Genomic DNA, 72,089 nt, shown 5'->3' on the forward strand with positions numbered 1-72,089 from the left:
GCTATGCAAATGTGATAATGTTTACAGCAGCTGTGCTGTTGTGGGGACTATGAGAATGCAGCTCGAAACTGCAGTCACAGGCACATCTGATCCGCGCATATCAGTGAACACTGCAACCGTAGTGTAATTCAAGCTCCGCCGGCCGCTTAGGGGAGCACTGACTGAACCAGAGTAGCTCAGACTCGGTTAACATGCATTGTTTGCTGAGGTAATGATGTATTGGAACAGCTTCGATAGAGCTTCTGTAAGAAATACCCCCAGAATGTTTTTGGCAAAGTATACAGATACTTGAAGAAACCAAAAAATGACTAGAACTCAGGTTTCTTTTTATACATTTTTTTAACTGTTATCCAGGTTTGTGTGTGATATGTGATATTATTACGAGTTGAAATGTAAATGGAGTAATACAGTTTAGTTTTTTTAGTGTGGATCATTCTCATGTATCTCATCTAGGGCTGCAACTCATAATTATTTTCTTTGCAGATGAATCTGATTATTTTAATTAGTAATTTGTGTTTCCCAAAGATGACGTCCATTAAATGTCTTCTTTTGTCCACAACTCAACAATATTCAGTTTATTGTCATAGAGGAGTAACGCAAATATTCACTTTTCTTTTTTAATGACTCAAAGGGATTAATAAGATTATCAAAAAAGTAGGCGAGTCATTTAATAGTTGACACCTTATCGATTTAATCTTTGCAGCTAAACCATCAATTCCATGCATTTGTTTTCACTCAGAAGACCATTTTATAACACGTCAGAAGTCAATATTTAAAGCTGTAAAGGCTGTGGTGGATTTAGGATCCTGTAAGCAGCAACAGAGAATAAATAGCAGAGGCAGCACCAATCATCACCAGTCTGTCCTTGAGACTCGGGTCAAAGGGGTCAAAGGTTACATATCTCATGTCAAGTCCTCAGTTTCAATGTGTGATTTAATGCTCCTCCGACCCTACGGGGACTTCTCGCTTCTTCTACGTGTGACATGTTTATTTGTGTATGAAGACAAGCGTTCAAATTTGACCGTAAAATAAATTGACATGTTCTACAATTCTGAAACTTGCGCTTTCTTTTTCTAGGTTCTTCTGGTCAGCAGCAGTCGGCATCCGGACCAGTGGATCGTCCCCGGAGGTGGGATGGAGCCGGAGGAGGAGCCATGTGGTGCTGCGGTGCGAGAGGTGTTTGAGGAGGTGAATAAACCTTTTCAGAATGCATTTTGTTTTCTCGACCTCCAAAGAAAGGTCGTTTGGTGCGATCATTAAGTGAACGTATGCCGAGAATGCAATGGTCCTTGTAAATGGTTGAACACAGCCGTTCCCAAACAAAGAAACGCCCTTTTTACCGTGTTTGATCTTAACCTACCCCCAAACCCCACCTGTCTTTCACACTGTGTAACGGGTATTCGAAGCAGCATGTAAAGAACTTGCTCTTTGTAAATGTCTTGGTGTTATAGTCCTCTGTCATTCTAAATTAGCATCCCTAAGAATTTTCAGGAAGTTCATCAATATGCAAAATGAAAGGGATGAGACCCAGGACAGTTCCTTGGGGGATTCCTTTTTCAATTTAGTAAAAACAGGCTTGATATTATAAATCGCAACACAATGACCACAACCCTTTTTAATAGGAATCAAGCCATGAAAAGTCAGTGTTTGCCTTTACATTACACCTGCAATGTTCTACATAGGGAAACATCATTCAATTCCTTAATGTTATTAGATATCTTGCTAAAATGTCCCATCCCATCTGTTCATCATTTGGGGTCTCACGTCATTGCACTGCAGTTGTCCATTTCCAGTCAAATAAAAAAACAAAAACAAAAACCAGTTGGCTGCAGTATGCATGCTAAGGGCGAGATCTTTATGGGGCCACGGTGTCCGTATCTGGGTGACTGAGGAGTCTGCTGGTATTCCAGAGGTCCCTCTGGTTGAGAACCTTGTGTTCTCAGCCGCGTCAGCAGTCTAAACTTGGCACCTCCATTGGATTCCTGTGCATTCACGGACCCTGCAGTCCAAGCCCGCCGGTCCCATCGGCGGCACAGATTGACACTTGTGAAGTATGCTGAGCAGGGGACTGGAGAGGGGCAAAGGATACATGTCATATGTCCTGACCGTAATGTGATTCCTGTGAATTAATAAACCAACTATTTAGTTGTATGAAAGGGGCATAATTACATTTCCGCAATAATACTCGTACTCGATTTTCTTTTTTTCTTTTAATCATGCTATGGGTCATCAATAAGGATTAATAATGATACCTATAATTAGACTTACTGTAAGTCCTTCCTAAAGACATCAACCAGTCTCGATCAACACATGGATCCATATAGAAATGACAGTAAGGGAAACGTGTGTGTGTGTGTGTGTGTGTGTGTGTGTGTGTGTGTGTGTGTGTGTGTGTGTGTGTGTGTGTGTGTGTGTGTGTGTGTGTGTGTGGTTACAATGAGTTCAGTACACATAGTCCTTTAAACCATTGAAATGTAATACACAATACCCATTGTTTTGACACGGTCCGTGTTTGAACATTGCTTTTCTAATGTTTCCGCACTCTATTTGGTCACAAAAGAAATGACAACTGCTGTCTGTTTTGTTAAATGTCTAATGATTTCTCTTTTTTATTCCTCAGGCCGGTGTGAAGGGCAAGCTGGGACGTCTGCTCGGAGTTTTTGAGGTATGCGTTCACAGCTTTATCTCACTTATTAAACAGAACAAAGGGCACTTAACAAGTTAAATGTATTTTTTACTATTATGTCATTTCTGTGTTGTTTTGTTTTAGAGTAGTGATGACAAGGGAAATATGTGTATATTTTTATATATCTTTATGGTTTTGTATGATCATTAAATATTCACTTCCATTTCCTTCTGATCCCTCAAGCAAAACCAGGACCGTAAGCACCGGACGTATGTGTATGTGTTGACTGTCACAGAAACACTGGAGGCCTGGGAGGACTCCGTCAACATCGGTACAGTTTCCCTTCACCTTCTCATGAATGTCTGCGGATACCGTGGTGCCCGTTTGGAAGCAAATAAGAGACCGAAGTATTTGAAATTCAACAGCCACTGAATATACCTCGTATTGGAACTGTAAACACCACTGAATTCATAGAAAGACATATTTTCTGGGGGGGGGGGGGGGAGCATGGAATGGGCCACCCCACTTTACGCCCCTGGCTTATTTTGGCGTTGTGGCTGGTGTGATCGCAACATGGGCTCTTTGAAAAAATGTATTTGTTGAATTCTCCTCTTTGCCAAATGACATTTCTTGATTTGCAATTTCAAAAGCTGAATTTAATTATTTATTTATTTTTCCACAAATTCAGATTCAAAAAATCAATATTGATTATCAGTCAAATTTGATTGGTCAAATACCCCCCCCCCCCCCTCCAAAAAAAAGGTCCTGGGTAGCCCATATGCTCCTATTTGTCCTATTTGACATTTTTCCACTTTAGTAATTACATTTTAATTTGAGCAACCTCAATCAAAAAACTTCGGAATTTGTCAACATTGAAAAGAAAATCGAGAAATTCCATATTTTGGGTCAAGAGGTGAATTCAGAACAAAAAAGTTCAGCTTCATGGTTTTCAAAGTAAAATATTCCAATACTATGAATTCAGCTGTGTTTTAAAAGTCAATAATCAGTGGCTGTTAAATTGAAATACTTATGTCTGTTGTGTGCTTCCATATGTGTGACTTTCTTCTTGCTCTGCTGAGGACTAGCTCACCTTTTACAATACACTGTTTTGTGAAGGCCAGAGACTGTATGGGCATTATTATATGGGTTATGCGGTGACAACAGGTGCCTATAAATCGACGCCACTGTTGGGAGCTGCAGTGATTCTGAGCTGCAGTTTATTACAGCTGTCAGTAGCCTGGATGCTGGAATCCAGCCTTACTTTATTATGCGCTCAGTGGAGAGCATCCTCACCTGTCAGCGTAACCCTTACTTTTCTTACTTTCTTTTATTTCTTTCTTATACATATAATATATATATAATATATATATTATATATTATATATATATATATATATATATATATATAATATATATATATATATATATATATATATATATATTATATATATATATATATATATATATATATATATAGCTATATATTATATATATATATATATATTATATTATATATATATAAATACTAAATAAATAAATATTATTTTTTATTTATATATATATATATATATATATAATTACATAATAAATATTTATTATATATATATATATATATAATCTATATATATATATATATATATTATATATATATATTTATTTATTATTTTTATATATATATAGATATATATATATATATATAATATATATATATATTTCATTTCACAACTCACTTTTCACATTGACAGGTGTTCTTTTATTAAATAAACTAGATGCTTACATATTGATCTAATTGATGTGCACGTTTCTGTGTGTACTGTCTACTTTGCGCATTAACATTCTCTCCTTCGCTCCGTTAGGGTTAAATCATTTATAGCCTTATTTATAAAAACATTTTACGTTTTTTTTTTTTTTTTTTTAGGGCTGTATTTTCTGATATATTGAGTGATAAAAAGAAATATTCAAAATTCTTTAAAAACCTTTGACTCATAATTTAACAAAATGAAACTGAAATTAAATGAAAATTTGAATGTGGTTTATCCAGTGTTCACATTTCTATTCTGGAAATGTATGCAAATTAGGACATAATTAATAAGATATTGCCTAATTTGCTAATTTAAATATTGCAGAAAACTTGTAATATAAAACATGATTGTCCTAATGTAAGTAACCAAATGGGGAAGTTTCATGGTGCAATCTATTAGTTGCCATTTTTACCTTTGTCACCTGTAGTGTCTCGCTTTTATCTCATACGTTGCGCTCTGTCTCCCTCTGCAGGCCGTAAGCGGGAGTGGTTCACCGTGGACGAGGCCATCAAAGTGCTGCAGAGCCACAAACCCGTCCACGCCGAGTACCTGCGGAGGCTCCAGCTCAGCTGCTCCCCAACCAACGGAAACTCCATCCTCCCGAGCCCACCACCAAACGACAACTACCCCCATTACAGCGCCACGGCCACCACACCCTCGACGGGCAACGTGCTGGGCTCATCCTGCAGATAGGACTGAACCTTTAACCTTGTGTGCTGTTCAGCGTGGACAGCTCACTAAAGCCTGTACAGTCTTGCATGAATCTAATGACTCTTCAGAGCTCCGGCTCTTCCTTTTTATGTATAATTTCTAGTCGTAGCTGCAGGACAGACCAAAGGCATCACCAGAGCTGTGTTTAAAAAATAAATTAAATAAATAAAATAAAAAAGTATCACGTGACGGAGCAGGGGAAATCTCTGACAGGAAAACAGTGGATATCTCAGAACACTTTTTTCTCTTTTTGCTGGAAAACACCAGACCGGTGAGCTGAAGCTTGGCAAGAGGAAGCTGCAGACTCAGCTGGTGTCAATGCCCTGTTGAAGGAATGCCTTACAGAAATTTTTGTATGAATGTTGTCTTCGGGTCATTTTATTTCAACTACGGTCATTATTATTTATTTTTTGCAGAATGGATATGCTTTCTAGTCAATAAAAGAGTAATTGACCCCAAAGCACGTCCATGTGGGGAATGTTTCCAGACTTAATAATGTCTTAGTCATCAACTAATGATGATAAAGGAATATATCATATTCATATTACACTACAAAAAGACTCCTGATATGTTTCAAAGATCTCCTCTGTGGGATCTTTTCTTTACACCACGCAATCATCAATTATTAAAAATGTTCTAAACTTAAAGTAAATTAACTTAAAATTATAAAGCCACCCCCCCCAACATCTCCTTTAATAAAAAAGAAATGGACGAATGGCATTAAAATAATTTAAAGTAATTAAAGTAAAAGATATTTCACAAAATTAATATAAACAAATACAAAAAAAACAACAACAAAGAGAACAAAATTAAAAGCTTAAAATGCCAGAAATGGCATCATTGATTCCTCAGTAAACTGAAAACGCTGAGTCATGCCACTGTGTAACAACACTGCTGTGTTCATAGTTAAACTTCAGCCAATGGCCCCGAAGTTACAACTCCACTATCCTTGACCCGATGAAACAAAGTCTGTTGACTGTTCACTTTGTTTCTGTTTCCCACGCTGTCAAAGTAAAAGTCTTTTTCATGGTGTAAAGTACATCTTTGCCTTAGGTATCACATGCTGCTCGGGTCAATTGAGTTTATTTAAACTCTGTTAAAGAAGTGTCTTTTCTTTACGCCGTTCACTGCTCTTCAAATGAACATTAAACTGTTTTATCATGACTCATGGTGCTGCGAGGCGATTCGGTAAATCCGACCACCAAATTATATAATTTCCCTGTATTATATGATTGTTTATTGTTTTGTTTTTTCACCATCTGCTTGTAACTAAGATTACTTGCGCCTTGGGCTGCAACAACTAATCAAAAAATAAGCAGTAATGCAGTTTTAATATAAGTATTTCAACATTTCTTCATGTTTTTTTTTTTTGGTTATTGCCTAAAGAAAAAGAAGAAAGTGGGTGCATCATGGAGTCTAAGATGCATACCATGTATCATCGTCGTTGACTTTAGGTCATCCCCGTCATTCTCTCTCCCTCTTGACTATAGATTTCCAATTTAAGGCAAAAGAATTCCAAATAAAAACACAACTACATTTTGAACATGAAGACAGAAATCCAAAGAAAAAATGGCTAAAATTGACAGTTAAAAGTCAGATTTCAGAGAATTATTTGTAGCTCATACAACCACACTGAGACACCCAGTCATTCGGCTGAATGACAACTCCAGAGATTTGTATATAGCTTTGAAGAGAAACATTGAACATGTGTTTTTAACCTGAATGTACCTGTAAAATGTCTCTTAATATTTTATATATTTTTTAACAATGTGTAAATGGCAGGAAAAAACAAACGTGGAGAACCCACTGAAAACCGTATGTACAGTATATTTGTATCCATGATGATGTGCCAAGGGTTTAGGATATGAAGGTTGGTTGGTATGGAGTTAATGCATTTTAAATCATGACCTGGTGAAATCAATGTGTTTGTCGGGACGGTATAGAAGTTAACTTAAAGTTTTAGATTGGGGAAAAAAAAATTACAAACTAGATCTTTACATTTTTTAGAGATGTTTGGTAAACTAAAAGCTTTTTTTTTTTTTTTTTTTTTACACAAAATAACATCTTGCTAATCAATTTGTGTGTTCCAAATACACAAGACTAAGAGTATAGACATAAATTATGAAATTGGGTTTTTATAACATTTTGGGGGGGAAATGCAGTTTAAAAAAAAAAAAAAAAAGTGGAAAGTAGAGATCAGGGGAATGTTTGTTAGGACAATGAAAAATAGTTTGTCATACATTTTCACAGACAAATGTTCATTTTATTGTTTATTCCAACTGTTTTGAAGGAGTAAAACATATCTCCCATGTGACCCAGAATCCTTTCACCTTCCCCAGGGTCACTGCTCCATAACAAAGTCTTATCGCAAACTCTGATACACCAATTCAGCTATCATAAACTTTCAGCCTTGATCGATCGGTAAAATAAGGAATCCAACCACCTCAAACCTCTGTGTGTGTGAGAATGTGTGTATGTAAGTGTGTATTGTGGGTTGATGAATGTGAAATACTATGTGCCAAATATAAAAAAATTGTTGGTGTTCAGGTGGGGAAAATGTTGATGTCATGTTTTATTATACATCATTTTAGGCCAAACAAAGAATAATCTTGTTTGATAATTCATGTAATTACAGAATATAATCATTTATATTGTGAAAAAAGTACATTTTTAGTGATTGACTGCATCCTTCATTGAAATTATGACTAATGACACAAGCAATTCTTTTTTTTATCCACTGAGCATAAGACTACAATCAAAGTAACATCAATTTAACTTAAACCCATTAACCTTGATGTTTGCAGTTCATTTCCCCCCTGAAACACATTCTCTCATCACACTTATTCGAACCTTTGCTTGATGCTTTGGGTCTATGATTGATCCTTTTATGAGTAAAAGCATGACAATAATGATTGGAACACCACAAACGAAATGTATGTGCTCAAGTACAAAAAATGTAAGACGCGAGCGTCTGCTAACATGAGGTGGATTTTGGACCGCTTGATTGTCTGCTGAACACATTGTAATGTCACATGGATGTAACCAGAGCAAACTAAAGATTTCTCACTGTTTTGTCATGAATATTATGCACAGAAACGTTTAATGTGAAAGTGTTTTGAAGACGTTGGGACTGGAAAGATGTTTTTGAGAAAAGATTGCATTAAAAAAGGGGGAAAAAATCTTGGAACTGTTGTTGAATTTTCATTTATTTGAATCTCATATATGCAATGTATGAGTCAAGGATGTGGCAAACAATTAGGGTTTTAATAGCTTTTGGAGTCATGACTAGAGTAACCTGCTAAAAGGCCCCAGGGTAAAATGTGTGCTACTTCCCACCCACACCCCCTATTCCCAGCAGGGATTAGCATCTGTAATGTTACACGTTTATTGGCTGACATTTTTGGGTTGGACAGTTTGCTCAGTATCAGATGACAGGGGGCTGTAAAACTACATGTTGACTCTGGGTTTGTAGAGCCCCATGTAATTTCACTGATCTTTCTTAAATGGTGGATGTTCTCAAGATAAATCAGAATCTCATCCAGACTGACAGTGATCTCGTAATCGTGTTTGTTAGTAGTTGAACATGTTATAAAATCTTAACAATAGAATAAAAGTTGGTACTTGTTCTCATCTGGGGGGAAACAGCATAGTGTCAACAGCACAAAGAACTAAATGTAGCATAGACTATCATACATGTCTGGCAATTGTAGGGGGAAATCCATGGAAATAAAGTTGGTCTAATAACACTTCCCACCTTGTGTAAAGACAGACGGGCTCCCACACCTGGTGGGACCTGCTTCTGTCAGACTGCAGTTCCCCCTCACATCTCAAGCCAAAGAGGGCGGTGCTCTGGTCCAGTGTGGAAAATGGATCAACTACTGACTCCAGAAAGTCGTCTATTACTGCACTTACTCATCACCAGGTGTTATTCCAAAATCTAATTCAGAATTGAAAATCAAATTGTATAATACCCTGGACAAATTAGGTGTATTCACAGAAAATAAAAACAATGCGTGTTAAGCGAGATGGAAAAAATATTCAGATGTTGTACTTAAGTAAGTGGACCGACTGTTATAAGTGTGACCTGCCTGTATACCTGCTTGCCTGTTTTCCTGACTGCCTCTCTGCCATACCTGTGCACACACTGCCCCATTCATTCCATGTCACCAGTGGTTAGCTTGACAGCTGTGAGTACAAACAATAGCCACGTTTGTTGTTTACGCTCATTACGATATGTTTATGCTCATCATTTTGGGGAAGTGGCTTTGGAGGGGCCACTCCTTCTGAAGGGATGTCAGTGAAGCCAACTTCACGACTTCCTTCCTAGATTTAGCAACTTTTGGACTTTTGAAAGATGTCCAGGGAACTACATTAAATTGTGCAACGGGTGCAATGGGCCAACGGGTCTGTATAATGATGTCAATAAAATTAAAATGATTTCAACTTAAATTAAATTGTTGAATAGGCTGTCGTAGCTCATGCTGATACTCTCATAATTCCGAAACAATTTGAACTTTTTCACATTTCTTTAAACAAAGAAATATTGGAAAAGAAATGCCACACCAATTTATAATTATTTTAAAATTAAATTTCATGCATAGCTTATTTGATAATTATTCACCATTGACCAAAAAGTGACCCATTTTAGCCGACTAAACCCTAAATGTAGGCCCTAATGGGGAGGAAAGTAACGCAACCGATACCAGCCAGCGCGCGACACCTGACACCGCAGGTGTGTCGCGTGCAGCCCCGCCCTCCTCAGGTTCAGGACGTCATGAGGGGACAACAAAGCAGGACTAAAACATTCATCCAGACACATTACACATCGAGCTAAATGAAGCGAGCGATTTAGACACGTGGATTCGGATTTTTGTTGTTGTTGTCCACAATGGAAGAGGTGTTTTTTAAGTCGGCGTTACCTGCGCAGGACTCGTTCGTGCTGGACGACACCAGTCTGGCTCTGCCGCTCGAGCCGACTCCGAGATCCTCGACGAAGGTGAATTCAAGCGAGCAGAGGCAGCGGGTTCACCAGCAGGTCCAGCTCACACTGGCACGGAAGGCAAGAAAGACTGTGTCAAACGGTAATGTTCACTTTTGGGAAAGTTTTCTCCGATGATAAGACTCATGTAGGCCCATGACTAACAGAATACCTGCCACACAAGAGGCTTTTGAATAATGATACATGTGCACACTTGTAAGGATCATTTCTCAGAGTTGCCTGTGTAGTAATTACATTATTTTGATCTTTAGTTTGGGAAGCACTGTATGAGACAGTTAAACTATACTATTAAACATGATAGCGTCCAACATTTATAGGTTGGTGACCTCTTTGAATGAAGCTTGTCACTGGTTGAATATGTTTATGAGTTGTGAGTGCTTCTATAAACCTCTCAGATTAGTTCAATCCAGAAGAGGTGAAACTATCCCTTATGTAATATATACTATGTTTAATATAAAAGGGGGGAAAAAGGGAAAGATTTGAGTCGCAGAACAATATTGTTCTTCTTTCCTGTCCTGCTTATTGTCTTGTGAGCCTCTCTCAGGGTCCTCATTCACACCTGGCAAGTGGCCTTCTCTCTTCAGGGGATCTGCTCTGTGTGGAACTCTACTATTATTTAGACTAATAACAGGCATGTTTGTGCGACTGGAATGCTTGCTGCATAGTAGTCTGCTTGTCCAACAGGTTTCTGCAGTTTCATTCATCCGTCTAGAGGAAGATGGACGTGACAGCTGGAATGTAATATCTCACCCACTGGCCTGCTTTCCTCTGGGTGATGCCCTTATTTATTATTCATTGGTAGCCTACATAAAGGTGTGGGTGGTGCATCAACCAAAACTAACAAATAATATCATTTTCAGGACCGCATTGAATTTGTCCCATGAAAGATCAGTCTGGCACTACTTATTAATTGGCTTGTTAGTCAGAAATGAGTCTGTTAAGGGCGTTTTATTTTCTGGATTTTCTAGATAGAAAATAGTGAAAGATTTCCATAATAATTTCCACGATCCAAACGTCATCAAATGTCTTGTTTTATCCAATCAAAAAATGAAAAGAAAAAACGTAAATAAATATTCAATTGACTATCGTATTTGACAAAGAGCAAGTCCCCAGCAATCAATAAATTGACTTATTGTTTCAGCTCTACATAACAATATATACATATATATATATATATATATATATATATATATATATATATATTTATTGTGGTTCTTTTGCTATCATGTACCACTACACACATGGTAGAGCATTTCAAGAAAGGGAGCTTCACATCCTAATACTACGTAATTATGTCAGTGAATGATAAACATAAATAATATACATAAGACAGGATTTAAATAATTAGTTTGATCTGGTTTATCTCACTTCTCTGCTTCCCTTGCTTCTTTCTGCATCTGCCTTCCTCTGAATGCAAATGAAATGATTAGCTTTGTATTAGTTCACGAGTGCTTCCGGCACTATGAGTGTGTACTTTACTTTAGTAAGAGTCATCTGAGGAAGGTTTTTAATGTTGCCAAGCGTTTAAGTAATTACAGTATGAAACGGTACACTCTAACAAAACCTCCTCAACTTGTTTCAGGTCGTGTCCATTTACAGAAAAATGCTTCAAAGAGCTTTGATGTTTCAGATGGGATTTTACCAAACATGAAGGTACGCGACTCTTTTATTTCACTCTCTTGACTTATGCTCTAAAAGGTTTTCACTGTTTGTTCTTTTTTCTCTGATCAGCTTTTGAAGTAATTCTATGACAGATAGCCATCATGTGCAGTCAGTTCCAATACTTTGCGTGCTTTCGTTTGTCCTCTCTTTTGAATTTACTACCTGTTCCATTATAAAAAAACTGCATGTACGCTGTAATTTGAATGCAGTCAAATGGTCTGCTGCTTTGCCTCCAGGCCTAAATCAAATCAATTCAAATCAAATTTATTTGTATAGCCCAATATCACAAATTATACATTTGTCTCAGTGTGCTTTAAAGACTGTACAGGTTACGACAACCTCTGTCCTTAGACCCTCGCATCACACAAGGAAAAACTTCCTAAAAGAAACCCCAAAATTAAAGGGGGAAAAATGGAAGAAACCTCAGGGAGAGCAACTGAGGAGGGATCCCTCTCTCCAGGACGGAACAGACTGTAATAGATGTCGTGTGTACAGGATAAACAACATAATACAAAAACAACATTTGACATAAATTATGTTGCCTATCTGTGTTCTTACATTTAGCACGACATTATAGATAATTTGGGACTTTTTAACAGAGTTAGCTCATAGTGTACGGAGCCCGAAACTGACAAAAAAACGTTTTATTTATTTTGACATCTGATTAGTGGTGAAATAAATGAGTATTTACATCATCGCATCATAACGTCCACACTGTTCAACATTCTGTTGATAATATTAGTTAATTGTTAAAGGTAAAAATTCTGGCATATCCTACACATTGAACCACATTTTAAAGGAAAAGTATAAAGTTTTATATTTCTATTTAAACTCTATTTTAAATATTTAGCTGACAATATAATTTTTAATTTGTCTGATAACCTTTTACTACGATTTGCCAGTTTCAGGGCTATAGATATGTCAACAAATGTGCTTATTGTGTTTCGTAAAAAAAGAAAAACAAATGTTGTCCATGGCAACTTATGTAAATAAAGCTGCATCATATTCTTATTATATTATACCCATTTCTTTGTGATGCATCACAGTTTAAGGTATCCCTCAGTAGTGGAGTTTGTTCTGTACACTGGTGTACAGGTGTAATGAAACTCAATGGGCCTTCATAGACTTTAATAATGTATTATAAAACTATACATAACTTATCAACTGTACGTGGATCATAATTACCTTTTGTACAGTTAATAAGTGGGCAATGCTGTGAATTTGCACTATTATGCCATGTAAGTGTCCAGTCCTTCCAGAATAACTTATATTGACAATCCCAGCAGAATTAAAAGCTCACAATGCAGATTTTTTTGTCACAGGTAAATGGATTGAGCGTCACCAACAGCTCTCTATCAAGCCACCATGTGCGGAGTCCATCCAGGAGGGTGGAAGTGTCTCCACCACCGAGCCCGGAGTTAGCGCGCAGTCGCTTCAACTACAGCACCCCCCGTTATGGGACGTACACCCACCCAGGGCCCGCTCATTCACACAGGGTGGGCACTCTGCTGACCTACTCACTCGGTTCCGAATCATTTCGTCGCTACGCCTTATCGGAGGCACCCCATGTTGCGCGGCCCCTCGCAGCTACATCTGCACACGGGACCTTCTGCCGGAGAACAATGAGACAGACGGCAGGACCACAGCCTGTGTTCGCGACTGCAGCGTTTCAGCAAAGTGGTGAATATGGCTCTCCCTGGAGCCCTAACCAAAGTGTTGTGAAACGGGACAAAAACACCCTGCAGGGACACCGTGGTGATATGATCCAGCCCGAGGATGGGGGCTTCTCCTGGTTGTCTCAGGTCAGGAGGAAGGGTCAGGGGCTCCGCAGACTGAATTCATACCCGCCCTCGGTCACCACCGTGGAGGTGGACTTGGGGAGGCAGATGGAAGTAGAACTCCCCTTACAGCCGATACATGCACAGAATGTCGTGACACAGTAAGATCATGTGTTTGTTTGTCTTCACTTTATACTTTTAATAATGAAAAAAACCTACAATTTTGAAGCCAGGGCTATATAGCCTGAGAATGCATGATTCTATTTCATACTTACTGAACGCCAGAGTTCAGAGTGACACAGACCTGACGGCGGTGACACAGACCTGACGGCGGTGACACAGACCTGACGGCGGTGACACAGACCTGACGGTGGTGACTGAGACCTGACGGTGGTGACACAGACCTGACGACCTGACGGTGGTGATACAGACCTGACGACCTGATGGTGGTGATACAGACCTGACGGTGGTGACTGAGACCTGACGGTGGTGACACAGACCTGACGGTGGTGACTGAGACCTGACGGTGGTGACACAGACCTGACGGTGGTGACTGAGGCCTGACTGTGGTGACACAGACCTGACGGCGGTGACAGACCTGATGGCGGTGACACAGACCTGATGGCGACGGCGGTGACACAGACCTGACGGCGGTGGCGGTGACACAGACCTGACGGCGGTGACACAGACCTGACGGCGGTGACACAGCCCTGACGGTGGTGACTGAGACCTGACGGTGGTGACACAGACCTGACGGCGGTGACAGACCTGATGGCGGTGACACAGACCTGATGGCGACGGCGGTGACACAGACCTGACGGCGGTGACACAGACCTGACGGCGGTGACACAGACCTGACGGCGGTGGCGGTGACACAGACCTGACAGCGGTGACACAGACCTGACGGCGGTGACACAGACCTGACGGTGGTGACACAGACCTGACGGTGGTGAAACAGACCTGACGGTGGTGAAACAGACCTGACGGCGGTGACTGAGACCTGACGGCGGTGACACAGACCTGACGGCGGTGATACAGACCTGACGGTGGTGACACAGACCTGACGACCTGACGGTGGTGACACAGACCTGACGGCGGTGACACAGACCTGACGGCGGTGACACAGACCTGACGGCGGTGACTGAGACCTGACGGTGGTGACACAGACCTGACGGCGGTGACTGAGACCTGACGGCGGTGACACAGACCTGACGGCGGTGACACAGACCTGACGGTGGTGACTGAGACCTGACGGTGGTGACACAGACCTGACGACCTGACGGTGGTGATACAGACCTGACGACCTGATGGTGGTGATACAGACCTGACGACCTGATGGTGGTGATACAGACCTGACGGTGGTGACACAGACCTGACGGTGGTGACTGAGACCTGACGGTGGTGACACAGACCTGACGGTGGTGACTGAGGCCTGACTGTGGTGACACAGACCTGACGGCGGTGACAGACCTGATGGCGGTGACACAGACCTGATGGCGACGGCGGTGACACAGACCTGACGGCGGTGGCGGTGACACAGACCTGACGGCGGTGACACAGACCTGACGGCGGTGACACAGCCCTGACGGTGGTGACTGAGACCTGACGGTGGTGACACAGACCTGACGGCGGTGACAGACCTGATGGCGGTGACACAGACCTGATGGCGACGGCGGTGACACAGACCTGACGGCGGTGACACAGACCTGACGGCGGTGACACAGACCTGACGGCGGTGGCGGTGACACAGACCTGACAGCGGTGACACAGACCTGACGGCGGTGACACAGACCTGACGGTGGTGACACAGACCTGACGGTGGTGAAACAGACCTGACGGTGGTGAAACAGACCTGACGGCGGTGACTGAGACCTGACGGCGGTGACTGAGACCTGACGGCGGTGATACAGACCTGACGGTGGTGACACAGACCTGACGACCTGACGGTGGTGACACAGACCTGACGGCGGTGACACAGACCTGACGGCGGTGACACAGACCTGACGGCGGTGACTGAGACCTGACGGTGGTGACACAGACCTGACGGCGGTGACTGAGACCTGACGGCGGTGACACAGACCTGACGGCGGTGACACAGACCTGACGGCGGTGACACAGACCTGACGGCGGTGGCGGTGACACAGACCTGACGGCGGTGACACAGACCTGACGGCGGTGACACAGACCTGACGGTGGTGACTGAGACCTGACGGTGGTGACACAGACCTGACGACCTGACGGTGGTGACACAGACCTGACGGTGGTGACTGAGCCCTGACGGTGGTGACACAGACCTGACGGTGGTGACTGAGACCTGACGGTGGTGACTGAGACCTGACGGTGGTGACACAGACCTGACGGTGGTGGCGGTGACACAGACCTGACGACCTGACGGTGGTGACACAGACCTGACGGTGGTGACTGAGACCTGACGGTGGTGACACAGACCTGACGGCGGTGACACAGACCTGACGGCGGTGACACAGACCTGACGGCGGTGGCGGTGACACAGACCTGACGGCGGTGGCGGTGACACAGACCTGACGGCGGTGGCGGTGACACAGACCTGACGGTGGTGACTGAGACCTGACGGTGGTGACACAGACCTGACGGTGGTGGCGGTGACACAGACCTGACGGTGGTGACTGAGACCTGACGGTGGTGACACAGACCTGACGACCTGACGGTGGTGACACAGACCTGACGGTGGTGACTGAGACCTGACGGTGGTGACACAGACCTGATGGCGGTGACACAGACCTGACGGCGGTGGCGGTGACACAGACCTGACGGCGGTGACTGAGACCTGACGGCGGTGACACAGACCTGACGGCGGTGACACAGACCTGACGGCGGTGGCGGTGACACAGACCTGACGGCGGTGGCGGTGACACAGACCTGACGGCGGTGACACAGACCTGACGGCGGTGACACAGACCTGACGGTGGTGACACAGACCTGACGACCTGACGGTGGTGACTGAGACCTGACGGTGGTGACACAGACCTGACGGCGGTGACTGAGACCTGACGGCGGTGACACAGACCTGACGGCGGTGACACAGACCTGACGGCGGTGGCGGTGACACAGACCTGACGGCGGTGACACAGACCTGACGGCGGTGAAACAGACCTGACAGCGGTGACTGAGACCTGACGGCGGTGATACAGACCTGACGGTGGTGACACAGACCTGACGACCTGACGGCGGTGACTGAGACCTGACGGCGGTGATACAGACCTGACGGTGGTGACACAGACCTGACGGTGGTGACACAGACCTGACGACCTGACGGTGGTGACTGAGACCTGACGGCGGTGACACAGACCTGACGGCGGTGACACAGACCTGACGGCGGTGACTGAGACCTGACGGCGGTGACACAGACCTGACGGTGGTGACTGAGACCTGACGGTGGTGACACAGACCTGACGGCGGTGACTGAGACCTGACGGTGGTGACACAGACCTGACGGCGGTGACTGAGACCTGACGGCGGTGACACAGACCTGACGGCGGTGACACAGACCTGACGGCGGTGACACAGACCTGACGGCGGTGACTGAGACCTGACGGTGGTGACACAGACCTGACGGCGGTGACACAGACCTGACGGCGGTGACACAGACCTGACGGCGGTGACACAGACCTGACGGCGGTGACACAGACCTGACGGCGGTGACACAGACCTGACGGCGGTGACACACAGTGTTTACACATCATGGTTGTGATGCAACATCAATAAATATGTAAAATTCTTGAAAGAATGTTACATTTGTGCAAAAGACCTTCAGATGATCAACCCTGATTATTTTAAATGAGAAAATGTTATTGCTTTTCAACGGAATTAGCACTTTCCTTAGCGGGACGTGTTTTCGCCGAAGTCTCAAGAATCAGTGATGGCTAAAATGATACTAATACAAAAAAATGACAAAATTGTCCCTAGTGAGGCACAAGGGTTAATATATTGTTGCATTGTTCTGCTTTCCTCTCACACAGGAAGTCAGAGAACAAGCTTCCAGAGATGACGTTAGAGAGGGCCGTGAACCTGCTGACCCAGGAGGATGATGAAGAAATGCTGATCTGTGCAGCCAGCCACATACAGAATCAATGTTTCAAGAGTGCAGATGCTAAAAAGATGGTATGCTTAATTATATGCATGGCATGGGATAACTTTACAGGGATTCAAATAGAATTAGCTGGAAGTTAAATATGTAAAACACAACTTACCACATGAGAGATATAGAAATACTCAAACTGGATTTTTCAGATTTCTTCATTGTTTGGGAAAGTATTTGCATTATTTAGCACCTGTGCTTCCTGTTTATACAGTTTTAAATGTACATATTTCTCACAGTCTTTGCAGCCATTGATTTTCTGAACTGGTGTGGTTTTGAGAGAGGAATCCAAAGGGATAACATTAAAATGCATTAGCTGACTATGAAGCTCAAACTGAAACCCCCAACAGATCAGATAATGAGACGAGATGTGGAGGATTAAATTCTGGACCACAATGTTATAATTAAAGACTTTTAATAAGCTTATTGCAGCACCTTGTTGCTGCAACTGAATACCACAACTCATCCCTCCTAAGGGCCCAAGTTATGTTGTGATTAAATCACGTTAACCGTACAAATGCTTTGGCCTAAACCTGATTTGAAAATATATAAAGTTTTAAGCATTTCTTCTTCTCAGCCTGTACATTTTGTTTCTGTAAACTATGACTACATTTGTTCGTCAACAACCTTTTTTTTCCCACGGTGATGACATCTCGTCAAAACCTAACTGTGACATCTCAACATGCAATATCGTTGACGAAAAAAAGACGAGACTAAAATGTAGTTTATGAAAAAAATTAATAACTTTTCCTTGACAAAAAAGGAGACATTTTTTTTCTTCCAATGCAGCAGTGTCATCTGCTGTGCTGCGCACGTCATATCTGGAATACACCGGCAGCACACAAAGACAGTGACAATCAGGAAGACTGGGAGTCACTTACTTAAGTTAAAGTTAACAATGACAACAATGGGGCTTGGGAGAAAGACCACCATGTCCAAAATATATAATCTAAAAACAAAATGTTATTTACTAAAACTACATTTAAATAGTTATGGTTATATTTGACTAACATACGACTAAAATGCTCAGACTTTTAGTAAAGCTTGATTTAAAAAAACAAACAAAAAAAAACCAGGATGAGTTTGACTCAGATGTGTGCCAATGAATCTGTCAATCAAGAGTCCACCCTTGTTTCCAGGTGTACTATCTCAGTGGGATTATAAAGCTCCTGCAGCTCCTGAGCATTGACAATGAGGAGGTGCAGCACGTCGCCGCCGGGGCTCTACGTAATGTTGTTTACCAGAGCAGCGAAAACAAGATGGAGGTGAAGGAAAATGATGGCCTGGCCACCATTTTGAGTGCACTGAAGAGCAGCCGTGATTTGGGGACCAGACGACAACTGACTGGTCAGTTTTTTTTACTGAGCTTTGATGTGTGATTGCTGCACACAAAGTCACCCCGACTGGCTTTATTTTCTTTACTGTACAAAGACACATTCTGACCCCCAAGGCGTTTGTTTGCTCCTGTCCTGTTTACGAATTGTGGCCTCGTTTCTTTAATGACAATATATAAGTCTTGTGCCTCGCTGGAAACCGCACAGTCATGGCTAGAAGTAGAGGGAACTCAAAAATATCTTTTGTGTAGTATAACATAGTAGTAATGCCAGAAATCATGAAAGAAGTAGAGTTTCTTTGATCATTTCTTTTACAAAAATACGGGGAAAAAATGGAATCTACAACATTTTCAAGTGCCCACAAGTGTTACCAATATTGGATAAATATGCTATACATATTGAAATGTTTACATTTTTACAGCATCTTCGTACAACCTCTCTGCTCTGTGTAGACAGTTGAAGTTCAGTCGAAGTTTCACTGATTGTTTTTTTTGTGTGTGAGGTCATTCAGGGCTTTCCAGTTGTGCTGAATAATGCAGAATTTAATGTTTTTTACAGGATCTGGTTAATATTTTTTACTAAATTTTAGATGTAAATTCTATGTAGAATAAAGTGATTTTATTGAAATATCACTATTTTAAGATTAGATTTGGTTATTTTTACCTGATGGAAGTGTTAGTCACATATTCTTGGGCCGTTGGAAATCTGACTATTTTCAGTTTTTACAGTTTTTTGCACGAATAAATTGTATAATATACAATATAATATGTATTGTTTTTCGGGGTTCAGAGGGGATCTAACTGTAGGAGTTATTCTGCATGTTTAACTAACATTTCGACATAAAATGTCTTTGCCTATAATAAAGTTTATTCCCATCTCACTCCTAGGTCTTTTGTGGAACCTCTCCTCTCATGACCTTTTGAAGGAGCGTCTCTCCAAAGAGGCCACCTTATCAGTCCTCACCCAGTCCGTTCTGGTACCCAGTTCTGGCCTTTCTGAAGGCGAGAACCCAAAAGACGAGCTTCTAGCTGACGCCGATGCTTTCCACAATGCCACGGGCTGCCTGCGGTAGGCTCCTTTTTGTTAGCTTTGAAACTAAACACTGAGGTATTGCAGTATAAATGAATAGATTAAAGTAATCCGACACCTCTACTGGTGTCGGATATACAGCTCCTATCAAAAGTATTCACACAGAATGGCATGTACGATGGAGAAAGTGAGCAACAGTGAACCGGCAGAACAAATGTTTGGTCATCTTGTAGCGTACGACATTACTTTTATGATATCACAAAGGGCAAGAGGTACGGTAATATACAGTATCAGTTATGTGTAATAAGAAGCAGGACATACTGACTGTATTTCTGTTGAAAGAACTATGACTTAAAAGAAGAAAACAGCTGCTCAGTGATAGAAATATCCAAGAGGCTGCAGCCATGTTAAGGGCATCCTGAGGTGGCTAATGCTAACTGTCAACATGCTAACATGCACAATGACGACGCTAACCCATTTGTGTATGATAAAGAAAAAGGCCACAACATGTCTTCTGATTGGTCAGAAGTCTTGAAATCTGGAACAGACATACTTTGGGAAAGTATCTTATAGTACAACTCTTAACTTTTTAGATCACATGAAAAATCACACTTTTATCAATGATTTTTGAAAAATTTGTAAAAACTCTAACATTGTGTTTTATTAAATGTCTTCTATATGAAATATTTGAACTAACTACTGCTTTCTCATAAAGCCTAGTCACCAAAATAGAGTCATCAACATATTTTTATACAATTTCATGCACTATCATGGCATTGTGCAATTTATCTGCCGTGGTCTAAGATTATGTATCATATTGTCGGCTTAGTGTAGACGCACCGTATATCATCCCTCTGTTTACAAAGCAGGAGATATCAGGGCGACTATAGCCGCTTCAAATGAGTGAGAGACTGAATAATTCATGGAGCTCTCTCTTCTCTCCGCTCTGCTGAACTCAGATCACTCAGTCCTCGCCGGCCCAATGTTATCAAGGTCTCCTAATCATGTTCTCAAACCTTCTTTTTTTTTTAACGGTCCCTGTGGAGGAGGAAAATGATGAGTTCCTCTCCGAATTATATTTCCTCACTGCACAAAGAACCTGCTGTGTGGAGTTGATAATGATAATTGTTGTATTTACTTTCCCGGTGAAGTTGGATTACATAAAAACATGTCATGATTGCTCCTGGCTTTGCAAACGCCTGAGATCCAAAACAGTGCATCTATTGACTCATCTACAATTATGTGCTTGTTTTTTGGGGGGAATTTTTTGTGTTTTATAAACATTGCGATATGGTTCAGTGGGAGTGAAAACTGCGTATCTGATTGAAACACACACACACACACACACACACACACACACACACACACACACACAAATGTCGCATTACCTTTTGATTGTTTTGACTGTTTTCTGTTTCCAGAAATCTGAGCTCCGCTGGCCCAGATGGCAGGAAAGCAATGAGAGAGTGTGAGAATTTTATCGACTCTCTGGTCTACTACATCCGTGGAGCCGTGGCTGACTATAAGACTGATGACAAGGTGAAAAAAAAAAAAGAGCATTCCAGAGAAAACGTTTATCTTCACAGTCTGTTTCACAGCAAACTGCTCAGCAGTTTGATCTATAGTGCAGCTATATGTCATATGTAGGAATTATATATGCAAACACATGGTGTCATGTATGTGAATCAACAGCTTGCCATGCTGTATTTAATTTGATATTTATCGGCACGTAATATACGCTCTGAAGTCCACAGAGAATTGCGTCTGCATCCTGCACAACCTGTCTTATCAGATAGAGGCTGAGCTTCCCAAGAAGTACGCCACAGATCTCCGAGAGTCTCTACAAAACTTGGCTCCGCAGGAAAAAGCTGTCGGCTGCTTTGCTCATCGCAGTGCCAAGATCCCACAGGTAATTCCTTTCGGACAGTAATCCACACGGACGATACAAAAGATGTTCTTGCGGTGTCATATTGGAGAGCAGTATTCGGTGAAAATTGCTGCAGGTTTAATCGCCCCACGAAACGCCGTCTCAGAAGGAGATATGAAAAGAGTAGCAATTGTTTATTGTGTCATTGTATGCTGCAGAATTAAGGGTTTAGTTACTTAGTTACACACCTACTACGATGATGTAGATCGCTGCAGGAATGAGTCCTTAAACTCTGAAATGAGTCAGCATTTCTGTATTTCTCTCTTGAAGTCAATGGGATTTTGGTTAGAGGCCTGAAACAAGGTCTGTGGATTCTCAAGAGATGATCAAAGTTCTGTTCTGCGACATACCTCCAGTAAATACCCCACTAGTGAATTTAGAAGCTTTTAAGTCTTAAAAAAAGCCAGTTGCTAACAAGTGGCTAAATATGACAATACTAAATCGTCAACACACCGAACACTCGTCCGCCTTTTAGCTTAGTGGTGACGTGAAGTCATGCAGCCGCGGTTTAGTTCGTTGATAGCCTAGCGTTAGCTTTCTACTTCTGCCGATTTTTGAATTTATGCTTCAAAAAACATGAAAGTGGTTCATTCGTGAAGATTATCTTGCTGAACTAACGTTTCATTGACACAGAGCTTATTTTTCTGCAATAATCCAAAATCCCCGTTGACTTCTTGTAGAGGGAACCAGTGCGATGCTAACTTCTGGGTCGACATCCCTGCTGCACACTTGTTGATCTGCTAGCTACTGGAGGTGGAATCTTTTTCATATACGTTTACATTATCATTATTGTGATAGGGATTGGCTATGTTGTCATTTTATTAATATGTTTATTTTGTACACACGACATTCTATCGCACGTCTGTCCGTCCTGGGATCCCTCTCCATTTTTCGGGGGGACTTTTTCCTTGCTACAAGGTGTCATAAGCTGTACAGCTTGTAAAGCCTGATTGATTGACTGCTACCCACAAGCCACTAGTAATGGTGACGTGTGGTTTTATATACAAGGATGGTTTATTTGTTTATTATATCAAATGATTTGTTTATGTTTTACAGGAGGAGAAAGTAGAAGCATTTCTGATCTAATGTAAAACTCCTCACAAGTCTGTGCATCAAACAGTCCTCTGCATTGCAGCTGCTCAGTGACTGCATTGGACGCTGTGAATTCTTGATAACTTTGTGAATTTATAGCATGATGATGCTGCAAATTGGCACCGATGCTCCGCCGGTTCCTCCCTGGTTAAGTCAACTTAAAAATTGCACAGTAAGAGCAAGGAAAACAAAACAAATGGGAATAAATTGTGCGTGTCAGTCATTGTTAATCTGCTGCATAAACTCTGCCTCTTGTTGTGAACCCACTGATGCAAAATCAACTGCAGCTCATGAACTCGTTTGTGTTTCCCAGAATCTGGAGCGACAGTGCCCCCTGCTGGAGGAGAAAGCTAACCCCCGAGGCATAGAGTGGCTGTGGAGCTCCATCACTATCCGGATGTACCTGTCACTGTTGGCCCGCAGCGTGCGTCACTACACCCAGGAGGCTGCCATCGGAGCCTTGCAGAACATAACGGCTGGCAGCGGAGCGGTAAGATGGGACAGATGTAAACATTCTGTTTCTTTTTTAGAGTTTTTATAGGTTCATTCTGCAAAAAAGGAAAAGAACAACATAGATGCATGTACTGACCATTCAGCCTTTATTCCCTCTGTTAGTTGGGTTGCACCTTTCCTACCTGTCTGCCCTCTCGATTTGTCGACTAATTGTTCGTTTCGGTCTTAATTGACTAAGATTTCTTAAACTGAGTTGTCATTTTTTTAACGCTTGTTTTCACTTGTTTTCAAAAGCTCATGAGTACATCTCTGGTGAACACAAGCTTTAAAGCGGTGCTTTTGCGTGATTCTTCAGTGGAGCATGTGGGAGAATCCAAAACGTGTGCATGTGGATGTAGTTTGTTACTAATTTAATAATTTTCTAAATGAATTAATAGACAATTTAGTGACTTATCTTAAAGGCATACTGAGTATTTCTCTGACGATGTGTATAAGGATTCTCAGCTTTAACTGAAGAATTGTAGATGAAAGAAATGAGCATAATAAAAAAGAACATTGATGTAAACACACCTGTTTTTAACCGCATCAGAAGTCAGTTGTTATGATTTAGACTTAGATACAGTTTTATGTATTAAGACTTCAAGCAAAAAAAATTCAAAATTCAAGCAAGAACATCAGTTATACATATTTGTATATTTTCTGTGTCGTCTTCAGGTGACTGAATCCATCGCCTTCACTATTGTTCAACGGGAAAATGGCCTTCAGCACGTGAAGAAGATGATAGAGGAGGGAGAGAGTGATGTGAAGAGGATGGCTATATCTCTAGTAAAAAACCTCTCGCGCTACCAGGAGCTGCACCCTGACATCGGTAACTGTTCCCACCAAAACCTCAAACACTTTGAGGTTTTACATTTCGTTTCCATTCGGATCCCTGACCTGTGGCACATTTTTACACTTTCTCCTCTTCCTGAAGTGAAGCAGGTGTTGCCGGAGGTGGTGGAAATGCTACCCAACGACGACACCGGCACCGACCTGCCCACCGAGGTGACGGCTACTCTGTGTAACACCCTGGTTAACCTGAGTCAGTGCGACACGCAGCACGTCAGAGCCGTCTTCAACCAGGGAGCCCTCCCAAAGATCATCAACATCAGCAGCAAGGACAACGGGTTAGTCTGCGCTGAACCTTTTATCACTGCTCATAAAGGGCTCTGTACATCCTACACTTATCTTATCTTAGGAGTTAGCACCACCTTTCAGAAAGAAACCACCCAGAAGCATCTGATGTGTAGTTTTTTATACCTATATTCAATCAAGTCGTATGTAATCATATAAGGTACATTTATAAATAAAATAAAAAGACATTGCAAACATTACGGAAGAAATCATACCAAAGATCAATTTTGTTCACATACAAAAAACTAGTTGCAGTGGTCAACAAAACAAACTTGTTGCAGTGGTCAACAAAACAAACTAGTTGCAGTGGTCAACAAAACAAACTAGTTGCAGTGGTCAACAAAACAAACTAGTTGCAGTGGTCAACAAAACAAACTAGTTGCAGTGGTCAACAAACAACTAGTTGCAGAATGCAAACATGCTGGTTGGATTTGGGAGCTGACTCGGGACTTCAGTCAGTCTTGTCTGTGGGACTTGACTCTGCATTTGATTGCAAAGACTTGAGATGTACTTGTGACTTCCAAAACAGTGACTTGGTCCCACCTCATGGTGAGAATAATCTTTTTCCTTTTTTTAAATGTCCTAGTTATGGACCAACCAGAGCGGGCCAGGCAGCATGCGTCCTGCTACACACCATGTGGAAGCACAGTGATCTCCATGGGGCCTATAAGAAGGTGGGTTCTTATCCATGCAACCAATTACAGTCTAACACACGCTTTCTCACAGGACCATCTGGGTTTCCTCTGTCTATTTAATGTGTTGTGATGTTCTCAAAGATGTTCATATTGTCTATGAGGCCCGCATCACAAGCTTTGATAAACATTTTTAGTTTTTGCCAGTCATTTGGGTTCAGCATAACTTGATGTAGACATTGATATGTTGTAACTGGTGCAGGTTACATTATAAAAGACTCTATTTGTTCACTGTACAGTCACTAATGTGGTTCATCAGAATCTGTCATCTGTTATTTAGGCTTGTTGTTGTCTCGGTGTCTTTTTCACACTCTCACTGAGGGGCACCTCTGCAATACTCACAGTGTCCATAATCAGCACTTTGTTTCTCAACAGTGTGGGTACAGGAAAGCTGATTTCATCAATGCGAGGACAACAAAGGCTGTGAACTCCGGCCGGGACTGAGGCGAAGATCTAGAAATATAGGCAACAATTCCCTCGATGCACTGTTCCTCCTGTAATGTTTTATTCAATGCTGCAGACACAACATTGGGAAATACGCCTACATTTCCTTTAAAGATCCCATGAAATGGCTTTAAAATTGTTAATTTAATTTTAGTGCTGCTATAAGTGTTAGCATGATTAACCTGCTTACCAGTGGTGGGCCGTCAGGGCCAGCAAGGCCTTCTCTGCTGGCCTAAACATCATCAGAATATAAATTTTATTTTGATATATGTTTTCCACAAATATGTATTAAATTATTCCCCATAGTCTTTACTCTTCATTTTATAGCTTTCCTCTTGGTTGCGCTGCTTCCAGCCTCAGATGGAGATTTGGAGGTCTGGCCTTTATGTTAGAGCTTGTATCCAATCATATTTCAGCCATAATGTGTTGCCAGGGTCCACGAAATCTGCCCTGAGGCCTTCAGAATCAACAGTGCGGGCGCCTGTCGCTTAAAGTGAACGGAGACAAAACTGTGGCATTAACTATTCAGATTTCGAGTTGGCGACACCAGGGCCAGCTAGCAGGCGTACGATAACGTCAGCGCGTCCACGTCTTTTGATTGGATACGCACTATTGAGAGGCAGAGCTATGCAGAGCTAGCAACCTTGAACGAGCTAATTTGTGTAGATTTCTACAAGCTGTTCTTTTCAACCCACAATGGCTGAAGGAGGAGAAGAGGTCGATTTGGTCGCAGATATATTTACAACGCCATTTTCAAGACAAACTTTTCAGGAATGCCTGCTATTTACAACTAAATGTTTCGGAAATGTTAATATAACTCTGTTGTACTATATTAAGGTGATGCAACGCCCGGTTATACTGCGTTTCTGTCTAAATGTATAGTTTCTAGAACCATGGCGTTATAATGATGGTATTAAGAGGTGGAATAATTCAGGTAGGACTGTAGGACATCACTGAAGGCCTAGGTGTGAAATGCACGCCCCCCCCACTGCTGCTTACGCAAGAAGAATTTTTTTTAGGTTTAGTTGTCATTCCACATCAGACACTAAGTGACAGATGAATGTAGAAACTTTTCCTGAAAACGCAACGTCTCTATAGAAAAGTATTTCTTTATGTTTGTGTAGTTTAGTACTGCAGCGGCAGCTCAACAGAGAATACTGTTTGTGTGTGTGTGTGTGTGTGTGTGTGTGTGTGTTTTTTAGCACTTCAAGCGACACAGTAATCAGACTAAGAACCACAATGAAAATATTGAAATTTTCATACTAAAGAAATTGTGAAGGATGAAAATCATATCAACAACTTTATTACTGACAAATGCATGAACTGTTATATAAATGTATATAAAATGTATTTTTAATGATTTCCTACTGTAACATACAACAACAAGCTGATTTCTTGCTGTCTGACTTGAATCGATTCCTTAAATGTGTAATAAACAGTTTTGAATGAAACATATTGTTTATTGTGTTCTGGGAAACTTTGTTAGTAAATTAAGAAAATGCCAAAATACAATGAGCTATAATAACAACAAAAAAATAGTTTGTGGTCCAACCAACAATACAAACCTAAAAAAAAGATTAAAAGAATGAATCCGCTCATCTGTACATTTGAGACGTTGGAACCATGACATTTATGAATGAAAAATGACAAACTATTATCAGAAATGTTGCTCTTATAGTCAAACTCCTCATGTTTTCTGTGCAACGATTTGTAAAGCTGTTGGATAAATGTAGTGGAGTAGAAAGTGACGCGAACAGACTCAAGTCAAGTACAAATACATCACAATGGTACTGAAGTACAGAACTTGGCCAAATGGGACTTAGTTACATTCCAGGTCTGTGCCAGTGGATCAGACTAAAAGCTCTGATGTTTGGTTTCTCCATTCACCCGTCAGCCCTCTCTGTGACCGACCCTGAAGCAGCGGAAACCTTCTGTTTGACCTGGCAGGAACGGTACAGCTGAAGGGGGGGAGGTGAGGAGAGGGAAGGCTCTTCATCCCACCTGCCAGACGAGGCTTTTAATGCCCTGGCTTGTGGGGGAAACGGAAATAATGATGCTTTGATAAAGGGGTCTAAGATCTTGGAAATCGTGTGTCAGATACAAGACAAAGAAATCCAGGTTAGCAGGTGTACAAGTCCCAGCTCACACAGGAACTAACGGGACTCTCATCCTCAGAGCCTTGGTGGTCTTGCTCACACACTTTTTATTTTATTTAAAAGATTCAAATTCCCCCAGAGATCCACTTTTGTCTAATGAAAGCAGATCTCAACAAGGGAAATCTACAAAGGCCTCACTTGATTTCAGGCGGTGGTTGAATTTTTCTAAATTTAATTAATGAAGCAAGCAATTACAGCTTTGGATCAGGGATTCTCATTGTGTCTATGAGTAGGCTACACAGGACATAATGTAGAATGACGTGACAGAAAATGGCTTTTTGCCCTCGTTGAGCTGAAACATTTTTTAGAAGTGCAAGAAGTGCGTTTCATATGATCCAAGACTTATGTGTGTTATCTATTGCGAGACATAAAATGAAAAGTAATTGACAAATGAATGAATGTGAATAGCTTCCTTTAAAGATGTAAAGAACAGTTTATTCAGGTCACTTGAATAAGGAAAATACAGGTTTGTTTTCAATATATCCTGCAGAGGGCAGTGGTGTAGCATCAACACAACTTCCTCAACGAGGAGCCGAGAAAAGATTCACTTTTAATCTGTAAAATTGTCCCCAAGTGCTACTTTGTTCCTACATAACATTTATTTTTCATATTCAGAAACTCTCCATCCCACATGTTTCAAAGTGATTCAGCCCCCATATTTAAATCCTAAGGCTTTTCTATTTGAGGAACTAAACTCTGCTCTTTTCTCTATTTCACTCATAATCTCCTAATTCACCAATTTTTGTGAACTGTTTTGGTGACAAAGTCTGATTTCCGAGCTTTGGTTTTGGCACGGGAGAGAAAAAAAAGCTTTGAAGGAACCAAATCCTTTCAACAATAGCCTACTTGTCTCTCCGCGGCTTATGTTGCTCTGAGAATTTGTCAGATTTCTTATTTCACAAGAAGAGCCTTGCTTTCTTGTAATGGAATTCATTAGGTGACCAGATTTAAAGACAAAAAGCATCATGTGGTTAATCTAATAATGATAAGTGATGATAATTTCCCCTCAAAAGTTGCCAAAGATAAATGACTTTCCTTCTCAGTATCACTCAAGTGTGTGAAGGGATTAACTATCCTGAAGCCTGAAGACCGACATAGAAATAATATACACAAAATACCAAAATAGCCAACAGTGACAGGTGCCAAGACACGTGAGAATGGGTTTGTTTGCAACTGGAGACGAGTGGAGTGAAGTGGGCCATGCTGGGGTTGTCACATAACAACTGAACATGTTTAATAGACAGAGAGAAAGAAAGGATTCTTTCACAGGAAAAGTTTCACTTTTTTTTCTTGACAATGGCGTCAGTGTTAAGAAATGTGAGTGTCTGTCAGCACTCACATTTCTTTCCACTGACATAATCACTCAAGAACATTTGGGAACAGAAAAATATGTTTTTATTTTATTTAATTTTTCATGGTTTCCTGGGACTTTGTGCTTTTACTTCTCTGATCTTTTGAGAATGTCTGGAATGAAGCACCACCCTGTAATGTCACGAAGTCAGACACAGTATTCTACGTGCTTTAAGTCAGGACCAGACGGTTATAAGTACAGAGCTCATTGCAACTTCCCAAGTGTCACAGCTGAGACAAGAGACACAGCTGTGCAACGCACTGTGGGGTAACACTCAGGAGTGTATCTGTGAATTGAAGTAAAAAAAATATAAAAATACTGAAATTGAAATTTATTTGGGGTTATTTGGGATAAAACAAATAAACATATAGAAATATATAAATTAGTTTAAACTTTAGGAGGCAATTCCTCCAGCTGACCTTATTTTTTAAAACTGCTCGTGTACCTCATTGTAGATCTTTGACCCTTTCAAAGTGTGTTTTCAGTTCAGTGTATCTTTTTAGTCGCCTAAAATGTCTTGTTCAGCGTTCAGTTGTACTTTTAGCTCCACCCTCTTGTGTCACTTCTAAAAAAACAAGATGGCGAAGGCCAAAATACTCGAAACTCGAGGCTTCAAAACCGTATTCCACAAACCAATAGGTGATGTCACGGTGACTACGTCCACTTCTTATAGTCTATGGCAGGGGTCTTCAACATTTTTCAGGCCAAGGACCACCAAACTGGTGTAGCATGGAGCAGGGACCCCCTACTGTAGCGGTATTCGAACGAGGGGGGGGGGGGTGGGGGGGCTGGCCAAGTTGTACCTCCACGGACCCCCTGGGGGTCGCAGGGGTTGCAGACCCCCTGGGGGTCACGGACCCCCTGTTGAAGACTTATGGTCTCTGGAGTATTGTGGATGGGTGAGTGCTGTGTCGATTACTGTTTCGAGGTTGGGATTAGGGAAACCAATGACTTTAGAGGCACTGTGTGTCATTTTTGAGGCTTTTGTTCCTGTTAGTGACAGTAAGCATGGCGAAGTAGCATGTGGAACAGTAGAGGAGGATGGTTTCTATGATGCTGCCGTGCGGGAGGAGCAGAAGGTGGGGTGTGGCGAGAAGTGCCCTGAGTTTCAGGATGGCGGAGAGCCAACGTTGTCAGCGTTTGTGGATGTCGGTAGTGTGATGATCAAAGCTGAGTTTATTGCCAAGGGTGAATCACCTTTTTCAGTCAATAAGGAAAGCACAACACCATGACTCTTCATTGACTGTGGCTGAGAGTACTGTGTGCATACCTTCTTTTGCTCTCCACCATTTTTGCTTTCTGGCTCTAAAATGTATTTCACCAGCTTTGGAGTCAACCCAAACCAAGCACCTCTTTCCTTTTTGGCACACAACCTTCCTATTAGAGAACCATGTCCCCCTAAAGCCCAGTTATTTGTGTTTTTGATCAGTGTTGGAGTTAATCCCTGTCCTGGGGAGCAGCAGAGGACTTGGTCAAAGCGTAGCTAATTAAAAATACCTAGGTTTGCCAGATAACATATCACAATATTGAAAGACAAAGCAATCACTGAGTCCTTGGAGGCAGAGCAGAGAGATCTTCTAAAAGTGGGACAAAGGTTTTAACAGTTAGAGAGACCCTCCCTGGATGAAGCATGAATTCCCCAAGCATGTGTAGTTATAAGCTGTCAAATACAACCACCTGAACTGAAGCTAGACATTAAAAGATGAAATATGAGAGCAGAAAACCTGAATGAAAACAAATAAATCAAGCAATGTAAATGAAAGAGCTGTGACTTGTGAAAACACATCGTTTGGGATGTGAAACACTGCTCAGCCTTTAAAAATGAGGTGTGTTTTTCTCTAATGAGACACATGCAGACAATTCTTTTAGCCATTTACCAATACTTGGACTGTTTACATTTTTCCATGAAAGTGCTATCATACGTTTTGCCTGTAGCAGACATAGATTTAAAAAGATTTGTTCTTTCTTCCTTATGTTGTGTTCTTTTGGGTAACAAAAAAAGCCTGGGCTCCATGCTTAACTGCAATGATAAATCTCTTCTATCATACATTTAACCTCCTCCCAAAACGTTTTTATCTTGGTACACTCCCAAACACAATGGAAGAACGTTCCCTTGGATTGTCCACATTTAAAAAGAAATGAGGTGTGTTTTAGTTTGAAAGAATGGAGACAATACATTTCATCAATGTAACCTTGGGGTCAGGATCACCACAAGGGGTGGCAAAATAAATCTGAAGATCATAAACTAGAAAGCAAAGCTAAAAGAAACAAACATGTTTATTCTACTCAAAGTTATGCTTATTTTTTCAGATATTCTTCTTAGCTTTCTTTTCCTTTTCAATGACTGGATAACTTCCAGTTGTTTAGAACATGTGTCAACTCTGAAAGACTCACAAATATGAATAAGGACTGCATGTGATCAGAGCCTCTCCTCACAACTCTGTGGGAAAAGGCCCAGAACAACATAACTACTGGGTTAGGTTCAGTAAAATATCATGGTTTGGGTTAGAATAAGTGGTTGTTACATAATTTTGTTACGTTACGCAAATTAAAACAAGTTTCATTTCAGAATCAGTCTCCTGTATCTGTTTTACTCACTTTGTCCAGACTTTGATTACGTCAAAAACTAATTTTTAGGAGACCAGGCTGAGATTGTTACATGTTTGAATGAGCACAAAGTTGCAGTCCTTCCAGATAAATTTGCTTTGCTTTACAACACAGTCTGCAAACACCATATCCTGGTACTTAAACCAGTTTTGAAATTCTTTATCTACCACAAAGACAAAAAACGAGGACCAAATAGTGACATTATTGGTGCTAAAGTTGTCCCTTGTTATAGGGAAGGAAGACTTTCAGTAGTCCTTGAGTCTCTAATTTGATGTACCAGGTTCCTCTCCCTCTTTGTATCAGATATGTGCCTCATGTGTCTTCAGGGTGATACAAATGTCAAGTACTGTAGAAGTCAAATCTGTCAGCCTGAGACATAAAATAAAGGAGAGAACATCACTACGTCCCTACTTGAAAGCAAGTATAGTTGGGAGCCAAGGACTGCACGTACTTGAGAGGGCTTCCAGCAATGAAATCTGATAGATGCAGTGAGCCAGGAAGAAAGACACCGTATGCAGGTAAATTCTCAGATCTCAGAAAAGGCAGGCAACATGAGAAGTGAGGAGTCCTTTTTGAAATTCAGAGAGTAAGAGCTTGACTAGTGACTGACTGGGGTCAAAGAGGTTTATTGTGACGGGAGGAGAGGAGGCATTTGAAGAGTTTGAGAAGAGGATCAAAGGAGCGATTCTAGTCTGCAGGTCCTGACCATGAGATGGGTCACATCGCATACAGCCACATGGGCATAAGAAAAGGCAATAGGTCAATGGCAGTGGTCTGAAAGAGGGACAATGATGTGGCTGTCAATAGAGAATCTGTTTGGTTCTGCAGGACACAAATTTCAAGAATTTATCAGGTTGGTGAAGAGAGACAAGATAGGCCTACAGAGGTTAATTTAACCTTTTCAAAATCAGAAGAAAATAGGCACTAAGTGGAGGATTTAAGAATCCTCTTTGGTGCGTTAAAGAGCATGCTGTTGAAGATACTGTAACCTCATATTCGAGGGATTGGATAACTAAATAAAATTAAAGTTTGTTTGTAAAGATTAGCTAGGGATTTACGAAATTTCAAACTTAGCGTTGTTATAACATCAGGTTCTTAAAGCAGAGGTTAATGCGTTACTGTACGAAGAAAAGTCTCAGCGATCAAAGAAATCATATGCATATCAGTTGCCAAGAAGCATCTGTATCAGAAGCATAAACAGGAAGTCATTGTAGCATCAAGAGCTGTGGCATAACTTCCAATAATAATTTATAAGTGGGGAAACAATATATGAAACTTAACTGCCAACTCTATGTACATGTAGATATGCCTTCGTATTTATTTCTGCATTGATGCGTGTTAAGTTAGTAGGCTAGTATTAAAGTTTAGCAGTGGGAAATATGACTATGCTAACCTAGCTTACATTATTAGGTAATTCAGCTAAATGTTATTGGCATTACTTTATTTGAGCTATGTGGGGCCATGTGTGTTCAATGTGGTTTAATATCTTCTCAGTTTTGATCATTAAAAAGGTGTCTAGTCAGATGTGTGTCACGGTTCTGGATTTGTACTTCCTGTTTTATTTTGTAAAGTTCACTCCCCTTGTGTCATTTCTAGTTGTACTTCCTGTCTGTGTGTTTTTCCCTCGCCCTGTGATTGTTGATTTGATCCTCCTGTGTCCATTCACCCTGCCCTTGTGTCCTTGCCTTTCCCCCCCCAGCTGTGTCTCGTTCCCTTGTTTAGTGTCTGTGTATATATCCCTGTCTGTCCCAGTGTTCTTTGTCGGATCGTCTTTCATGTTGACTTGTGTGGCGTTCGTGGTTCCTTGTGTCTTACCTGGTTGCTTGTGTCTTACCTGGTTGCTTGTGTCTTACCTGATTGGTGTTTTTTCAGTTATACGTGTTGCCTTGTTTTGTTTGTATTTTGTAAGCTTTATTAAATAAAGCTCTCTTTTTGTTAAATATCTGGTTTTCTGCATTTGGGTCCTTAACTTGTGTTTCTTTTTAGGCTTTCGTCTTACAATCTCATTCTAAATGGCTCAGATATTCGTGAGCTAATGTTGAGTGTCTGTTAATTAGGTTAGCGACAGTTACACCTGGGAGCATTCAAACAACTTTATTTAAGAACTAGTTTGTGTGGTGCGACCAGTTTTAATTCAGTAACGCATTAACCTCTGCTTTAAGAACCTGATGTTATAACAACGCTAAGTTTGAAATTAGGACGCGCTGGTGCAACTGCACAACCACAGAGGTGTTTTTATTCTTCTGTCTGATTAGAACTCTCAGGTTTGATGCTTGGGGAGTTGTGCAAGGACTTTTAGGAGGGTCTAATGAGGCAAAGTGACAACACCAGTCAGTGAACCTTGACGGGACAGTTCAGTTGTTTTGAAGTGGGGTTGTATAAAGTACTTATCCATAGTCAGTGTATTACTTGCAGTAAATGGAGATCTGCACGCTCCCATTTCGGAGAAATGCAGAGGAGTACAAGCACTGAAGCAAAGTATGTACTGCTGTGGACGAGGGCAGCAGCAAAACATATTTCAGCCACCTAAAAAAGGCCCACCAAAAGAAATCGGTTAAGTGTACACTATATTTAGAATGTTTCCACTGCTTTAGCTTGCCTTCAGACAGCCCTTTCCATTGTAAAACTGAAAACGTTATCTATGCTCTCTTAAAAGTCACCATACTCCGTTGACAAAAAGAGCAAATTTATCTCACAGAACGCAGAAGTTGCTGGTCGACCGATGCCTCAAACTTCAGTTTGTTTGTGTTGTTTTAAAGAGTTCGTTCGGCTTCACCAGTCTGACGACAAGGTAAAGCAGTGATAATGTTATATTTATAAAGCACACTTACACTGAAACTGATTTTCTTAAGGTGGGCTTTTTTGTGGCTGAAATATGTTTTGCTGCTGCCCTCGTCCACAGCAGTACATTACTTTGCTTCTGTGCCCGTTCTGTGTCTGTTTCTACAAACTGGGGACATGCCAATCTACTGTAAGTAATACACTGACTATGAATAAGTACCACCCTACTTTAAAAAAATCCAAACTATTCCTTTAAGGACTTTTCTTTCACACTGAAATAACATGTTTTTGGCTTGGACCTTTCGAATTCCTAACTCAAAGGCTGTATCTACATGACGAAAGTGCAAATCTCCACGCTTTAACTTACTGTGATGTATAACCAACCAAAGTCTATTAAATCATGACTTTGAGCAGAAGCCTGACTATATCGCACATTAAGTTTGAAAATGGAGCTTTAAATCCAGAAAGCATCCGCTGAACATTGTCACCTGCTTCCAAGAAAAAATCAATCACATATGGCTTGATTGTCACAACAGCTAAACCATATGTTGAGAATTAATTGAGTTACGTTCTAAACTGATATATAGACCTACAACACTGGAGCAAATGGATGCTATAAAAATTCAAGCTGGCTTAAAAAAAGAAACCTATCGTGGGTTTTTATCAAATTTATGACTAATGCAGAGTCATTTGCCAACAAAATGGCTTCGCGTGAGACTGCTTAATTGAGCATCTAAGAACAGATTAAACACGAGATGCAGCAACAATTGTGTTCAAATGCTGTCAAAAGAGAATGCTGCTTTTTCTTCTGTTCTGTGGTATATATCTGCACTGAAATTTACAGTATACTGAAAAGCTGAAGGTCAGCTGTGATTCTGCCTGATCAGCACAACAGGCGGCTGTCATGATTAATGCTGTGAGATGTAAGGACATGAGTGTCGACTGGAATCTAAATAACACACAATTTTACTTTTTCAGTGTGAAACACATCTGTCAAATGAAACTGCTCTGATAAGGCAAATAAATTATCACAGGACTGCATTTGAAGCGTATTGGTTTATGTTATTACGTCTTGGCTGAATAATGAGCACAAAGTGAAACTTATTGGCTGTTGGCATAGAGCCCTAAAAAGCAACAGGACATGAAATATAAAAATTACCTGGGCATTTCTTTGAGAAGGAATTAAGTTGTTTTTATTTAATCTCAAAATAATATTCAGAGCAAGCTCTCATTTACAATGATGTCGAGAATATATAAAGCTTGTGATAAACTAAACAAATATAAGGAAAGCCAACTATTTAACTTTTTTTGAAGCAATATAAAAGCAATTGTAGGATGTGGTGGAATGGTTGGATATTAAGGATTTAAACTGACCAATAGATACTAATTTATTGACTTTAAAGTACACTGTAGGACATTCCATGTTGGGGAGCACAGAAGCTAAAAGCAGATTTCCCAAGTTCAGTGCTAACTCAGGGGGCTTTAAGTGTAAGCCAATCACTGGAGCGGTTACAATAAGGTCCAGAGGTCCAGTCCAATAATGAAGTGATATAAGATGGCAGATGTCCAACAGTGGCTTTATAGAGAAAATGATGGCACTCCATATCACGTCTCTCTGCAAGAGAGGACAACCCAACATTGTTGTTTGTACAAGGTGCAATGGTATGTACCATAAGTATCCCTGGTGATAAGTAGAGGGCGAAGTTGTATATAAAATCCTTAAGAGTATGTTTAAACTTCAAGATATGACAATATTATTAATATAAAAGGTAAATAAGACAGGGCCCGGGATTGATCCCTGTGGAACACCTCTTTAAAATGGGCAAGAACTCTAACTGGGCATTCCCCGTTTTCACACACTGAATTCTCCCAGACAAGTACTTCTGGAACTGCAACTACAACAGCAAGCCTTTATATCAAAGCCAATGCTATATAGTCTTTGTAAAAGAAGAAAATTGTCAACTGTATCAAATGCTTTTGACAGATCTACAAATAGGGCAGCACAGTGTTATCTTTCGTCTAGGGTGGGAACTGTATCATTTATATACCTAATGTAGTGGCTAGGTAGTGCTATGTTTTGATCAAAAAATGTTCAATAAGAGAAAAGAAGTTCAGTAAATGTAATTAAAAACATTATATTTTTTTAAACATCTGTTTTAATGATTTTGAAGAATGGTATAGAAACAGCAACAACAAAAAAACATTGGTGTTAACAGTAAGAGGAAAAATGAAGCATCATTTAAGATATCAATTACAAACTGTTGACATATGACAAAGTAAACCAGTTAGAACTTTAACAATTCACTCACTTCTTTTTCAATAAGACTAATGACAAGTGCCTCTCTGTGTGACATAGTTTATCTAGTTGTAATATACAGTATTCCTTCAGCCACTAATCAAAAACTTAAAAAACAAGGTAGTTTAACTATTTCAGCCTTAACCAACTCTGAACAGAACCACGTTAGGTTCTCGTCTAGAATGTTGACGTTCCAGCCTAATGTATGATCTTTTGTAGACTTTTTTTTATTTACTGATTTTATTATTTGTTTCTTCTTTTCTTCTTTGTATTTGCATGTTATTGTGCTACGGACCATGAGAGATGTCCTAAATTAAATCTGAATTCAATTACTTATAATGTATAAAAACTTTTCTTTTGTAGAAAAACTACTGGATACATCCAATGCATATTTATCTCCATGTCTTTAATTAAAAACCCAATAAACACTTTTATAAAAAAAAAGCCATATTACAAAAAAAAAACAAGAACCGCACAAAGACTAAATAAATAAAAATCAAATGCATATATAAACACTACATAAAGTAAAGTCTTTCATGAGCTGTTTTTTTTCTTTCTTTATGGACACAATGTGAGCCTGAAAACGCTGCTTTTCATCTGAACACACATATAACCGTCCCGATACATCGCTGTTTTTGTTTTCGAATCAAACCCCTCCGGCTTTTAACAACGTGACTGCAAACTGCATCAGAGCTAAGTGGATCTCTGGGTCCATTTGCGTCGCCAAGTGCGTTGCAGCTTTAACCGGTCCATCATGCCTTGCGGTGTCCCAGTTCAGTTCCGTTGCAATTTACAACAAGCTCTGTGGTCTTCTCTCACTGATGGACAGAGCGGCAGGCTAACAACAGGCAGATGTTGAGAGCTACATGTCGGATGTCCAATGACCGGACGGATGCATGTTTATTCCACACGGGTTATAGAGGCGGAGATGTGCTCACACCGTTAACTCAACGCGGCACACACAGGATCTCCCGCATGTAACCCGCATAACATGCAGGAGGGAAGTACCGGATTTTATCCCAGAGAGAAACACTGAGGCTACAGCACAACAGGAGAGTTCCAAATGCTCTGACACACAGTGATCTGCTGCTGTAAACAGGTATGTTGTTGGGCTTTTTATTTTTTACACACACACCGTTCTGAATGCAGTCGCTGCTGTGGCTTGAATGCGTCAATCAAGCCCGCATCTAAAAATCTGTTGCCAATAAAACAAGGTTGTAGCCTCTTAGTTATATAATTGCATAGTGCATATCCTTTTTGCTGTTATCTGTAAGACAGGGCAACACACAAGAAGGGCTAACACACATTGGTCAGCTTGTAGTTGCATAACTTTATTTCTCTCTCTCAAGATTTATTCACGTTTTTTTCTCATTATCCTCCCTTTTTTTAAATGCTACACTAATGTGGCAGACTGTTTCATAACTTTTATTTCATATGTCACACAAGAATACATCCTTAAATGGAGTGGTAATGGTGTTCCACATTGCTGACCCATGAGCCAGCAGGACATGAGTGAGCGGTCAGTTAGTGTGTGTGTGTGTGTGTGTGTGTGTGTGTGTGTGTGTGTGTGAGTGTATGATCTGCTGAGCCCTGCAATGATGAATCTCCTAATAGAGTTGGGCAATAGGTGCTCAGTCAGCAGTGGCTTTTAATCAGAGTTCCTTCAACTGAGTCATCCAGCGACAGTAAGAGAGTAGGAAGTCCTTGAAGCACACGTGTGAAGGAAGCAAGGGCACAACTCATTCACAGGCACTGTGCTTGTAGTAGGAATACTCTGCAATACAACAACAAAAACAATGACACAGCTATTTCTGCATGTACATATAAGGTATTTTAGATTACTTGACCTACATTTGCACAACTGAATTTGGCTCCTGCAAACTATGTTTTTCTTTTTAACTTAGTATTAGTAAGATAGTATTCTTTTATTTTCCATTCCATCCTTTTTTTTATTATAGGAATAACTTTAGTATCCTGCCTCTGTTTGGTTTGTCCCTCGTAGATCTACAAAGGCTGTTGTCAAATAAAATCATGTGCCTTGGCAGTTAAGGGCTGATCATTTAAAGCAACCACATCAACTGAATTGTCTGTTTAATCTGCCATCTATTTTCTTGATCAATCTATTAATCTTTTAAATGTCAAAGTACCGAAAAACACAATTTCTTAAAAGCCTAAGGTGCCACCTTCAAATAGCTTGTGAAACAATATATTCAGCAGCAAATCCTGACAAATTAACTGAATGATTCTGTTATTTGCTAATCGCATGAGATATCACTAAAAAACAAGTATTTTCATCACCTTTTATTAAAAAAAAAAAAGAAAAAAAAAAAAGACTTTGTGCTAAATTTCTAGAGCGGTGGCTTCTTTAAGCATTCCGTTCATTTGTGTCAAAGCTGAACATCAAAGCTCCATTCACACAGGCCTTGGCTGCTGTCCTTTTTTCTTCCCCCCAGTCATATTCATAATCCAAATGATTGATATCACAATACATAGCTATCTAATCTAGTAAACATGCCATTCCATGTAGTCAATATTTGCCTCCACATCAGATGTGTGCTCCAAAAGCAGAAAACTCTAAACAGACTTTACAATGTAAATAATCTAGTCCAGACTCCCCCCTCGCACCACCTCCATGCCAGCTAAGCTCCGAGTCTTACAGGGTTAAAGGCTTATTGTCTCCACCAAGCTGATTAGTTTGAACTTTTTAGACTGCAAGATGGCAGTTCGCTCACCCAACTTCAATACGTTGATCGCTGATATATAATAAATATAATGCTGAGTTGGATTCTTTTTTTTGTAAAACTCCCCCTCTTGTGTTTGTTCACAGGAGAGTCTTAATCTCACAGAATAGATGGTTGACAGTTCCTGAATGGAGAGCTGTTCTGTGTGATTACTCCCTGAATCTTTTCACGCAGTTTATTTCATCTTTTTGTTTAACCTGCAGCCACCTCACTCTCCTCATCTGGCAAAGTCGATGTGAAAGTAATCGCCGAAATGCGTCTCCATTGAGCACTTGGTCTGACATGACGAGATTGACGCTAAGGTCGGACATTGAAGAGGAAAAAGAGGTTGTGGTATTTTATTATTATATGCACAACAATAAAGAGAAGCAATAAAAAACATCAGGCTCCCTCCATCAATGTTCATTTGAATATGTATAAAAAGAAAAACACACAAATAAAAATGCAAATTTAACGCATAAAGGAGTGCAACATTAAAATATAGGGATAAAATATATCATTTCTATTTGATTTATTTGAATATCTTTATCAGGTTTTAGGTTGGACTAGCAGTAGTATAAAGCAAGGGAAGAGAAACAGGGAAGATTAAAGATACTGTTGTATGATAGTAGGCTGTGTGCCAACTCAAAATCACAAAGTCATGAGTGTATTACTGCGACGGCCTGTGAGCTTTTGTCTGAGGACACGGGTCAAATCCTAATTTAATTAGCTTTTTATATCTAAAATACCTGCAGTGCTGACATGAGCATATCCTGTGGCAGGGCTGGCAATGTGGCTCGCCCTCTTTGGTCCAGGCGGAAATATCTTTACTACTGGATGGATTTCAAAGAAATGTTGGACAGATATTCCCGTTCCCCCTCGGGATGATGTGAAAACATATTAGTCTCGCACCATCATCAGGTTAAAATGTGTCGAATACTTGCTTAGGCTTCAGCTTGTTTCGTGCTTATTGGCAAACATTAGCATGCTAACATGGTAAACACTGGGTTTCTATGACTCCCATGTCTATAATACATTTTAACATACTTATAATGAGTTATAATCATCTTATAGCACTGTATAATTATAAGTTATATTCATGAGTTAACACATAATGAAGCATTTGTTAATGACTTCAAGTATCATAATCAGTATTATGATACTTGACCTTAAGTGTTATAGTGCTTATAAGTATGATTATGCAGTGCTTTAAGCAGGTTATAAGCGTTATGATGTACATAGGCGTCATAGAAAGTGTTAGCGCACATCGTAGCTACCTGTTAAATGGCAGCATATTTAGCATGCTGACATTAGCATTCAGCTCAAAGCCTCGCAGAGCTGCTAGCATGGCTGTCCACTTGTGTTCAAACATTTGCTTTTGCTAAAACATCCGTATGGTTTATATTCACAGTATGTAGCGTATATAATAAAAGTTTAAAGTCCATAGTTAATCTCCACCAGCAGACCAACACGGAGACGTTTCAACAAACACCCCACTTACTCCTGAGTTTGGGAAACCCCGCTGCAGTACACACCTCCACGTTTTCTCAAAGCCTACATTCACTAAGAAACAAAGAGGAAGTGACAGGAAAGCACGGGTTGCTTCTTAATTGTTAGTGATTGTTTGGTCTACTTTCCCAAACTGTGCCCTCCAATCAATCCAGTCATCTGTGTAAGGCCTCGGACAAAGCCAGAGCTGTGTCGCCATGGTGAGGGATTGTTTGCATGCAGTCATGCTGCTAGCCATGTGGGCACACACACACACACACACACACACACACACACACACACACACACACACACACACACACACACACACACTGCAGCATGCTCTTTTGTCTGTGCACCACTTGTTTCAGCAGACCCCCTCCTGCTGCCTCAACCTCCTTGTCGCTTTAAAAAATTGGCCCCTGATTGCATCATCGTCTGTTGTTGCTCATGACTGCTGCTGCTTTAAAAAGTCACGTATACTTGATTAAACTCAAATCACAATTTCAGTAAAATTGTTAGTAAAATATTCTAAGTATGTAAAAACACAGTTTGACAGTATGCTATGATTTTTCTACTATAGAAACTGTGCTATTTTCAACATACTATTAGTATATCCAAAGTGGAAGATCATTTATTTTAAGTACAAATACAAAGTATTATAAAAAAAAATACTAAAATCTGTACTTAAACACACGGGATTACAACTTAATAGTGTCTTAAAATAGCTGAAAAAAAGAGTGTTTCTGTATGTATCAAATTTAAATAATTATATATCATTAATACAGTACATTGTTATTATGTCAGAAATGGAATACTTCAAGTACATTGTTCATACAGGAGTTAATTAATACATGGAAGTAAATTAATTGCAATTTAGTATTGTTATTTTTCCCTTAATACATTTTTACATTTTTATATAACACAAAATATAGAATAATGTTTTACTTTGGGTTTGTGCCATTGGAAGCTACATATGCAGGTTTAATTGGATTTGTTTTAGTCAAATCACAATTCTATGGCAATTAATGACATTATTATTTATTTTGTTGTTGTTGTTGACAGGCTGCTTGAAGAAGTAAAGGGTCAGGGGTTCAAACTTAATCAATACGTGTGTTAAAGTGTAATCAAGTGATTGAGTGAAGGTGCATTGGGCTGAAGCAAGGCAGGAAATGAACTCTTTGGAATTTTGCCTTTCAACCCAGACATGTAGTTGGTGTGACATTAAAGGCTTTTTCTTTTCCATTCTCAATCTTAATATGCTCATCTAGGGGATATTAAAGGGGCTTTCAGTGGTATTTTTGTGCTGGTATTGTTTTGAATTACCATCCATATTTGAGGAAATGCATGTAAGAAACACTGACTGTCCACACTATGTCCCGTCCCTAGCTCTGCCTTCTTGTGGCATCCTGAGAATGAAACTTCAGGAGAGGCAGACTGAAGTCACGTCTAAGTTTAGCTCAACGCTTAATAGCCCAGAAGACATAGCCTTCTTCATGCCTGAAACCACATGGCTGCGGCAAAAGTTGTCCAAAATCACAAGCGTCAACCTCAAAAATATATACAGTATACAAACAGTACAAAATGAAACCAACATGGAACCAGTAACCGCTAATGCAAGCTGTGCAGCCCGGTCCGAATTGATCGGAGCTAGTGTGTCACGTAGTGTGTGTCTCCTCCTAACTACTCCTAGATGTAATAAGTTCAAATTGTTTCTAGTAACGTCAATTTCGTACTATGGGTAATTACAAGTTCAACGGGATCTGGCAGGAGGAAAGCACATTTGGTGCTTGGTTGAAGCCTGTTGCAAGAAAGTGCTCAAATGATGAACTTTAGGTATAAAGGTATTAGAGTTGGATGGGTAGTCAGAAAAACAAAGCCGTACTTATATCCTTTGTTCTTTTTGTTGTTGTTGCCAGTATGGATGTGAAATTGGTCTTAAAATGCTTTCATAATGGTCTTAAAAAGGTCTTAAGAAGTCTTAAATTGAACTTTTTGAACCTGGCAGACACCCTGGATTTAGGATTTTAAGGCTAAACAGAAGCTATTCAAAGATGATTCCACCTGAATCTACCTGTAGTGACCCTATCTGTTAGAGGGTAAACTTTGGATTCTCTATAAATGGATGACTGAATGAAGGATTCAGTGTGCAGTTGGAATGTGAAGCATCGAGTCTGTGTGTTTATTAAACTGTGACTAATGTAAAAGGAAATTCCAACAGCTCCAGCACCTTTCCCACAGGTTCTGAGGTTACTCACTGTGGAGATGTGGAGCTGATCTGATACTAAATATGGAAAGTATACATTTACAAGGAATCTGAACCGAAATAGAACCAAACATGTTGCGGAATACTAATTTGTGTGGACTCATAGCCGTGTAGCATGTATGATTTATTTATTCGCACTCTCGCTGTGGGGGCTTCAAACTGACTGCGATTTAAAATCAAAGGCGTAACCAGTGAGAACGTACGGAAATGGCGTGATGAAAAAAAACAAACAGCTGGCAACAACTGTCGTGAAAGAGGCGTAGCGGTGACCGAGGCGTGTTGGAAGTTATTAGCAGGGTGAAGAAAATGGAAGCTGGAAACAGACTGCAGAGGTGATGCTGTTGTGCATAGAATTTGATTAGGTTGACATTGTCATACACTGACCTTACGCTCCCTGTCAGAGCTTCTACATCCTGTGTACAAAGACTTCAAGGATTAAAGGGATAGTTTAATAGTCGGATTGTTTTAAATGGGGTTGCATGAGGTACTTATGCAGTCAGTGTATTACCTGCTGTAAATGTGCCCACTCAGACCAAAGAACTTCTGAACATCTGCTTCTGCACAGCTGCCTGCTCCTATAGCGCTGTATGCTGCTTCTCATGTACCTACTAGCATATGTTGGGATGTTTGTGTCAGGGGGGCCAGTGGGAGCATGTGAGTCGAGGTATATAATGAGTTGTGCATTCAACAAAGACGTGTTAAGTACAGTTTCGACCCAATGTTTTCCAGTGTTGTCATTTAGGAACATTTGCATAATCTCATTGTTGACTCATTTGGATTTTAATGAAGTAAAAATGAATTTTCTGCAGCTTATTTTTGCTCTGCTTTGTTTCTATGGTTTATGAAGATTGTGTCACGAAGGAGTGAATGACTTCAGTACGACTTCTCACATAGATGTGCACATAGCAAGTGTGTGTGTGTGTGTGTGTGTGTGTGTGTGTACTTATAAAGTGTGTGTATCCATGTGTGTGACAGAGATAAAGGGAGGGAAAGGATTTACAAGCTTGTGTCAACACTGGCTCTTCCTCCTGGTGTGATATCAATATCACACGTCATTGAATAAACATTGTAGCTGCGACGGTTTAAATCACATCATCTGTTAGGGATACTGTGTGTTGTGAAAACATTGTCACGGAGCTTTTGTTAATATGGCCGCAAATTTCACTCAACAAGTTTGCACTGAAATACTCTTCCAGTCCAACTTTTCCAGTTCAGATAATAATTCTTTTTAGCTACTGTAGATAGTAGAGAATATTACAGTAAGCATGACATGCTTCCCGCCCTGACCCTGACCCTCAACCAAATTGAATATTGTTTTCATGTCTTTGTCCCAAAAGGGATTCTTCTGGCAACGTCAAACCTTCTTTGTTGCTTTGTTTATCCATCCGTCCCCCCGTTTCCCCCCCCGTTCAGCTGAGCTGTATTCCTGGTTATTAGTCTTATTTACTGAGCTGTTACAGGCATCTGGGTTCACATGCATCCTGCAGTATCTCTCTGCAGTTACAAATCACCCCGTTCCCCACCAAAGGCAGTCCTTGCCCTCACCAGATGCCTTCAGTGCAGAGGAGTGTGCAATGTAATGCAGTCTCAGTAGGAAAAGACCTCGAGGGGGATCGGTAGTTAAATTGCAGGCGAGATGGGAGTCCCGTTCCAGCTGTGATGAAGATGGAAGTAACTTGTTAAGGGAGGTCTCAAGCGATATGGAAGTCAAGGATCACAGCTGAGCTGATGGCCCGGTCAGGAAAAAGCAGGGTTGCTTCTTCCCAGTAGGGTTGCAATGGCCTGAACATTAGGCACCCGCTCCTTCACTGCTCTGTTGCGCCGGGCTGCTGTCGTGGCCTTGCCAGGTTCCTAATGACTGCCTCGCTGCTGAGGTGCTTGTGTCAGCAGTTTGAAATGGCTCTCGTGCATGCGACTGCTGTGAGCATTCCTGCACCGACACCAGCAAATGAAAAATATATCGAATGAGGCCTGTTAGACGGTCACAATCACTGCAGCACAAGTGTGTTCTTGCAGCAATTCATCAGCAGCCTTACAGGAAACTGCTTCAGAAGAACAAGGGCTGTAAGTTGTTGTGAGAAGCTGGTGTCACTCCGCACAACCCTGTGGCACTTGGTGGATATTTCTATAAAGACTTTAGCTCTTTTCATCCATATTGTATTGAGGGTGTTGCCTAGTGGTGGAAGTAACACATTTAAATATGAAGTAAAAAGAAAAAAATAATGGCTGGGAATATCGAGTTTTAGCAGAATCACTATTTATGATATCATTGGCGTTATTATTTTTCAAGTAAACAAAATGAGTTATAAAACCTGTAATATTTCTGACACGTGTCATTGACATGATTTCACCTTATAAAGTCGATATGGTTTATTTCTTTTTGTTTTGGTGTAAAGAGTTTTTTTCTGATATGCAAAGCAAAGTTCATTGCACTGAATGTTGTCAATATTTATTTTTCCTTTTTTAAGGATGAACAGTTATTAGCACCCCTTTGTGGTGTGGAGGAATGAGGGCCTCTGGATGAAGGCCATGGAGCTGAAAGTGTGGGTGGACGGAGTGCAGCGCATCGTGTGCGGGGTCACAGAGTTCACCACATGCCAGGAAGTGGTCATTGCTTTGGCACAAGCCATTGGTAAGTTCAAAACTTCTTACTAAAATATGAAAACTATATGTGTGTAGCGTTCACAGGTAGCTGTAGATGCTAATATCACAAGAATATGAGCAGTAGATGTTAACTGTTATTGGTTATATGATAACATGACAAAAACTACAAACAAGAAGAGTCGATTTAACACTGAGATGAAATCTTCTCCTGTGTTGTGTCCGATATTGGCCGGGCAGGTTGTCAGACATACTGGAGATGATAAATTGCAGTAAAATGAAAAGTGACCAGAGGGCACAAAGAGATTTTCAACCATAAATGGGGGGAACAAAACAAGATGAGTCATGCTGCAGACTTTGGTTTATTTACGTGCTGTACAATTGCAGAGAATTTGAGTTTACACTCTGGCACTCATGGCATGGATTGTATTGTGCATATAGCTGTGAATCCAAGACCATAGGAATATGATTTCTACTGGGATTTCTCACTAACCCCCATAGATTTTTTCTCGGCGTTAAAACACGTGTGTCTTTCATGGTGACAGTGAAGCAGGAGTTATGGCGTTCACTGTCCTTTGTGTTCTCTGTACCTTTTGTCCAGTCCACGGCACTTTGATGTGAATGGCTGTGGTGATGAATGTGCCTCTTTTACAAGCCCCCTTACTGTGTAAGACGAGGGTGAGGGTACCATGGGCAGTGATTTACCCTTATCTATATGTGCACAGACAAGAATGTAGGCGTAACACACGCACACACACACACACACACACACACACACACACACACACACACACACACACACACACACACACACACACACACACAAAGCTGCTGTGACCAATTTGAATGTAGCCTTTTTCTCAACACATTCGCTGTTTGTTGAGTTTGATTTTCCCACTGTTAGATTCTTTCACTTAACACGCCGGTAAAGTCCTTTGAAACTACCGATGCTGCACAAGCGTGGGAGAGATGTGAAAGACTTCTGCTCGGTCTTAACACACTTTGAACTTAATTTTTTCAAATGTGCTTGCATCAATTTCTCACCACCGGGAGTTTGCACCATGACAACGTCCACAAATAGTATGAAATCAAACGGTATCAAGCCATTAAATGATGCAAGTTACTTCACAGACCATAAATCTGGATGTCGTCAGCATAACAAAGAAAGTGAATTGTGTTGTTTGTGACTTGTGTCCAAAGGGGCCAAGAATAGAACCTTGGGGAACACCCCTGGTCAGAGGGACCTCCCAATGAGAGAGCAAAACCAAGTACAACAGAGAGTTGTGTGAGCTGAATCAGTCAACCACGAAAACCCATTTTCTATGCAATTAATCAAAACCCAGTTAAACTTTAAATTGATCAGCTCCTGAGATGAGAGCAGTTTCATTGATGCGGAGACGTCGGAAAACACATTTTGTTTGATTTATTTATGGATCTTCAAAAGACTACAATCCAAGGTTGAAGTTAGAACATTTATGTCCAACATGGTCCCGAGATGTTAAGACGGACATAAGACACGTAACGTACATTAGACACTACAATCTTAAAGCCAAATCTACATTAATGCAAACACCATGCATCCACATCAATCCTACACCTGAATAAACCAAAGATAGATCACGACTCAAATACAATTTCTTTAATCACACTCCTCCGTGAAACCTTCTCATAGAACATTTCATTTATGTAAGTGACCAATTTAGAGCAGAATACTTTAAAATGAGAAACTCTGGAAATCTCTTGTGTTCTAATTTCTGCAGATGATTCTGTGTCCATGTAGGATCACATTACTCATAGTAAGAAGCCTTTAAGTTGTCATTACATTTCTGTAATCAAGCACCACATCATGCATGAATTCTTTTTTTCTTTTTGTGCCAGGACGCACTGGCAGGTACACTTTGATCGAGAAATGGCGTGAGACAGAACGCCACCTGGCTCCGCATGAGAACCCTGTGGTGTCCCTCAACAAATGGGGACAGTATGCCAGCGACGTCCAGCTCATCCTCCAACGAACCGGCCCGTCTGTTAGTGAACGGCCAACCTTTGACGGGCAGACTCGTGTCCCGGAGCGTGGCTTCTACCGGCAGAGTCTGCCACCTCTGGCCAAGCTCCGCCCGTCAGGGACAGACCGCTCGCTCAAACGAAGGGAACCCAAACGCAAGTCTCTGACCTTTACCGGAGGGGCCAAAGGTCTGCGGGACATATTATGGAAAAGCAGAGATGCTGAAGGTAGTGTGTTTTTTTCATTAATAGTTGTGTTATTAGTTGTGTACATACTGTCATCCAATCACCATCTTCTCCTCTCCCACCCACCCGTTCATCCATCCATCCAGCCAAACAGCCCCAGCACAGGGGTGTGAGTCTGAACCTGAGCAGGGTTGGAGGTGTTGGAGTACCATCTGTACCTGGGAGTCCAGCCAGAGAGCTGAGCCGGCTGGTGCAGCTGCAGAGAGACAAACTCCAGGCCCTGGAGAGCCGTCTGCTTGGCTGCGAGGCCGAGCTACGAGACTGGGAGGAGGCCACTGGCGAGGCCGATGAAGTGAGTAAAACTACAGCTGCCAGTGCTGTTACTTACAGGAAATGATGATGTGTACATAACACCTGCAAGATAAACCCTCACAAATCTATTACGTTTTACGCAGCGTTCACACAAAGTCTTAGGCGGTCACTGTACCAGCTTTTGAGTCCGTATGTGTGAACGTGAAGTTACATCCCCGCAAAATTCTTCTATTCCTTTACCATGTTTTCTTTAAAGGGAAGACACTACAGGTGAATAGGGTATCACCATGAAACTTCCCCAGTTGATTACCTTAAGACAATTATTTATTCTATTACAAGTTTTCTGAAATGTTAGGTTTGAATATGCAAATGAGGCTTTTAGATACGTGCTAATTTGTGTACATTCCCGAAACAGAAATCTGAACATTGGATAAAACCAGGTTCAAAAGTCTTGTTTCATTTCTTTTACAGAGGATATTTTATCTCTCCATATATCATAAAATAATGTCAATAGCCATAACAAAACATTCAAAATATGGATAGGAATGAAACTGGAATGTTTGTAAGTGCTACTGAAGTGGAGATTTCTGGAGTATCAGAAAAAACTTTGAGAAAACAGCCTTTAAAGATATATATTGTAAAATTAAACGTATACATATCACCTTGAAACTTCAATTTTTTTAAATAATTGTAATTGCAATTAAGGAGAAATCTACAGATGCTAATAATATTAATATTAATAATAATAATAATAATAATAATAATAATAATAATAATAATAATAATAATAATAATAATAATAATAATAAGCTTTCTTTGTATAGCACCTTTCATACAAGAATTGCAGCCCAAAGTGCTTTACAGCAAAAACATAACAATTTGTACAAAATAGACAAATTTAATACAATAAACACCTAAATGTGTATTTTGAACTTTTCCTTTCCATGGAAGCAAAATAGCCTAAATTCTCAAAATTGACCAGTTCATTCAAAAACAATGTTGTTTTTTTCCCCGGTAGTATTTTATATTGTCTTAGGGGCTAGAGAGTTTTCAGTTGAAATCATTTTTCCCTTACCAGGGAGTAAACTTGGAGGAGGAGCTGCTGCTTTTAGAGCAGCAGGTGAGGAGGAACGATGCAGAGCTGGAGGAGGAGGAATTCTGGCAGAACGAGCTGCAGATCGAGCAGGAGAGCGAGCGGCGGCTCCGGCAACAGCTAGTCGAGCTGCAGGGCCGTGTACGTGACTGCGAGGCCAAGCTTTCGGAGTACCTGGCACACATACAGGTGAGCTCGGCATCACAGAGAAGCTACACCCGGCTCCACAGGAAGCTGTTTTATTAGGGGGTTAAAAACTTATTTTCATGACAGTCATTTTTCTGCAGGGCATGGAGGGAGGCCTGGAGCAGGAGAGGCTGCAGCAGGAGGCGGAGCTCAACCAGAGGGTCAATGAGGAAGAGGTACGTCCACATTAGGTTAACACCTAGCGTCCACACTACTCTGGCATTTTCGAAACCCCTAAAACAGAGAATTTAGAAAACTCTGGAAGTGCATTTTTATTCTGGATGGTGTAAACGTAGGCATTTGAAAGCGCGAGCATTGCCCAAGTGTACGTGAATGATCATGTGATATGTAGGGTGTTTAATGCTTGGGATCTTGGTCTCTGAAACACGCAGCAGAGGAAGTAGTTTGTTGAACTGCTCAGGTCTCTCCAGCTGTCTGTCATACAAACATTGATAACTTAAATCATTTCTTCTCAGCAAAGGAACACTACATCTTCACTAAACGGATTAATTACTTTTTCCCATTTCTTTTGAGAAGTGGTGATGAGCGTGGGCTTTATCTCTTCACTTCCATTCTGGATTTCAGGTGCAAGCCCAGCTGGAGAAAGTGAGGGCAGAGCTGGAAATGCAGAGCCAACACACGGCACGGCTGGAGAGCAGCTGCAAGGCGTTGGAGCGCTCACTCGGCCAGTCTAACAAGAGATTACAGGTGAGCTCAGATTCTCCTGTTTCGTATTAGCGTTACTGTTAAAACACCAAATCTTCGAAATCGTGTAGGATTTTAAAGCACCCTTTGCGGGTTCCGAATACGTGCGGAGGACGTTTTTCATTCTAGAAATTGAATTGTGGGAAGTGAAGAAAAGTTTAATCTCTGGCCTGCAGGGATGTGCATTGGATCCTTGGCTGCGTGCATCCTTGTATGAAGTGTACAGGCAAGAGATCCAGTAGGGTGTGGGAAGCATGAGGTAATGAGAAGGGGAAGGGAGGGAGGGTATTACAGCATTCTTCGCCTGATTAGAGAGGGGCCTGAATAAGTACACAATCCCTCGCCTGCTGTTGCGTAACCATCTGGGATCTAACTCTTCTCTCTAGCCGTCTCATCTGGGTTACAACTTCTGGAGAGCAGAGCGTGATCCCTTATCGATTTTCACCTATTAAATCTGCCTCAGTTACAATGCAAATATGTACATGTAGGGGATCCAAATTAGGCACAAGTCAGTGTTATCAGACCAATTTCTGTAGTAATCTGTGGTATTTTAAAGGTAGTCCTGATTTTAATGCACGTTGAGTGTATTATTTTTAAGCCTTGGCAGAGACTTAATGTGTTTTTTCCGTCACAGGAGAAGGAGCAGGAGCTGGAGCAGCTGACTAAAGAGCTACGACAGGTCAACCTGCAGCAGTTCATACAGCAGACGGGTACCAAGGTCACCGTGCTGCCTGCGCAACCTACAGGAGAAAACAGCAACGGCACGTACACACCCACACACACACACACACACACACACACACACACACACACACACACACACACACACACACATGATATGACATGCCACATTACCATCGCGTTGTTCAAAAGTTAAACTTCATAGCTTAACCATAATTAGATTTTAGTGCTCTGTTTACATGCAGTGTTGTCTTCACATGTGTATGTACACAGTGCCACCTTCTGGCCGTCCTTAGAATGACACATTAGATGTAGAGTTGAGTGCCTGAGAGTTTTGCTGGTAGATCCTAGAGCAAGGATACTCAACATAAAAAAAAAGTCCTCTAAATATATCATTAATCATATTTCCTTGAAATTGTTTATTTTCAAATTAACTGACTTATTAACTTAATTCAAATTAACTTTGCAAATGGATTGACTCTGCCCTATACTACAGATAAATCCCATATTTTACTGCAAAAATATTTCATTGCTTTGGTTACATTTGAAAGAGCAGGAACCTCTTCCATCATGCAATCACTCACGTGTTGGAATGATTCATAAACATAAACCATAAACTGCTCCTACCTGCGACATAACAAGCTCCTTAGTCTATTTAGATAATTTTTTCTGCACCTCATTTACATTAAAGTACAAAAAAATAATTCCCATTGTGAATTAATTTGTTTTTATTAATTTAAATTGTGTCCTTTTTCTTCTGTGTTTTTGTTTTCTTCCTTGCTACAGAAGTGGACTCTGGTTCTTTGAAACGTCTCGGCTCTGCTCGGCTCTTACCCAGCGACCTGCGCACCCTTCAGAGCACCGTGTCCTCCGGCCTCAACCCTGAAGGCATCTACGTTTGACCCCAGACTGTGCTGTAGACATTATTTGAGCAGCAGACTCGGACTGAAGGCCAAAGAATTTAGTCCAAGAACTGCTGAAATGCTCTCGAGCAAGGAACTGAAACAAAGTGTGGAGGATGTCGTCAAAAAACATGAGTGGGGTGTCACAAAAAAACAGTTCTTGCATCTGTTTTCATCTTTCCCTGCTCTGACTCTTCTTCCATCGTACTAGGACTGGGACTCCCACTGATGCTAACATCCATTTGCAAACTAACATTGAATCCCTCTGTACTCCAGTCGGTGAGTGAAGATTCCTCTTAAATCCCTCTCAGTCTACTAAAGCTCCATTTACTCAGAATTGAAAAAACTAAAAACAAGCCAGCAGAATCTTTTGTTGCCAGCAGAAACTTAATTTTTTTGTTGTAAATCATGAACTGGAGGATGTTAAGGACACACGTAAACATAATCCGTGCACGAGCATGCACCATATCTGATTGCCTTACTGGTGTTTTAAAACCAGATGTCAATAATGCGCCATATACATTTGATAAAATACCAATTCAGGTGATACCTAGTCCTGGTAACTGATGTCAGTATAACTTAACAGTGGCTCAATCCCTTTCCTTTGCATAGGTTTGAATATTTTTTGAATTTGCAACACATTTGCTTCATATTTTGTGCGTTTGATAAAAATGTTTGCCTATCATATAAATCAAATGGAGGAGAAATAGATGGAGTAACATTTTTTGGGTGAAATAGTTTGGCTCGAGGTTCAGTTTTATGTCACATCTGGTGCAGAGCCATCAATCTCCTCTTTGTTTCTTTAGAAAAGGAGCGATGAGTGATGACGGAGGCCTTCGAGCCTGCAGTGTAAATCCAGATTGGAAAGTTTACCCATACCCAGTCTGACCACCAGGTGGCGACAAAACATGTGTTATTCAGCCGGGTGAAAGTTAACTGTGAAAGTTGCTCCCGGTCTGATATTGTCAGTCTTTGTTCATTCACATGACCGTGCATATTGTTTTTCTCACAAAGCCTCAGCACCTTATCTTTCTGGAGCGACTTAGATCGTTTGACAGCGTGTTCATCCAGCAGGGACACACAAACCAAACACACTTCTAAAAAAAAAAAAAGTATTACACCCACATACTTACTTATCGTTTTTTTTTTACAAACTAAAGATGTCTCATATGAACCAAAGCTAGTGTAAAAAACTAATAGTTAGATGAATGTACTTTTTTTTTATATATGAATGCAATTTATGCCCAGGGATGTATACCCACTTCAAATAGTAATCACATTTTTAAGTTTTCTTGGTTTTCTGTTGAGCTCTGTGTTTTAAGCTTGACACAGAAGAAGTTGACAGTAAAAGGCTATAACGCTTAAAAACAATGTAACTAGAATTCCACAAAAGACCGGATGTTACTGCATTTCTACATTTCTAGTTGATCAATTCTCAACAGGGAATATAAAGACATTTCACGCTGGGTTTCTGGGATGAAAGTGACTCAAACCGTGTGGGATTATATGGGCTAAATTAAGGGTCAATACGCTTTTGATCTTGAAATATTTCAAAGTCTGTTGTTGTGTGTCAAACCTTGTTGGTAAAAAAGAACTCTGACTTCGTGGAAAGGATTGGCAGCTGTGAGAATGAAATTATATGTTTTGAACACGACTACAACTGCTACTTGTGGCTTAAATGTGTGCGAGCGTGTGTTACTTCAGTGTCACACGCAGTGTGGGAATATGGAGTTTCGCCCAGTTTTTCTGATTTCAATCTGTACTCAAATGTTTACAAAGCAGTTCTCTTGTTTCAGATGTGATGTTAATTGTGCACACGTTTCAGTGGTGGAAGGTAACTCAAACTTTAAACACCACGTACATTACGATGCATTACTATAGATTAAGCGACCCGACACTATGTTATGTAATTAAAATGAGCTCCACCTTTACCAGCTGCAACAAAAAAGTGATGCGTACATCAGTATTTATAATCCAAAATAATGTATAGCATTGGTAATTCTAATTTTAAAGTAAGTAAAAAAGAGTACTTCCTTCCACTGACACATTCTTGTCTTTTTAAGCATACAAATCTTTTCTACCCTTTCACAAACTAATCTATCAGGCACAGATTTAGTTTCTCACAGATTTACAAAATGTAATATACAACCACAGGCTTTTATTTTCATAAGCTCAATTATGTTATTGACCCTGATTTGAGCCCAGAACTCTATTTTTAAATGTTAAAAGTGAGTTCCTCCCTCTGGTTTGAAGGATCTTCGTTGTTTTCTCTGCGACACAAAAGGTAACCGGAGGATTTCACATCCCAAATTGGCAGACTGTTCTCAGACATTCAGTTCAGTGAAAGAAGTTTTTTTTTTTTTCCTCAGTATTATCGTCATGGCAACAACTTCACTTGGGACACGGCGACAGTAACCCGCTAATAAAGAAAAAAATGTTTTTAAGAATGGCATGCCTTACTGAAGAAACAAAATGTAAATAATGTCTACATATCACATTGGTTTTTGAACTATTTTTTAAAAGTAGATTGAAGTCTGAAATATGCAGTGTGCTAGAGAGGTTAGTTTCTAATGCTGCTGTTCAATAGGCCGCTCTGTGTGCATGCAATAATGTCTGATTCATTTCTTCTTTTTTTTGACTCTCAATTAGTGGCTACCAAGGATGCAACAATTCATTTGAGAATCATTTCAGTTTTGGTTTGTTGTTTCCCCTTTTTGCCTTCTTGACACTGATAGAACTTCAGCTCTGTGTATACTCGCAGAAACACCTGCACATTATTGTCTTGCCTTTTTTTTTCAATTTAATTCTACGGACGTAAAAGAGATAGTGTTGAATTGAATCACGACAATACGTTTACATTGCCAATGCTTTTCAATAAAAAAATAGCATTCACAAAATGAGATGATGGAGCCATCATGGAGACAGCCATCAAGTGGGTTTTGAAAGCCAATGTAGAAACACTGCGGCTCAGGGATATTTCAAGACACAGAATTACCCGAACAAGAAGGGGCAGAAAGTAATTATGGATGAACGCTGTTCACGATGTCTCGAGCCATTTGACAAGTTCAATCGTGTGTTTGCTCTCGTGGGGACTTGAGCAGCTGTTTTGCCAAATGTAACATATAGCCTATGGGTTACTAGATATAACACAACTAGTTTAACTGAAGTAATAGTTTGCTTCTGAGAGAGTTGTAGCTTTATTGATTAGTGTTTTGGTTGGCTCATAATTCATGTTTAAGCTAGAAACAACGTGGTGCTAGCTTAAACACGAATCATGAATTTAATTATATGAACTGTGCCAGGCTAACTTCACTGACTTGCATTAACTCAACATTTAGACAAATTAATGTATGGTAAAAAAAAATGAAATGTTATGATTTTGTATTGTTTACTCACCTATACTGTATTTTTTTTTTTAGCTTTTGGAATTTAACACAATTTCTTCTTCGGGTCATCATTCAGCCATATGTGTATGAAAGACATGAAAATGAAATCCAAGAATAATGTAAAAATATATAAATAAATGAATAAAATATATTTAAAAACTTGCCAGAAATTAATAAACTGATATACAGTGCTGAATACTGTGGGTGTTTTTTTTTTTTTTTTTTCAATTGCATTATATTTCTCAGATAGATATACAGGACACATGACCAGAGTACACACCAAACAAAAAATTATTATGGTCTTAAAACTATATATTTTGACCACTGAAACACTTGATTCAAATGTTATCAGGCCAGGTCGTTAAGTTTCAATTTCTATTTGTCATATGCAAGTTAACACAGGGTCAACAGTACAATGAAATGTGTGCGAGAGAGACAGCATGTCAGCTCAGCAAAATCAACAAAATAAAATTTTGTTAATAAATATATATATAAATATATATATAAATATAAAATGACTTATTTTAAAATAAGTACTATATACAATTGAGTTAAACAATAATTACAAAACAAAATGAGTTATGCTATGCTTTAGAGGGGCAAACTTTCCCTACAAGTAGGCTTGAAGGTGCATATCCAACGTTATAAAAGGATAGCAGTTTCACTTTCATTTACGTTTGGTTCAGGCACCAATATTACGTAATAAGTTTGCTTTCGTCACTTAAAAAAACTCAATGTTGACTTTTGCTTTCGCATGGGACACCAACTCTGGGTTCCTGGCTAAAAGTCCTGTGTTTGTTTGACACATCCATCCATCCTCCCCTCACTACCCACCCTAAGCGGACTTTATCTGTCTTTATACGTTGTCACCGGACATCTTCCTTTTGCTCCTGTCATACTGTAATTACCATGCTACAGGTCATCGCTGCAGGTCATCGCCTTCTTGTATTTGTATCGGCGAGCAGCCATGTCAATAGACGATAACGGCGTTCTGAACCAAGTCGTAGGTGTAGCAGGTTCTAACATATATCTAGGATGCCGATAACCACTGATAACAACCATTTAATGGGCTGGTGTCATTTAAAGCGGGTGCTCCAAATTGATTGTTGGATAAGCCCCATGGGCCAGTAACTGTTGCTGCTGTATGCCTTTCAAGCTTTTCGTTCTCGCACAAATGATGCAGTTTGCAAGGATAATACTGATAGATTTACAAACACAGATTATGATCATTTTTGTCATTTTCTCGTCTTTATTAGACAGATGACAGAGTAGAGGCAGACATAGAGTCATGATATGCAACACAGGTTCCCAAGGCCATAATCAAACCCAATGAGAACCATATATTTGTTATGATATTGTGCGAAAAGACAGAGACTAAAGCCCCTGAGAAATGATTTGCTTCTTCGCCGGTTGGGGATTTGTGTTGAAAACATGGAAATAAAGAAACAGCATTGTTCTTGCATTGCAGTGTGGAAAAAATGTACGATAAGAACACTTTAACACTTGTATTTTGCTTTGGTAAAAAGGAAACCACCAACCAAACTCTTTACATGTGACGTATAACTCCTAATACAGCCGAATGCACACCGTTTCAACATATGGAGAAATTCACATTCCTTCTTCCTTGGACAGAAGAAATTAACTATACAAGAATAGTGTGTGAAGACGGAGAGTCTTCCAGTATTGAATCCCTGAAATCAAAATACTTACTATTAATACAATTTCAAGCACTGTTAGTGTCACTCATCCTTCAACAAAACATGTAGATTTATTTTTTGGGGTGCTTGGCGCTCAGCACTTACAGCAAAGAACAGCTGCTGCTGCGACCTGAACAAGCTGGAGACACGAGGGTGACTTTTGCAGTTGTCTAAACGAGATGAGATAAAAGCACGGATGACCTTCTGCCAAGGATAAAAACAACTTAATATTTAATACGTTTCTGAATTGCAGGAAGTGAAGTCGTAGCAGCCTCTACCTGCACTTCAGAAGTCAAGTAAGTGTCAGAATCACTGTCAGCTCTCTGGTCAGCCGGCTTTTTGTTGCAAGACAGACAAACTCCTGGCAAGATTGACTGGAATAAAAGTTTCTCCAAATAACACCCAGTTTCAGATTAATCTTCAACTTTTGATACTTTACAGAGTTGGAGAACTTTGGTCATCACACCAGGTGTTTTTAGGGGGAAAAGTCATTTGTCTCTCCCTGGTGTATTACTGCTTTAATAGTTTAAATGGAGCTCAACAGCTGGGTCAGAGGGGCTTCTATTACATCTGTGACCCTCTCACACCAGACGACACTTGAAGATTTGTAGCCTTAAAAGCTGTTAAATTCATCCAACCATTTTTTTTTTTTTTTTTTAACCATCATTGCCTCCAGTTGTTTATAAGGTGCCATCATTAGATTTAATAGTTTGCCTTTTTTTTGCAGGCATCACTTTTGGTGATACAGTATTTCTCATTAGGGAGTTTATTAGGGAATTAACTTCTAAGTAGGTGACAGCAGCTGTCAGCATGCAGGCCCAACCCAAGCCTCCAGCCAATAAACCACTACAGTATTATTCAGTTTAAAACTTTCAGTCTAGAGTTTTAAATGGAGGCTTCTGGAGGAAATAGGATTGGGTGTTAAATGATGACACTTTCTTATCGCAATATCGACACTGTAAGTCCCTCTTAAACACAAAGTTCATTCCCTGACCTGTTGTCCTCTTCCCTTGTACCTGCATATTCGTCTAGTATTTTATTGATACCCGAAATGTCAAAAATTAACAATGTAATTTGTTGTCAATCAAAATAGTTTTCTTAGTTAAACAACAAAATATGTAAAAATAGGATAATACACCGCAGTCAGATGAAGAGTCCGATTTAGGTCTTTTTTTGGCAGCTTTACTTCTAAAATGTTTTTCCGGTGAGAATTTATCCCAAAATCATACAACAAAATCCACTTCCCTCTATAGTCATTACAGGCTCCTTCTCTCTCCTCTCTGCTGATTCAATCACAAAGCCGTCTAAGGCCTTGCAATAACATCAAAGTAGTGTGATTTTTATCAGATGAAAATCTGTATGATGCCGTAGTGCAAGGGTCGGGAACCTTTTTGGCTGGGAAAGCCATAAAAGCCAAATCTTTTTAAATGTATTTCCTTGAGAGCCATATATTTAATAAAATTGAGTATAGTATAGTAAGTATATTACGACTCCGAGTACTAAAAGCGCTATCAGTGTTTCCACTACCATTGTCTGTGCCCCCCTCTGATTTTTTTAATTTAATATTTCACCCCCGAAACGATGCCTTAATTTTGGCCCTCTCTGTGATTGAGTTTGACACCCCTGGTCTACTGCTTGCTTTGCGCAGTTTCTCCTCGGCTGTTTTGCGAAGGGCAGGGCTCAGCCCCCCCCCCCACACACACATGCGCACACAGTTACAGTCAGAGACAGAGTGGAGGAAAGGAGAGGGGAGAACTAAAACAAAATCCGCGTAAAGTGTTTTACTTTAAAATGACACAGTATAATTATTTATTACTTGTTAATCATGTTAAAAAAATGTCAGCTCAAAATTGTCTGCGAGCCATATCGCGTCATCGAAAGAGCCATATATGGCTCACGAGCCATAGGTTCCCGACCCCTGCCGTAGTGTGACTTTAGTGAGAAACTGCCTGGATGGAGAGATCAGAGATTTTGTGCGAGTTATCTGAAAGTCTTCTAAAAGGCACCGTGTGATGAGGATGAGTTATAGTCTTACACTCATGAAGCCTAATTAGTTAACCTCAATTTGTGAATTATGATGCAAATGTTGCACCTTAGATGGATTAAACAATTGTGTTTAAAATGAATTATAGTTGTGCAGGAAGATTGATTAGACTACATTTATGTGTGTGTGTGTGTGTGTGTGTGTGTGTGTGTGTGTGTGTGTGTGTGTGTGTGTGTGTGTGTGTGTGTGTGTGTGTGTGTGTGTGTGTGTGGATATTTGCACAAGCCATGGCTGATGCTGTCATTAAATAGCCCCTTGGCCCCTCTCCTGAATTTGTTTATTCTGCACTGGGCATGGGAGGAGGTGGCAAACAGATGGGCATCCATGAATTATGGAAATTATGGGCTTTGATTAACCACCACACACTCTGCTGGATAAAAGTAACTACAGGGTTGCCAAGTTATGTGGTGCACTGGGCTATGCCGTCAGTCAGGCCGCAGCGTGATGGACCTGATTGATGTTGTTTACTGCTCAATCTTAAAAAGCATAGAACAAAGCTGCTGTATTTTCTTCATGTATTTCCTGTTAGGTTTTGTTCCAAGGTGAAAGTGCAGTTCGACATTATGGGAATAAACTCATTCCCCGTCTTGCCGAGAGTTAGATGACAAGATTGATACCACTCTCATGTCGTCGTGTGGAATATTAAGTTACTGGCAGCAACTGGTTAGCTTAGCTTAGCATAAAGGCTAAACACAGCTAGCGAGCTCATCCAAAATTCAAAAACGGCTTACCAGCACCTCTAAAACTCAAGATAACTAACTAAAGATTAATGTCACTCTTATGCCTGTATGGTCAATTTAAAGCTTGGTAACCAGCACCTAGTCGCTTAGCTAAGCTAAAAGCCTGGGCACGGAGGGAAACGGCTAGCCTGGCACAGCAATGGTAACAAAGCCGTACACAAGAACTTTGGTTTTATAAACTGCTTGTGTTTATTACTAAGCTTAAGAGCTGCTGGTAGGAAAACTTTATATAATTTGTGCAGAGCCAGTATAGCTGTTTCCCCCTGCTTTCCACTCTTCATGCTAACCTAAGCTAACTGGCTGCTGGCTCCAGCTTCACATTTAAAGGCCCAGTATGTAGGATTTAGGGGGATTTATTAGCAGAAATGGAATATAATGTTAATTATTATGATTTTATTTATTTATTTTCATCTGAAAAAAAGAGTCGTTGTGTTTTCCTTAGCATAAAATAAGCCCTTCATATCTACATAGGGAGTTGTCCCTCTTCCACACAGTCCTCCGTGTTTTACCACCATGTTCTACAGTAGCCCGGAAGGTACAAATTTAACACTGGCTCTAGATTACTTGAAGGCCTCTGTAGTTTACCCAACAAGCTTTGAAAGGGAGAGGTATTCAGTTAGTTGCAATTTGCAACCTCACCACTAGATCCTACACACTGGACCTTTAACGCCCAGACATTAGAGTGTTATATGTTCTTCTCATCTAACTCTCGTCAAGAAATCAAATTAGCACATTCCCCAAAATGTCAAACAATTTCTTTAGGTAGTCATTCCCACCATTTAGAATTTGCTGGTGCATCCAGTCTCACTTTTTGGTACAATAACACTATAACCAATAACAATAATATTGATTAATGGTCCCATATGTTCTGTCTTAGAAAATATATTTTTTTATGACAACAGGGATTTGGCTTCTTGTTTCTCATTTGCACCATAATCCACTCTTTAAGAATGAGTGTTTGAAATTCTGGACACATTCATTCAGTAGCGTGCTGCAGGATAATTAATCATCCATATGTGTATCATAATCATTTCATTCTTCACTTATTTTCATCAAATGAAGTCACATTTCTAAAGTGTTTAATCAAAGCTTATTTAAAAAGTTTTTGTTTCAAACAGGCACCAATTATCTCAGTATGGCCTTGCAACTCGCCTGCATGCGACACCCCCCCCCCCCCCCCCCCACACCTCTATAGTATCTCATAGCCAACGCTTCCTCACACACACATACATACACCATCAGCCGTCCCCCCACAAACCACTGTCCCCATCTCTTCACTTTCGTAAATGAAGAGAGACAGCCTTATCCCGGAACCAACACGGAAAAGCAATTAAAAAGGAATTAAGGGTGTGCAGGGAGAAATTGGATATGATATCCGACGTCTATTGTAAATGTCATCGTTATTACGGTGTTGTTGTTTCCCATTCCTTTGGCCACCTTGCCCGTTTTCAGGAGTGACAGCCCATAGTCTGCTGGGCTTAATGAAGCCGTCTCTGCAGCCAGGGTCTTGGTATGTAAGGTGAAGAGTGCTGCTTATCCTCTTCTGCATACAGCTCTCATTAAGATCAGTTTTGTCGGTGAATAGTGACATCCCCCACTTCTCTTCCGTCTCTGTCTGTTAAACTTATTTAACACTGCCGCCCTAATGCTGTGTGAAATGTTACTGCTCTTTATCTAATTGTGTTTTCAGCTCAGCTCACTTCGAAAGAGGAGCAGTGATTGCCTTTGGAATTAGGGATCCTTGATAAACAAAGCAAAACAAACTACTGTAAAAACATATTTTTACGCTACACATTGACATACACATGAGTTAAATCCTGACGTTCCAGAATAATTTGGAGTGAGGAACTATTGACAAGATACAAAAAAGACAGTTAGACATCAAACCAGATGTATTCTTGGAAATCTTTTTTTCGAAAATGACGAGGAGATTTTTGTATGACCCCAGCAAAATATATTGCACTCTTGGAATGGAAATCACCAGATACTTTCTTTCTATTCTATACAAGAATTTATTGGTATATTTATCAGTAAAAAACACATTTGACACAATATGATGTTAATGTCTCAGATATAGCGAAAAGGCACATTTTCATCTGCAGTCCCCTGATTTTGTTAACTGTAACTTATTTTGTGAAATGAGAATATAAATCTAACAAAATGTCAGCTGGTGTCTTTGGAAACAAGTCTATGCTATGCACACCCACTTGTGTTTGACGTGGGAGGTCAAAGGTCTTTACTGTTTTAGCAAAGGGCCCTTCAACAGTAAAGATATTGCAGTTATGGGAGTTCTAACTAATTTTCGGCACCTGACACGCGGGACTTCCTCATGAAATCCCGCCATTGCTTATTCCCTTGAAAGGAAATCTACCTGGAAATGGGAATTTGGAAACACACTGAAAAGCAATTTCAATTTCCACCCGCTGCTGACTGCTGTCCGAGCTGTCACTGAATACACAGGAAGTGATACTGATAGGAGAGAGTGAAAGGAATTACACTGGGATCTGGGATATCCAAGGTGAGCACGGCTGGATGTATTCTTGTATTATGTGAATATCCTGTTAGATCCCTCTTTAATTTCCCCAAGGGACTTTTATTTTACACCGTGTAGCCTTGGCTTAAATGAATTGATATTCCCCTGGTACTGCCTAGGTTCAAATTTCCTTTAAAATATATCCACAGTGGGGTTTTTGTTGGCTGCTTTTTTTTTGGCCTTGTGCTTCAAATTCATGCAGACATTCACTCAGTGCAGCCACAGTCTGATGCTGTCGGCCACTGAGCAGCTTCACTGGAGCGATTTGGGGTTTAAGTGGCCTCCTCAAGGGCACCACAGTGGTGTTTGTTGAGGGAGCTGAGAGTTTTGCTCATTCATTTTCCACACCTAGATATCCCCGAGATTATCTGTCCTGAAAATCTTGCATCGCATGTTCAAGTAAGAGGAATGATTCCTTCCTGGGTTTCTGTGATTATACGAGTCCAAACGCATCGGTCTGTATACGCGCACGCACGTCTCTCGGCTTTCCTTTGTTCTCGCACTCCCATTTTACAGTCTGTCTTGTGTGTCCCTCTTCATCCCGCTGTATAATGGAAGTGGGTGACAGCCACATCTGAAGTCAAGAGATGAAAGACATCATTTACAAGTCGGTGTCTGCTCTCCCTCTGTGTGCCTTTCACACACACACACACACACACACACACACACACACACACACACACACACACACACACACACACACACACACACACACACACACACACACACACACACAGAATTTGACACAGTGCATAAAGCAACGGACAAAAAAAAAGCAAGTCTTTAAAAATGTTGCTTCTTTCTTTAAAACCTGAAAATTGTATAAACCTTTTTTTAATTAAAAATGACTTTCATTTTCACCTGATGACGGTGATTCATTTTGACATTGCACTGGATTTGAGATTGGATTTCCTGTAACAATAACTTGATCGAATCATAATGTAAAGTAAATGTTTAATAACGTCCGGAAAATGCTCTAAATGTCAGCATTAATAACTCACGACAGCGCACGCTGAGTTACCTGTTAAGCACAACATGGTAGTCCATCCATGCTGACGTAAATAGGTTGGTGCAGATGTGTATTGAACAGAACAGTCTGGTTTTTGTTTTTGTATTAGTAAATGTATACCGCTCTGTTGTGACCTTTGAGGGCAGATCTGGTTAGGTTTGAGATTTCACTTTTAGCTCACTGAGGAGAGGGTTTAATAAATGGGAAAGTAGTAGATATAATATAATGGTAAGTTACCCTTCTGTGACATCTACTACTTTCACACTTATTAAGCTAATTGCTTAACAGTTTATTTTTCTAGGTCAGTCATTTCTGAAAAAGCTTAATGAGTTTCAAGTTTCCTCAAATAATATGTTTGGTACTACTTTTAGAGGAAATAGAGAAAATGTGAGTCTCTCAGCCATAAAACTGAGACCTAAAACCCAACCTGACATCTGAAGCGATATCTTTGCTTCCCAAAAATGTTTGGGTCGTAGTGCTTCCTGGACCGAAATAGACTTTGTTTGAGGTGCCCTTTAAGGCCCTGTCACACAGTTCCGTATGGCAGAAACGTATGCTGGTGCATATGAAAATTAGCATATACAACATATATGAACATATACAGAGCCTATTGATAGCGTATCACGTACTTATACAAAACGTATCAGAGCGAATGGCCAACAGATGCATTCCTAGCGTATTCCTTCGCCGTATGGCGGAAACGTATGCCGGCGTATACGGAATATCGGCAATACACTGGTGTACGTTGTTGAACGCTGAGGCCTTGAAAAAGTTTTGAACATGCTCAAAAAATGTTCATACGTTGTGTATATGCTCATTTTCATATGCGCCAGCATACGTTTCTGCCATACGGAACTGTGTGTGTGTTTTTTCAAGGCACTCTCTTTAAAACAATTTAATTAACTATATCACTAATAAATTCTAAATTGAAAGTTAATTAAACTTAATAGTTAATATTTATTTTTCCGTAAACAAATGTTTCATAGTTATGAACAATTCTATAATTGATGTCATTCTAACAAATTATTGTTGTATAACCTTTCGTATACTATATCAGATATTAGTTATTTATTATCAAATGATTTGTAAATGTTAAAGAAATCATTTGTAAGACATCTATAAACATTACATAGAAATTAAGTTGTTAATGGTTAATAATCTGCTTTTATGTCGACATCAAGCCTTTGTCAGCGAGTCAGACGGATGTTAAGGAACAATTGGCCATTTAAAGTGGTCACAGATGATAATATTTCAAAAGAAATTGTAAGAAATAGAGACACTTTATAGACTTATATCTCTTGTAAAGTTATACAGATGTATACATAATATACATGATAGACATTGTATTCATTTGTATATGTCAGACCTATGTTGGCATGGCTGTGGAGTGAGAGGCTCTTTAATACAGATGTTATGGAGCTGCCTAGAAATAAGGGCATTTTGGGAAGGAGTCCAAAGTATGACATGTTTAATATTAAATGTGGATGTAGCACTATGCCCAGAAGTGTGTCTGTTGGGAGATAAAGTGAGTGGAATTAATTCTGTGGTGAAACAATGCCTGAAAACATTGGCATTCGACGGATCATTCTTATGAATTGGAAATAAGGAAATCAAATTGTGCAGGTCAGTTAAACAGACACAAATGTGAAATGTATTCCAAGAATGTAGCTTCCAATAATACATGAATAAAGAATAAATAAGTACTTTAAATAAAGCTTTTCTTTTAAGATAATTGATGATGATGTCCCCTCAAAGTATCATGATTACATATAATAACGTAAAAGTAGATTTGGTGGTTCTATACTGCAATACATATGTTGACCTGTTAGCAGTTTTCATCATGCATAGGGGAAAGTCCGAATGCTGTTTCTAGGTGAGATCTATTCCTTTAAATTCATACACACAATCGCTGACAGTGACATAAACTTGTCATCCACCCCCTGCCTCTTCCTTTGTTACAATGTCTCACCCACAAGCAATGGAAACGATCTTTTTCTTCCAATTACGAGAGACATAACCTGCCAGGTCTGATTGTGTTTCCGTAATCTCTGCAGTTCCTTGTCTCTGCATCCTACTGTACCCTCTGGCTTGCACAAAAGCGCCACGAGGGGTTAGAGTACAACCTGCACTGGCGTCAACCCTCTGCACCTTGTCTTGATGCCCTTGAGCGATAATTGGTTGAATCCCTCCAGAATCTGACTTGAGGGCACAGAAATCCACAGCTCCCCAATCAGCCGGCTGTCAATCATTCTGCCAACTAAACCAAAGCCGGGGATAACTAACAGGCTGAGATTGGAATTTAGAGTTAGAGAAACATAAATCTTTCCCGACAAGTTTGTGCTCGGCCAGGTAGTACTCGTGTAGGCAGGGCCATCACCAAATTGGATGATGGGGGTGTTGCTAACATGGTGGTTAAGGGGGAAGCCCAACATCCAATCTGGCTTTCACATAGAGACAGGATGTGCAACTTTCTTGTAACAACACTGCCCTAATAACAATACCGAATAGATGTTTAGCGATGCTTGATATACAAATCTAGACATAATAAACCATATTCAACCCTTTAATGGTCCTCTCAACTATTTGGTAGAGCACATTTTGATTCATGATATCTTAGTTACACGTAACTCAGTCTGATTGAATCATCCCTGGCTCTGGTTTTCAGAAACAAACCTTCCCAGGTGGCTTAGCGGCAGATAACTCACTCTCACTCTTAGGTGAATTATTTTTAATAATTATTTTAATAATTCAGTTTGTTTTAGAAGGCAGAATGAAAAAAATTATTAAAATGAATCTCTGACTTTGTAATGACATGTTCTACCAAACAATAGAGATGTCCATTTATTGTATAATATTTTTATAAACTGAATATTTCCATGGAATACAAAGTTTGCTCATAAACTGTTGTTACTAGGATAAATATGATGTTATCCTATTGTACATTTTTTAAAGTTATTATATTAGTATGAAATATCATTTTCAAAAGAAATACACAGTCAGCAATCAAGCAGCAACAGTATGACAGGAAACTGTCGGATTCACAGCAATTTCTGTACGTTTGCTAGCATTAGCTGACATTACCCACCATGAGAAGGCTTTATTAGCAAAACCCTTGTGTGTATTGAACTTATAGAAAAGTCATGTGATTAAAAGTGCACTGTAGCTGTAAATGTAAATCGCAACAATTTGGTAAAGGCTCATTAACAAATAAGTAAAAAGATAGATCATTTTCCAGAAATTTCCGGATAATTTCTTTCTGTGTGGGACCAAGATATTCTCCAACGTTCTAGCACAACATCCAGCTCATCTTCTCAGAGCAATGTCTTGGTGGTGGAGGTATGAATGCATCCTGCAGGTTCCTTGTGCACAACAGCAGAGAAGCCTTGTGGTCAAAGAAATCATCCTGTGAGCCACAAAGTCCCACGTTTCAATCCTCATGATCCCGGTGTCCACCCTGAAGAAGTGTCCTTTTTAATTACAACTCTAAATCTGTACTGGATCCACGAGTGGCTGACCCTGGCGTCTGACCTTCTCGGTGGAGGGAGGCGGGCAGCGACACAACAGCTTGGGGAATCGATAAAGAATTAGTAAGTCCACAAGCCATTTTGCTGGCGTTCGTTGATCACACAAGAAGAGCAGCAGTCGACAGTAATCCCATTCAATGCTGATCAATGAAGCAAAATAGTGATTTACACAACACGATCATTCTCATGCCTCATGGGGACTCGCGCTGCTTGTCTTTTTCAAAGTAAGCAATAGAAGCACGAGCACAAATTTAACCTTTATTAACATATGCCTCATAGCGAGTCACGTTTCTGGTGTTTTATTAGGAAATGATCCGCATGGAGGACTGTATCTGTGTCCAGCATGTTGTAATATTGTTATATGATTTATGTGAGGACACAATGATCCCACAGTAAAGTACGCCGGGGTTTTTTCTACCATAATTTTTGTTTTCCTCTTCCAGCGACAAGACTAAGGCTATGTTCAGACTGCAGAGAAAAAGTGGCCCAAATAAGATTCTTTTTTTTTGTTGGCACATGTGACTCAGATCAGTTTCTTCACAACCGTGTGAACATCATAAATCACACATCCTCTGATTGTTTGCAATGTGACCTCATTCGGAGCATCCATATCCGGAATTCATGCAACTTTTCCGCCACTCTAGATCAACATTCGTCACAATTCTGCGCTGGCGGGAGTCGTGTGGAGTGGCACTGACAGATGTAGTTAAAAGTAGGCCTTGACATACTGAAGTTTTAGATGAAACGTTCTTTTTCAGCAGAGGCAATTACGGCACAATCCCACCTCTCCTGCCTCCAACTCCACATCCACATCCACATACACCACAGTGTCGAAGTAGCAGCTATTGCTCCACAAGAAGCCTTTTCTTTTTTCCCCCTTCTCAGCCTCGTTATCTGCTCACAAATCAACTTATTACCGGAAACCGGAAACGCCGACATATGACGCCTTTATTATTGTTGCTTTTTTTTGTTTAAGTTTACTTAGTTAGCTACTGTAACATGTGCTAATTACTTCTGACTACAAAGTATGGCAAAATGATAGAACTGTAAAAATGGTCATACACCAAAGTATTGGACGAATTTAAAGTATTTTAAGTTATCATTTGTTTTGACCTGATGCTAGATGAAAAAGAATAACCAAATGTATTATAATGCATCCTGGAGATTAAAGAAAAACAATTCCCGGCAGGTGGCGCCAGATGAAATATTTGTCAGATTGTTTTGGGGCTTTTTATGCCTCTAATGATAGTATAGTTTTAAGATTGGGAAAGGGAAAGCAAATGGCCTGATCGGATTCGAACCCCGGGCCGGATTTGAATCCCGGGCTGCTGCTGCAAGGACTCAGCCTTTGTATTTGGGTCACCCTTTCTACAAGGTGAGTTACCAGTTATGGGAACATGCATTTTTATACAAGATTTCATATTATGACCGACAAACTGATCGACCCTCGAAATCTGAAAAGCTATAGCAGCTGGCTTAGCTATCACATTGGGTCTAAACGTTGTACATTATTTTATTTCCAGCATCTCCGCCTGGCATCATGCTGAGCACCACTCGCATTAAAATTCAGATTGATCAACTCTATCCCGTATTCCTTTCCATTCTGGTGGGAGCATTGTCACAAAGCACAAGCGGCCATCCAGTTGTTTGATGAGCATGATAATTATTTTAACCATATGCCGAGGCTTTGCAAAGCATCTGATCAGAACACCAACATCAGGCGGAGGTGGACTGCAGCCGAAGACGCTGTTTGCCACTGACAAACCATCTGTATTGATATTCTCTTTATTCATTATTTGCTCCTTTTATCTCTCACTGTTTGCCCTTTTTTTCTATCATTCTCATCTTTTGCCATTCTTTCAACCCACTCCCACTCCCAGATCTCTCTCTCTCTCTCTCTCTCTCTCTCTCTCTCTCTCTCTCTCTCTCTCTCTCTCTCTCTCTCTCGCCCCCAACCCCCACCCTTATCCAGTTCACTTGGTTATGTTGAGCCAGAGTCGGGGAAAGTGTCACTATGGAAACAGGGGCAGAGGCAGTAGAGGGCTCTCTATGGGAGTGAGGGGGAAAGAGATGAGGAGAGAGAGAAAGAGAGAGAAAAACTGAGAACTGGCCAGTGGTGAAGGATCCACGAGTGGTCATCTGACTCAAAAAAAGCCAGGTAACACATGAATCTTATTCACCTGGTGGAAAACGCACAGCTGGGTGGTATAATTGTATTACCACACTGAGCCATAGGTTCCCTTTCTTTCTGCATTCTAAGCCCGCTTGTTTATTTTCATCGAGACGCACCAGATGTGATGAGATACCATCACCGACAACAGACTTTTGATATTGAGTTTCAGCCCCTTTATCCCCATTCTGTATGAATTACATAAAAAATAAATCTGCTTCTCTCTATCTACATCTCTTCCTCTGAGATTTCTATCATTTCAATAAGGGAAATCAATAAATCATAGTGGCTTTTGCCTGAATTTACCTCATCTACACGCAACAACTGAGCAACACCTGGAGTCATTTGACTCCACGATAGAGCTGAAACCATCCCTCACCTTTCCAGATGTTTAAACTTTTTGATTATATTTGAGCAAAACGACAAACATATTCTGTGTGGGGGGGAAACAAAAAAAACTAATTACAAAAAGCCTTGATTTCCTTTGTCACCCTTGAGTAAGGTGCTGTAGGAGAGAGGAGAGAGACAGGAAGGGAGAAGGTTATAGCTAAGGGGAGGAGTAAAAGGAGGAGGGGGGAAAAGAGGAGGGGGAGCAGCATGGGAGGGAGGTATGATAGTGAGAGGGGCTGAGACAGTAAGCAGAGCAAGCCAGAGGCAGGGAGGAGGCAGACGAAGGAGCAGCTCTCCTACTGAGTCTCCATCCCAGAGAAGACGAAGATGAAGAAGAGCAGGAGAAGTCGACAGACCCGCCTCACCCGTGCATCCCAGCAGCTCCCGAAATTAGAACCAAGTCAGTCCGCTGTGAGGTACGTTAGTCTTCTTTGTGCCTTTAATGTCTCTCCTCGTCTTCATCAGCACTGTGGACCAGCCAGCAGTAAGGCGCTGGAGGTGTTGAGTAGTGTGTGTGTGTGTGTGTGTGTGTGTAAGTGTGTGTGTGTGTGTGTGTGTGTGTGTGTGCGCAGGGTTTTCAGCAGCAGGTTGCTGGATATGTGTGTGAGTACGTTGGAGTAAAAATAGGGTCTGATTTATCAAAATGTCAGCAGCGATTGTGCTGAGATGCAGTTTCTTTGACATTTGAAGACTGATAACATTTCGTGCGATCAGACTCAGTCTCAGCACAGTGTGACCCTGATGTTACAGAGGACTCAGGAAAAGAGCTGATCTCCAAACTTGATGTTGTTTCTAGCCTTCTCTTTTACTCACGGATGCAGTTTGTACTATAGCTTGTCATTAATCCCATGTTTTGTTAGGTGTGAATTATTACTTTCAATGATTATTTCCACACACATATTTTTGATAATTTCCTCTTGAATATTTGCCCTCTTGTGATCTTGAGCCACTGAAGCAAATTAACTATTTCTATATATAGATGTCTTGTACCAAGTGTTAAAAAAATAATGTTTTCAATGCAACTAAATACATTGTAAGATGTGACGATCAACTCCATTTCATGTACTAAACTGGCTCCGAGGCTAACAGACTTCTCTGTCCGAAGTCTCCCTGAGTATCTGTCAACCATTCTCTTCATTAGTGCCAATAAGTACGGTCTAATGTCATCAGGCACATTGGCCGTATTGATCCGCTAACCTGTTCCCAGGGGGGCAATAGCCCAGACAAGCTCCAAGTCTTCATTTTGAACTGCACGTACAGCAGAACCCATTTCTGAACAGAGTGCAGAGTTATTGAGTGGACTAGCGCAGGGACTGTCTTTGTGCAGATGTCATGATGTCATACTAACTCTCCCTCCTGGCTGCACCGTAGAAAATGTGTTAACATTAGAGAGGAAGTGAACTGTCCTGTGATAACAAAGAGCGCTTAATCACGCTGGTAATTTGCGCACTATGTGGATAATTCTAAGTGAAATTCAAGCAGAGCCTGTGCTTTTCAACGTTGTGTAGTTGTGCTCTGGCTGCATTACATATATGATGTCATGTCCTTGTTGGCTGCTTCTACTGATTTTACAACAAATTACTGTTGATAATTTACATAGAGAAGGTGGATTATATGATATAACGTGCTTTTAAATATCAGAGTACACTTGACTCTGTTGACTATTTGTGGGATTTACCAAATTATTCCTGATTTCAGCATCTGTTATTTCCATCATTTCTACAGACGCATGGTGGCTAATAAGAGCCTTTTTTTACAGAGCTTTTTACCGCTTTGTTCCAGTTTACAGTATATTTCAGTATATAGTTCCTGTCTTGTTAGAGAAAGTATGTTATTATTCATTTTCACTGTTTGTGGAGTGTTTAGCATAATACCTGTTGATAGACCATAAAGTACAATACTGTCCTGTTTACATGTCCTGATTGAGACAACATATATTTGTGATATTCAGCTCGTAATTTTTACAGATAACAAATTATCATCCTGCCTCTTATTAATAGTATGATTGAGGATTAACACTTAGGGCTTTAGTATATATTACAAGGAAGGGCTAACAATTACTATTATTTTCATTAGCGATTAATCTGCAGATTGTTTTCTTAATTTATCGATTCATCTATTTGTCTATAAAATGTCGGAAAATAATGAAAAAATGTCTCTGGAGCCCGAAGTGACGTCTGACCAACCATCCCCACAAATATTAGATACAAAAAAAACAAGCATTTGAAAACTATTGAATTTTTGATTTTTGATTAGAAAATGACCATATCATCATATAATCAATCATGCCTATACATTTTCTGTCGATCAACCAATCGTGTTAATCAACGGCTTGTTCCAGCTGTAGAAACTATAAAGCAGGTTATTAGCATGATATACTTGCAATTGTTGCAGTGTTGAGGTCAGACTGTACTAAGTAGTCCTAC

At 40.4% G+C, this 72,089-nt stretch overlaps 3 protein-coding genes and 1 long non-coding RNA gene across 6 annotated transcripts in view; all 4 read left to right on the top strand.

Moving 5' to 3' along the window:
• Nucleotides 1–7,335, top strand: part of nudt4b (nudix (nucleoside diphosphate linked moiety X)-type motif 4b) — a 13,698-nt gene extending 6,363 nt beyond the window's left edge. Inside the window, exons 2-5 of the mRNA XM_029462157.1 lie at nt 1,078–1,188; nt 2,621–2,665; nt 2,870–2,957; nt 4,900–7,335. Of these exons, the coding sequence (XP_029318017.1) occupies nt 1,078–1,188; nt 2,621–2,665; nt 2,870–2,957; nt 4,900–5,120 (465 nt within the window). The 3' untranslated portion in view covers nt 5,121–7,335. The remainder of the gene's footprint in view (nt 1–1,077; nt 1,189–2,620; nt 2,666–2,869; nt 2,958–4,899) is intronic.
• A 2,632-nt stretch (nt 7,336–9,967) lies between these two features.
• pkp2 (plakophilin 2) lies at nt 9,968–26,090 on the top strand. 2 transcript variants are annotated; one of them, XM_029462252.1, is made up of 14 exons: nt 10,118–10,219; nt 10,822–10,909; nt 11,720–11,790; nt 13,122–13,738; nt 17,576–17,717; nt 18,834–19,041; nt 19,916–20,096; nt 21,479–21,596; nt 21,805–21,966; nt 23,390–23,566; nt 24,244–24,397; nt 24,503–24,695; nt 25,289–25,376; nt 25,770–26,090. In XM_029462252.1, exons 3-14 carry the CDS (start codon nt 11,785–11,787, stop codon nt 25,836–25,838), a joined length of 2,115 nt encoding a protein of 704 aa, XP_029318112.1. In that variant the 5' UTR covers nt 10,118–10,219; nt 10,822–10,909; nt 11,720–11,784; the 3' UTR covers nt 25,839–26,090. The 2 variants fall into 2 exon arrangements, with proteins under 2 accessions (XP_029318111.1, XP_029318112.1); XM_029462251.1 differs by lacking the exon at nt 10,822–10,909 and having other exon boundaries at nt 9,968–10,219.
• An 11,701-nt stretch (nt 26,091–37,791) lies between these two features.
• rassf8b (Ras association domain family member 8b) lies at nt 37,792–55,752 on the top strand. 2 transcript variants are annotated; one of them, XM_029462247.1, is made up of 10 exons: nt 37,792–38,128; nt 39,974–40,097; nt 45,972–46,135; nt 47,983–48,333; nt 48,438–48,643; nt 49,682–49,885; nt 49,984–50,058; nt 50,468–50,590; nt 51,222–51,348; nt 52,055–55,752. In XM_029462247.1, exons 3-10 carry the CDS (start codon nt 46,024–46,026, stop codon nt 52,168–52,170), a joined length of 1,314 nt encoding a protein of 437 aa, XP_029318107.1. In that variant the 5' UTR covers nt 37,792–38,128; nt 39,974–40,097; nt 45,972–46,023; the 3' UTR covers nt 52,171–55,752. The 2 variants fall into 2 exon arrangements, with proteins under 2 accessions (XP_029318107.1, XP_029318106.1); XM_029462246.1 differs by lacking the exon at nt 39,974–40,097.
• Nucleotides 55,753–69,934: 14,182 nt separating this feature from the next.
• The window catches only part of LOC115028465 (uncharacterized), a 44,251-nt gene continuing 42,096 nt past the window's right edge, over nt 69,935–72,089 (top strand). The window contains exon 1 of the long non-coding RNA XR_003834566.1: nt 69,935–70,079. This is a non-coding gene — a long non-coding RNA (uncharacterized LOC115028465). The remainder of the gene's footprint in view (nt 70,080–72,089) is intronic.

This window comes from Cottoperca gobio, chromosome 23 (assembly GCF_900634415.1).
Source record: "Cottoperca gobio chromosome 23, fCotGob3.1, whole genome shotgun sequence".
NCBI classification, from domain to species: domain Eukaryota; kingdom Metazoa; phylum Chordata; class Actinopteri; order Perciformes; family Bovichtidae; genus Cottoperca; species Cottoperca gobio.

Coding starts and splice junctions, on each gene's coding strand:
- pkp2 (XM_029462251.1), top strand. CDS start 10,027: ATGGAAGAGGTGTTTTTTAAGTCGGCGTTACCTGCGCAGGACTCGTTC. Junction 24,398..24,502: donor GGAGCTGCACCCTGACATCG/GTAACTGTTCCC, acceptor CTCTTCCTGAAG/TGAAGCAGGTGTTGCCGGAG. Junction 25,377..25,769: donor TCCATGGGGCCTATAAGAAG/GTGGGTTCTTAT, acceptor GTTTCTCAACAG/TGTGGGTACAGGAAAGCTGA.
- rassf8b (XM_029462247.1), top strand. CDS start 46,024: ATGAAGGCCATGGAGCTGAAAGTGTGGGTGGACGGAGTGCAGCGCATC. Junction 46,136..47,982: donor TGCTTTGGCACAAGCCATTG/GTAAGTTCAAAA, acceptor TTTTTGTGCCAG/GACGCACTGGCAGGTACACT. Junction 48,644..49,681: donor CCACTGGCGAGGCCGATGAA/GTGAGTAAAACT, acceptor TTCCCTTACCAG/GGAGTAAACTTGGAGGAGGA.